We start from the raw sequence: 72089 nt of genomic DNA, 5'->3' as shown, positions 1-72089 counted from the left end.
TCTCAAGCCAATCTCTACCTGACTTTATCACTTTAAACTCGGTTTCTCCATGTAGCACTGCTGCCCTCTAGTGATGACATAGATTATAGCAGTGTATAAACAGGACCATAATGAACCAGTGCAGTATGACACACACCAGGCATATTTTCTTATAGTAACTTAATACAATCCAAGTGGAAGAATGTGGTTAACTGAGAAGGAATAATGTTTTACCTTACACTTGGACATTGGAAAAATAAATAAAACAAATCTTACAAGATGAATTTACTTTCCACATTCCTTGTCATTTTTGTGTAGATGCAGTTTATTTTTCTGAAGTGCACTTATCCTGCCACCACCACACTGTCAATGCACTCCCTGGACCAGCTGGACTCCACAGCAAGTCTTTACTGCTGTCAAACTTAAAGTGATTACAGCTAACAAAGCAGTGCCATGCCTCTTACAGGCTGACTTGATTTTAAAACACATTATCTGGTTAGACACTTGGTTATGATCCTGAGGTGTCGAAAATTCAAATACATTCTACCATGAAATTCTGTATATCACTGGAAAAGTAGGTGTCTGTAGATTTAGAATTTGTAAATATATATTTTTTTAATTCCCACAACCCTCTGAAAAAATACCTAAAAAGTGTCTAATTGTAAGGAAACTAAATGAATGTCTGTAAATGAGTGCGCACAATACCAATTGCTATGTTAGTAAGTTTCCATGTATTGATTACGGTATTCAAAAGTCACACACATATAGCTTAAATATTTATCATTAGACACAACGAATGTGGCGCTTAGTTATAAGCAGAAATCAGATAATGATCAGTTACCTAATGTTCTAGGAGAAAGCTCAGGTACAGAGATGGTCTGTCATCAGGAGAGGATGCAGGTAGCTTTCCTCACTCGTGCTCTCAAGTGCCTGTCTTACATATCTTATCTAACTGTGTATGTGTGAAGCAGCACTCTGCTCAAACTCTGTTTTCCTTAACAATATCTAAGCACTGTCAATTTCATGGTTAAAATGTTGTTCCAGGCACAGAACATACACGAGGAGAGACACCTCTCTCTTTTGAAAACAGCACACCTTGTAGCTGTGCTCAGCACAGTATTCTCATCTCAAATGTGCTCACGATGTTTAACCTTTGCTGACCCCTACATAATTATCCATGCCTGAGCATTGCAGACACGACACTCTTCATACACAGTTTTTCCTCAGATACTTTACTGTGTATTTTCACAAAGCTCCTTTTAGCAATAATAAGTTTCTTTGAAGAGACAACCAATTATAACACCGTGTAACAATTTTTTTTTTTTTTTTTTGATTCCTGGGTAGTAAGTGTTATTTCCTAATTGCTTATGCCTCAAAAGTATAGAAAATGGCTATTATTCCCCACAGACTTTGCTTTTGTGACCAGGACAGTGATATTTTGAAATGTACCTATTTTCTAGAACATTCCAGATAGATTCAGTGCTGAGTAAACTTGGAGTAACATCTAGAACTTTCTAGAACATTCCAGTAATATAAATAGTAGTATAAATACAGGGGCCTTAAGCCCACCAGTTCAGTTTAGTTCCAGCTGCCTAAGTGGATACATATCTGCATTTTTCTGAGATGGCATCAAGAGGCTGCAAGCATCCGGCAGACGCATTTTGCTATGTCTGCATCCAATTTATCAAGACAAGAGCGAAAAAGTACTCCGTGGAAGCATCTGCTAAGATGTGTGAGGCCTACAAGGCATATTTCGGCATGCCTGTCGGGGATCAAGACAAACCCTGGGCACCTCATTTCACCTGCGAGCACTGCAAAAAAACTCTGGAAGGTAAGATGGACGATTGTTGCTTGGAATTTTATGTTATAAAATTTGTTAAAATTTTTAAAATTGTAAAAGTTTTTAATTTTAAAATGTTTTACAATTTTCAGTGTTATTGAAAAAATATATCATATATATCAAAAATGTTGCGAGAATCTCTTACACATTAGTCATGGGTGAAATAAATGTATTTTTGTAGGATGGTACAGAGGGGAAAAGAGAGCCATGAAGTTCGCTATCCCAAGAATTTGGCGGGAACCCACTGACCACTCAAGCAACTGCTACTTCTGCATGGTGGACCCTTCCAAACGTCGGACTGGCAAGAATGCACCTGCTATCACGTATCCGGACCCTCCTTCATCCATCGCCCCGGTGCCACACTGCCATGAGCTCCACACAGGTGGAGCTGAGGAGAGAAACCCATACTACCCCAACCAAAAAGACCTCAACGACTTGATTAGAGATCTTGGTCTCACCAAGTCCAATGCCGAGCTTTTGACGTCTAGGCTCAAGCAGTGGAACTTGTTGGATGAAAGTGTGCAAGTCGCAGATCAGAGGAAGCGTCACCAACCTTTTTCCAGCTTCTTCACCCATCAAGATGGGCTCTGCTTCTGCCACAATGTGACCAGTCTGTTCAAGGCAATCGGAATCGCCTGTAACCAGAATGAGTGGCGCCTCTTCATTGACAGCTCATCCAGGAGCCTCAAAGCCGTGCTGCTCCATAATGGTAACAAGTACCCCTCTTCCCCTGGCTCACTTGGTGAACCTCAAAGAGGATTACAACAGCATCAAGACCTTGCTGGACGCCTTGAAGTATGATGAGTACGACTGGGAGGTCATAGGAGACTTCAAAATGGTGGCATTCCTGATGGGTCTCCAAGGCGGTTTTACCAAGTTTCCCTGCTATCTTTGCCTTTGGGACAGCAGGGACACCAAGGCGCACTACCACAGGCGGGACTGGCCACAGCGGACCGAGTTCTCTGTGGGGAGGAACAACGTCAAGTGGGAGCCACTGGTGGACCCCCGGAAGGTGCTGATGCCACCACTGCACATCAAATTGGGCCTTATGAAACAATTTGTCAGAGCTCTAGATAAGGAGTCGGCAGCCTTCAAGTACCTTCAAGACTTTTTCCCTAAGCTATCTGAGGCAAAGGTCAAAGCCGGTGTCTTCGTCGGACCACAGATAAAGAAGATCCTGGAGTGCAATGAATTCCCCAAGAAGCTCACTAGTAAGGAGAAAGCGGTTTGGAACAGCTTTGTCGCAGTGGTTCGGGGCTTCCTGGGCAATCACAAGGCCGAAAACTATGCTGGTTGAGACTCTGGTGAAGAACTACGACACAATGGGCTGTAGGATGTCCCTCAAAGTCCATATCCTTGATGCTCATCTTGATAAATTCAAGGAGAACATGGGAGCGTACTCGGAGGAGCAAGGCGAGCGCTTCCACCAGGATATACTGGACTTTGAACGCCGCTACCAAGGACAGTATAACGAGAACATGATGGGAGACTACATTTGGGGGCTGATTCGTGAAAGTGATTTACAGTATAATCGTAAATCTCGAAAAACTACTCACTTCTAAATCTTTTGTAGTCATTTTTGTATTACTTTAGTATAAATACATGTTAATTTGGATTCATATGTTGTTTTTTTCTGACTTTATGTGAACGAAAAGACACAAATTAAATTGGAAATAGGTAAATTTCAAAATATCACTGTCCTGGTCACAAAAGCAAAGTTTGTGGGGAATAATAGCCATTTTCTATAATTTTGAGGCATAAGCAATTAGGAAATAACACTTACTACCCAGGAACAAAAATTGTGTTACATAATTGGTTATTTAATTATTCTCTTTGAATATTATCTAACAACATACTTGGTCACAATATATTTCAAATAGCATTAATATTCCATTTTATATAGATGATTGAAATTGTGTCCAGTACCCAGCGTTGCTGACAGGACACATGTGAGTCTGCACTGGATTTGTATGCTTTTAAGCACTTTTTAAGATCCACCACTCTACAGCTATGACCAAAAGTTCTGCATCACCTAGAATTTTAGGACTGAGACATAATTTAATATAGATTTCGAAATGTCACGTTTTTCAATTGTTGTCAGTTTTTTGTGAAGTATATGGAAAACTACAAAGCGGTGGTATGTAATTCAATATATTAATGTAACATTATTCAGCAGCTTTCAATGTTAAACTTGGCGAAATTCAGGGGGAGTAAACCAGGGCTTCACTATTTCCTAATTTCACCTATCATTATTGACTCCCTATTTAAACCCAGTCACAGCTCAGCTCTTTCTCTTGAGTTAGTTTTTTTCCTCCTCCTCACTTTTTTTATACGCCGCGTGCCTCTGTGTCGGTCCCCTCTGGGGGGATAGTGAGTCTCACTTCCCCGACCTAGAGTTCCAGTAACTCTGCAGGTTCTTCATGTGGTCAGAGGGGACCCCCGGCCACACTATTCTTTCACAGCTCATGCGCTACATCTTGTCTCAAGAAAGAAGGCTCTGTCTTACTTCCTTCTTTATCCTTCTGGGACATGGTCCTAACAATTACACAATTATTTGTGTTCTTTCAGATTCTCTTTTCTTCCTTCATATGAGCCGTTCCGTCCTCTGAGGGTCAAACCCGGTTGCTAACTGGGACCCAGCCGCGAGGCTGAGCCTATAACGACTCTCTGAGAAGTCAGAGCACTCTGTGTTTTCAGGGGCCTGGAGGCTGATAGGGCCAGCCTCGACTCCATAGGGAAGACTCTCTCGATTGGAGTCTGGCCCGTCCTTTTCTCTCTCTCTCTCCCCTGCTCTAGAGGCCGAGCCTCGAATCCTAAGTTGCAAAACACTCCCTTCCTCTCGCAGCCCTGGTTTCCGCCCCGTGAATTGGACTTTATGAAGCGAAGTACAAAGCATGCAGATTGGGGAGTGGAGAAGAGCAGTCGGTAGTTGTGTCGGGGTTTCTCCAAAGCACTGCTCCCATCTCTACTGAATGTGCATTTCATTTACAATAGTACAAATAAAGTACAGTACATTTTACCATTTAAAAACATTTGTTAAAAATAACAAGCTGCTTATTTGGCACGATGGCTGTTTTAATTACTTACCTCTGCCATAGTTAATTCTGCACTAATCTTATTTTAATCCATATTAACATTTATGTCCTATTGATCCCTGTTGCAAATAACGTATGTGTTTATTTGTATTTATCTAGATATACAAATAAACAAACAAGCAAGAGAAAACATACCACAATGCAATATGGACAGGATGAAGTCAAACCCCTGCCACACTGTGCTGATGTGCAGGGAAATTATACAATATCTTAATTTTTGACCAATGTCAGCAGACCAGTGGATAGGTAACTTACCTCTGATCCCTGAGGTACGGCAATCAAATCCGGCTCTCAGATTTTCTTTTTCTTGTTAATACAACGTAACACAGCAGTGAGGTTTGTGTTAGAGATCGCCTTGAGGTCAGTGTTCTGTGGTCTTGCAGTCACCACTGGGCACTGGGTTTTCTTCAGTACATACATTGCATTTTATTGTTTTAAGTGTTGCTTCATTAAAGCTGTCCTAAATTAAAAATTCCTTAACAGGACACAATGCACCAATGTTACGCACAGCAAAAATCAGCTTTTTCTATTTTTGTGATGTGATCTTTTTGTCCTGCCCACAATGTTACTTTAGTTATTAAATGTTATTTTGTGCTACATTTTATGCAAAGTATTAGAGTGTATTATTTTATATTATTAAAAATCAATACCCTGAAAACATGCTTATGTAGTTGGAAAATTGAGAATAAAAATTGAGAATAAGATCACCCCTCTGCATCTCAGCCATCTACTTCAAACTGCACGAGCACCACAGTGACCGATAAGCAGTTGCAAGCAGTAGTAATGGACAAAAACGCAAAGAAAAAATATGTTCTTATAATTTTGAATGGGAGATGAAGTACCTGTGGCTTGTTTATAGAGATGGCAAGATGTACTGTAGTGTGTGTGAAAAGGCTGCTTTTCACAAAAATGCTTAAGACACGGCGATGCTGTGGCTGTTATTGGAATGCAGAAATATATTAAAACACGCGTAGATGAAGGCAACAAACAGTGCTTAGAATCCCGTCTCACTGTCATGCGAACGACCTACTGTTAGTATGTAACAAAGAAAAAAGTGTGTCTGTGTTCAGATGTATATCTATACACAGACAGAGATTGTTTAAACTATGATATAACATAGAGTTTAAATGTTCATAAAAATGTACCAAAATGCACATCCCTAGAGTTTAGTAGCCTTTGTAGACTGTTTGCTTAGTATTTGATGGATGGGACGCAAAATTTTGGGCATGTGCGTATCAGGAACGTATGAACAGAAAAGCTAGCGTGACCTCGGACCAATGTAGAATGACTGGGTTGGATTTTTGTTCTTCATTATAACCTCAGAAAATTGGTTTCTGAAATGGTAAGACTACAAATTCCTACATTCAATGTAATAGCAAAATATTTAGTAAACAAGGGATCCGAGTGAGGTAATTGGACAATAAATAATGCTACTGTCATTCATAGAAAATGGAAGCCGACTTTCCATTGACAGTATTTACAAACAACTGTTTACACAAGATGTTTAAAAGTTTAATGTATGAAGTGTAAAGACAGGACAATTATCTATTCAGGGATACCAGAAATGTGTCAGAGAGTGGTGTAAAACGGGCAATATATGTCCCGCAGCAGCACAAGCAAGCAGGGGTGGTTTGATAATAAGAAGGATCAAGAATCACTAGGGTTAAAGCAGGACCTCCTCAATCTCTTCATTGAGGTTGTCAGCGCTGCTCTTCCTGTGCATCTCCCGCAGGTGGCGCCGCAGAGCCGGTTTCTGGGCGAAGTGCAGCTTGCAGTAATTGCAGCAGTGCGGCCGTGTCCCGCTGTGCAGGTTCATGTGATCCTGGAGAGACACTTTCTGGGTGAAAGTCTTGGTGCAGACGCTGCACTGATAGGGCTTGAAGCCTGTGTGCATGTGTATGTGACGAGTCAGGTTTCCCTTCTGGGTGAAGGTCTTCCCGCATCGCAAGCAAAGGAACAACTTGTGCTCCCTCATGTGGCTGACATAGTTCTCTAGAAACTGGAAGGTTAGGGAGCAGTTCGGGCAGAGGTAGGGCCCTTGCAGAACCTCTTGTTCAGGTCCATCCTGGTTCCTCCTGACCTCGCTTGAAAAGTCTGTGGACAAGTTGAGGCCTTGGAAGTGAAACTCATTGGCAGCAAACATGAAGTCCTCAATGTTGACTACCTCAGAGAAACCTGCAGGCCCCTGTAGTCTGCTGCTGGTATGCAGTGGTTTTGATGAGCCCAGTTGAACATCTGGACAACCTTCAACCTCAGATGCTGCCTCCTCTTCTGTTTTTACTGGCAAGCTCTTCTTTTCTGGGCCAAGCTTGTGTTTTTTACTTTTCTTAGGGCTGGGTTCTGTTTCTCTAATATTCTCCTCTTGGTTGGTTTCTTTGGTGCTCCTCAAAGCACCAGCTGAGAAGCTGGGTTCCATGTATTGCATGGCTGTCTGCTGGCACTTTTCCACCACGTGTCCCATCTGAAGGTAGCTGGCGACTGTGAGGTAGCTGATCAGTTCTTGAACAGGGAATTCCAGGACGCCGGTGTAGCAGGATTGCAGGAGCTGTGTGGCCACCTCTGGGCTTTGATTGATTGATAGAACGGCCTCCTCGGAGTCCTTCAGCAGAAACTGGTCCCTCAGGAAGGATGAACTGGCTGCCAGCACCACTTTGTGACCCTGGAACGAAGCCTGCTCGATGCGTATCGTCACATCGCAGAACTGCCTCTGCTCTCGTAAGCTGTTCATCTTCTGTAGCACACAGTTGCTGTAATTGATGAACTGGAAGTGGAGTTTGGGACTTGCTGTGGCCATGTTGGCTGATGCAGGATAAGCTGGAAAAGTGTAGGTACAGGATAAGTAAAGATTATTTCAGGGTGCTTACTGAAGCAGACATTGGTACAGCTTTGACATATCCCAGTTATCTTAATTGATGTATTCCTGTCTACATTCACTTTGTATATCATTTTTTGCTTAAGTCATTACAGCCTGGTGACATTTTAAAAATGAAATTCATCAGTAAGAAATACTGCATAGAACAAATGTGGTATTTCTTACATCCACTGCGGGCAGAGAGTTGGACAGGTTAATGGTTACACTCTGGTCTACAAGCTGTACTTAAGCCCCTTTCACACCTGCACTCCTACCCGGGTCCCGACCCGAGTTCTGGCTACCCGGGTCACAATCCCAGGTAGTGTGAAACCACGTACCCAGGTCGGACCTGGGATGACCCAGGTCGGCAGCGACCACGGGGTCGACACGCTTTGACCCGGGTCGAGCAAGACACAATGCATGATGGGCGTAGTAACAAACAGCCACGCCTGCGTGAAGGTTTCACTTCCGCAAGGAACATTTCTGTTTTTTCTGTTTAGCCATATTTTTGTGGATTGAGACACACCATGAGCCAGATTGCAGCAGGGATGAATAAACGTTTGCTCTAATCAACATTTGGGCTGACGATTCAATCCAGAGAAGCTTGGATGGAAGAGTCCGTAACAAGCTGCTTCTGGGGCTTTGCCACGCACGTTGCGTATTTGCTTCTGTGTCACCCAGGTCAACACTGCTTCTTCAAAAAGCAGTGTGAAATTGCGTAGCCAACCCGCATGACACTGGGTAGAGAAAACCAGTGTGAAAGGGGCTTAAGAGAGATGACAAGTTGAGAGCTCTGTTGAGGCCACAGGCGTGATTTACATTTTTTTTTAGTTACCAGGTGACTGAAACAGAAAATGATGTACAATGTTTTGATAACTGAGATTTCAGACCCATACCAAGTTGCTCTTTACGAAGTGTAAACATTTTTTGGAAAGCCCTGATAAATAATACATTTTGGCCATTTACAAAAAGCCTGAACATATTTTAAATACAAACACAGAAAAGAGGAAAGAAAACAAAACAATTATATTTTTAAATATTGTATATTTTTTGGTTTGTTGTAGTGTCTGATATCATCAGTAAGTTAACAGATATAAAAAAAAATTAAAGCTGTTTTTTTATGTTGGAAATATATTTGATATAAAAATAACCAATATTGTAAATTGAATGTTTTACATCAAATGGTTAGTTTTTATGTCTTAATTAGATTTTTTTCCTATTTTAAATAATTACTAATATACAAAATGTGTTTCTAAAACGATGTATAAAAACTAATATTAACAGAATATTTACTGAAAACTGTAATTGTGATATCAAAAATTGAATAAATAATATAATTAGTAGTGTTAATTATGTGTATTTTAATATCTGTAATTGCACTGGTAAACAAAAATACAGTACAATACAGTACTAAAAGACTGCATTATTTTGGGGGGAATGCAGGATATAGAAAATACTTATATTTACACTATTATTTAAATTTTCATTTTGTGTTTCTTTAAAAATGCGAACTAAAACAAAAACGCTGGGCTTGTCATGTAGCATTTGCAACGGGGCCTCTGGCCTAGCAGCAAACTGCTGCTACAGCCTGCTCTAGACACAGAGTGCATTACAACTTTGAAAAAAAAAAAGAAAAGAAAATACGCAAAACGGTCTCACACACAAAATTGAAACAGGCGAATCTGAAATTTAAAAATAATACCAAAAAAACGGTCATAACATTTTTTACTGGCGCCGTCCCTGTTTGCTTGTCCTAGATGCTTCTAGTTGACTCATTCTAGTACAGCAAGTGGTGGCGCGCTCCCGTAGTAACTTGTCACAAATTCATATTTTACAGTATTTAACTCAAGTTTATTCACCTGAGGCGGCGCTTTCTTTACACTAAACCGTGTTTTGTGACGGTTGCATCTTACCTTGGTAGTTTCTCCCCAAATAAATTAAGTTGCATGCGGTTATTTATTTTTTTTATTTTTTTTTGTGCGCCGCCGAACAGGCGGGGTTTAAGCATTCTAGAAGTACTACAATTGAATAAGCAACCGAGAAAGATTTAAAGGGAAAGGTCGGTGGATATTGTTGCATAGTTGTAAATTGCAGAACTATAGTTTGAACGCAAAGGCTAAAGGTTCAACAGAGTGTAAGTGTATTGCATGATAAAATGATGATTACCATAATATACAACCGTTTGAAATAGTAATATATATATATATATATATATATATATATATATATATATATATATATATATATATAGGAATACAAAGAAGACAAGCATTGAATTGACAACAGAACTGGCAGAAGGCACAGGTGTCATTGTCCATCCATCAACAGTCCAAAGCACCTTTTTCAAGATTGACCTTCATACTGTTGATTTGATGGACAACTACACCTGTGCCTTCTGCCAGTTCTGTTGTCAATTCAACGCTTGTATTCTTTCTATTCCTTAAGGATATTATCTTCAAGTATCGCTCATCCATGTTAGGCAGCCTTTTGGGTCTTCCAGTCCTGGGGTTGTCAATTACAGATGATGATGTTTCTCTGTTGATTTTGCTTCGGATACCAGACCTTGAAAATCGAGTGATGCAAGCTATTTCACTCAATGTTTTTCCTTCTTTATACAAGTCAAGGTTGTTATAATAGTAGAAAACACTAGTGGAGGCTTTGAGTAAATTGTTGATGCTCATAATGCATCAGAGTTGAAAAATGCAACATGTCTAAAACTTTTGCACAGAAGTGTGTATGTGTGTGTGTGTGTGTATATATATATATATATATATATATATATATATATATATATATATATATATATATATATATATATACCTGGTATAACATGTCACTACAAGAGTTGACATGTCAAGATAATTCATAGTAACATATACTGTACAGTATTTGTAGAACTGTGGCACATTATTGCTCAGCATGGGACGTGTCAATGTTACTGTACCACAATATTACTGTTCCACAATGTTACTGTAGCAATTGGTCAACTACTGTATGTATTTGATTGAAGTACCTAGTACACCAATTGCAATGTGCTACCAAAATATCGTTTCGGTTGAGGGAAATCATTATGCAGTTCAATTTAATTTTGTTTGTGCCGGTGATAGGGGCAGGCATGGCCATGTTACACTAATGCAATGTATCCAACTGTGATGTTACTTGCTAAGGATCTTGTTCAGCACAGGTTACTGATTGTATCAGAATATAAGACTGAAAAAATGACACTGACTGCATTTATGCCACTCTTACATTTTCAGTTATTGCTCATAATCTGTGAGTGTATGGGTAATAATAATGAGCCTATTGAGAGAAATCAAGGAAACATTATGTAGTTGCAAGTAATGTCCATTAGGTGGCGCCAGAGGACTGTAGAAAATGCTCTCAGGGGCTGTGTGCCACAGCTGAATACTGAAGACAACGAAGAGGACTCTGCACAGTGCTAACCTATCACTGCAGACATGCAGCAGTGAATCTGCACAGTGCTAACCTATCACTGCAGACATGCAGCAGTGAATCTGCACAGTGCTAACCTATCACTGCAGACATGCAGCATTGAATCTGCACAGTGCTAACCTATCACTGCAGACATGAAGCAGTGTTCATTGGGCTGTGATCAGTGGCACGATGGGATACATTGTGGGGGGTTATTTTGTTAATTGCCCAAAACAGTTTTATATAGTTTTTATATAAGTTAATATTTGCAGTCTCTCATGTTACAACGTAAAGATAATGTATAATGAGGTAATATGTAGCACAAGACTGTCTTGTTTAATTCTCCAGTTAATGCTGTCCAGATTGCAGCCTCACAGCCTGGAGAAAGAAAGAATGTACTTCCGCCCCCCCCCCTCGAGGCACCCCCTTCTGTGTCGTTAATAATATATGAGCCATGCACTTCTGCCCTCCCTCAGAACAGAGCAAACCGCAAGCAGGATACGTTTCTAATTACTAACTCAGGGGGATTGGAGATTCAACCCAAAATACAGCGATATGACCTGCTGTATTTTCCAGTTGTACAGGCTGTACGTAAAACAATTAAAAAAAAAAAAAAAAACATGAAATAAGGAATAGTGGCATTGCTGCAGCGTGTTCCTTGTAATGGAACTCCATTACTATCAACACGATTATACTACAGTACTTCCTTTATTTTATCTGTCTGATTTCCAGTCCACAAGCGTCCCTGTGAAGCGTTTCATCAGTGAGCAGGGTTTCGAACAGGTGTCATTCATTAGCGTCATCTGATATATAAAACAATGGGACACACCAGTATTCTAGCCGAAATTTAGCTCGTTTTATTCAATGGAGCGTCTCTGATTTCTTCACTAAAAATATTTGTTGACAAAGTCTATTTTAATTGTAGCCCTAGATTGAAGTCAAGTCCCTCACTTCTTCTGATATGTTTATATAATATATACATATACTGTATATTTCAAATACTCAAATTGCTTCCTGGTTCTACCTGCAATTAGACCATGTGACCCGCAGCACAGGAAGTGACTAGATATCAGGAAGTAACAGTTAAGTATATATTTGTTTCTTTTTTTTACCATTATACTTGAATATAAAAATTACCGTTATGTGAATAAAGTGATTGTTAAATCCACTCCATACATGTATGTATTTAAGTAAACTATTAAGGAATGAGTTAATAACATGCTCAGTTAATAACAGAATCCAACATGCAGTGGTTACAAATTAAGGTCTAATGATATCATTACACATTAATGTAAACGTTTTGGTGGGGGGGGGGGGGGGGGGTCTGTGCTGGACACACCAGTCTCAATAATTATCAGTAACATTCCAAAATGTTTCAAAAGCTCAGAGGATGGTCAAAAGGGTGCTCCTCAGTGCTATTGAAAAACAACCGGCCTCTGGAACACTCAGCGTGGTTACCCAGCACAGGTTCAGCCAGCTGTAAAAACTATAGGGCAAAAGAGTACCGTTTGAACTCTGGGATCGTATAATATTAACCCACTGCGTTACACACTTGCAGCATAACAAACACACAAAGAGGTTACGTAACTGCAATAAACGAATTGTGTGATATTGAAATTAAAAGCTGTAGGATCGTTTTTGATTTATGTATACCTACCCAAAGTGAAAGCTAAGTATTCGACCTGACTAGATTATGCTATTATTTATTAATGTAAATGTTTTTGTACAGCGGACTACAGTATAACTTATAAGTTTTTTTTTTTTTTTTTAATGGCATAAAAATGTACATTGTATCACACAACACACTTGATACTAGTAGTAACCAGTCAGATAAATATTATGACAGTTAATGCGTTTGCCATTCATAATTTACAACTGGACACGTTGCGTAAGGAATTCCGCAGGCACAACGTATTTTGAATTCAATGGACCTAACAGCTGGATAGTGCTTAGCTGTTTTTGCATTTTTGTTACCCCCTTTAATATATATATATATATATATATATATATATATATATATATATATATATATATATATATATATATATATATATATATTAGCTATTCGGCTTTTTTACAGAAAGAAGCTGGCGGTAAATTCCTCCCCAATCCTCACTCTCTTCTCGGGAGCTCGCTTGCGCACCCACTCTCTCTTTTCTGTAAGCTTCCCTTTTGTCTGGCTGAGCCAAAGGGAGAGACCAAACCGACAAAAAAAATTTTGCAAAACGAGGCCGAGTGACTGAGCTGTATAACTGGGAGGGAGAGACGAGATCCAAGCCACCTCCCCCTGTACGGACAGGAGCGGCAGAAAATTGAGACGTTGTGCTTTCCATTTCCACCGGCACAGCGGGGGAAGCTCGAATACACAGGGTGCTGATGCTGCGATAGCGTTGAGATTGTACAGCCTCCTTCTGCCAATACGTTTCCTTTGCCTACACCGATTCGCAACGAAAGGACCACCATAGTAAAAATTTGGCACGGTGATTTTTTTTAAAGAAAATTTGAATTTTGGATGCTGCTGGTCGCATCCTTGTATCTTTTTTCTTGTATTCAGACTGGTTCCAGAGTCCTTAGCATCTCTCCGTGGCTAGGGAGTGGCTGCCGTTCACAGCACGAACCCGGCTCCCACGTCTACAGACTCTCCTCTCTAGGACCACAACAGGGGCTGTCACCTCGACCCCGTCTGGGGTTTGGTTTCCGCAGTCTGGAAGCTAGGAGGTATGGGTCGTTTTTTAAATTGCTTTGTTGAGTTGTAGCAGCTTTAAATGGGTCGCAATGTTTTTTGTTTTTTTTCCTGCTGAGTGAATCGCGATGCGCACTATGCTGTAAACAATGGAGGCTTTGGCAATGCGTGAAAGGCAATCGAGAAGCATCCTATATTTGGTATTTAAATAATATTTACTGTGTTAATAAATAAATAAAGTTTAGCGAATTTGGGTATGGGATCTTTAGGCTGGCATGTTACTGAACGCCACTCAGTAAAGGGTTTTTTTTTTTTCTGTTACCGTTATATATAGGGTTGGGGCATGGTAGCTCTGTGAAATGGAGGGATACAATGAGCATTCTATATATCTTTGCTGTAAGCACCTCATTACACGCTCACCAAAACCAGCCGTTAGTATATGATGACGCGTCTGTCGTAAAATTGAAGATAACCATTGCCAAAAACGTCAAAAGCGGTCATTTGTTTTTGTCTGGTGAGTTTAGACTTCTCTTAATTGAATGCGTGTTTCCATCTTCGTTATATTTAGAATGAATTCAAACGTAGCCTATATAAAAATGTTGTTAACGCCTTAGTGTCTCACAGTATTGATTGGAAGGGTGGTTCGACGTTAATATAGCGCCATGTGTAAGATGTCTGGTCAATGGCGATGTTACTGTAACTGACAGTTAATGTTTCGCCATACCATTATTATGCAGACAGTGCTGTGGCTGCTTCTTTCGAAGTGCAGCAAATGTAGTGAATTGCCCTTGGAAATGATTGACACGTACAGTAATTGGGTCTAACAACCATACATCTCCACAATACGTTTATTATTATTATTATTATTATTATTATTATTATTATTATTATTATTATTATTATTATTAATAATAATAATAATAATAATAATAATAATAATAATAATATATAGCCTAGTTGGGTTTTTTTTTTTTTTTTTTTGGAAAGCGATTTATTTGCTTTTGTAGCTTATTAATTTGGGTTTCTTTTGCAGCCCAGTTAACTCTTATAAAAATCGTTTTCATACCAATATTGTATTATTCGATCCGTAACTTTGACACTGTATCATTCTTGTAAAGCAGGAAGAAAGGAGACCAAAGTATCAGTATTGCTAGCGTTATCTATGACATGGAAGCAGAAACATTGACGATAGTTGGGTTAACCCCAACTTTAATTTAATCTGTGGTGCCTTAAAATATTCTGCTCTATTTAGACATTGAAGGCCTTGCCACAAACTGTAGACAGCCCTGTTAAAGTATTATCTTCGTTTAACTGTTACTTCTTGCTGGCATGTTCACTGGGCAAGCAGTCTACAGTATAAATAAGCACATACAATTTAACAGAAAAAAACACGTCAGAGGTGTCTGATGTAGTGAAACACAGTGGAGTATTGAGTTTAGGGAGTCACAAGAGAAATCCCAAGCTTCCAACAGGGCTTCAAATTCACAGCAGCCCTGCTGCACCCAGTCCTGGGTCTCAGAACCCCCCTTGTTTAGGAATATTATGAAATGACCGGGTGCCAGACCCCTGGGGAACATGCTCTGAACTGAGGCATTAATAGTATGCAGGTTTACTAATATGATTATCCATGCAAACAATGTATTTAACATCAAACTCCTGGCTTCTGATCATTTCAGTAATAATTGAAGGTAGTTTTGAACCTCAGGACTGGGTGCAGGACCATGTTTCAAGCATTACCATGCAATTCAGCACAGCAGGCACTCTGCTTGAGAGAGGCCCATTTGTTATTGGGAGTAGCAGATTGTGATGGATATATGGAGGTGTCTCTCTGTCTGTTCGTCTGTCCGCTGTATGTCAAACTTTTTCATATGTATCTTGATATACCCCTTTAAGCTACTTTCTTACAAAACTACATAACCAGAGATAACATGAGCTTGTGCAATTGCAGCTGTCACTTCTGTATACCTGGAGCATAGCTTTACAGCAGCCCGGATTACTCAACTATCTGACTGCTGTGACTCCAGTGAACACAGAACAGCACACATTTATTTAATGTCTAAATTCAATTTCCACTGATACATTGCATGCGTGAGTTTATGGAAATCGATCTTTCTGATCTCAAGCAGTAAGAAATGTTTGTAGTTTCAGTGAAGGGAAACGCAGGCTTATAATGCAGCACACAGGAATGATTAAACAGACATGCACACACAGAGAAACACATGCCAAGCATATGCCTGTAGGGTCTAGATAAGGACAGTAAGTGGATTGGTATGTAGGCCTATGTGGACAGACTGTACAAGGCTGTCAATGAGATATGAATTACATTTTGCTCTACTGAATTTGTCAGGTTTACCAGTGTACATATTATTAAGTGTCACGTCTTCATGCTAAAGAATTAGGTACTAGTTTCACAATAAAACAAGTTTAATACCCAATTACTCAAATAGTATCCAAATACATTAAGTTTCATAAAAACTGGCTTCTGTTTTTATGCTCCATGCCAATATTGTATAACGTAACAGCCATCTTGTAATTGTGGGTCTTTTGCCAACCTGGCCACTTTATTAGGCACTGTCTCGAATATCAGGTTGGTCCTCCGTTTGCCCCAATCACAGCATTGACACTAAGTGGCATAGACTCCATGAGGTGCTGGAAGGTGTCTCAAGGGACCCATTGAGTCATTTTCTGACAAGCCTCTTGAACCGTCTTCTCTCCTAACTGTTTGACACAGCTGTCTCTCTTGGTTATCACTTTCCCTTTGCCATTGCTGATCCACTCTGTACTGTAGCACATGCTCCACATGCACCCACTGCCATGCCTCTTCAGAATGCTGTTAGATCTTTACCCAATACTGGCAGACTGTTTGCAATTGTGCTGCTCCCATAAATTTATAGTGCTGCAGGGAGGGATCACGTCACATGATCAGCTTCATTCGCCTCTCTAATGCAGGACTGTGCCTAATCCAATCAAGTAGACAGGTCCTAATTAAGTGACCTGACACTGTATGTACCCATAACATGAAAAGGTTACATTAACTACAAAACATTAAGCAAGGAGCTGTCTTTATTAGAATTTAAAAAGTGCTGTCCTTGTAGAATGCAACATTCAGAATTATAATAAATATATACGCAAAAAGTGTGATCATAATCTGTAGAATTCTGCAAGCTTTGGTTCCCCCAAAATTGAAATTTCAACTGTAGTTTTTACAATTTGCTTCTGAAAAGACGCCTTAAGTCTGATTGTGAGGAACATTTTAGCATTGTGCTTGGAAACCCAACTTTAGCCTATGTAACACTAATATTCCTTCTCATATCACTTTCCAGTGGTTAAAAAAATGTATAAACTCCATGCCCAGACAGGCTTAAGATTGTATAGCTTACTATTAAGGAGGCGGTGTGGTCCAGTGGTTAAAGAAAAGGGTTTGTAACCAGGAGGTCCCCAGTTCAAATCCCACCTGAACCACTGACTCATTGTGTGACCCTTAGCAAGTCACTTAACCTCCTTGTGCTCTGTCTTTCGGGTGAGACGTAGTTGTAAGTGACTCTGCAGCTGATGCATAGTTCACACCCCCTAGTAAGTCACCTTGGATAAAGGCATCTGCTAAATAAACTAATAATGATGGTCATGAGGCAGGGTTGACAAGATTAATTATAGCTTATACTGTAGGTGCAGTGATTTTAAGTCGTCACAATTTTATATCTTGAGTTATTCCACATACTATAAATCTCTCGTTTTAATATACGTTACCATCACACGAACACCTAATTTGCGTACCTGATATCTAGGTCCTAAATACCACTTGTCCAGTTTTCATTAAACTATTCCTTGCCATTACTTGTTCTATATTATTTTGTACATGCTGTTGATATGCATCACAGTCACTTTTTTGTGATAGTGATAGCTCTAATTTTTAATTTACCGCCGTGGCGGGGGGTGGATAGTGTTACCTGTTGTGCTGTGAACTGATAAGAAGTCACCTAACTGTACTGAAGAGACTGGTTAACTGGGTTTTACTGTATTTATAGGTAAGGATGGGAGGAAGCTCTCGGCACTCTGAGGCCTGACACGCTGACTGAAGCCTCCTGCAGCAGGGGTTTTCCCTGAGTTCACATACCCAAGAGAGACAAAGAGATGAGCATGTTGAAGCCGAGTGGACTGAAGATCCCCGGTCGGGGGGCTAAGCATGCCAGCCCAGTAGGCCGGTCCTCCGCAGGGTCTACTTCCAGTACCTCGGCCCAGAAGGAAGGTAAGATGAGAGCTTTCCTGATAATCTTGAAATCCAATCTGGAGGTCTGAAAAAGTGCCTCCATTTACTTGACAACTGCAGTGTCCCATAATTAGGATAGCTCCTTTTCAACATCGCAAACAGTATAGAGTGCGTGTTTGACTGGGGTTCTACATTGGAACACCATGAAACCTGTGAATCATACAACAGGTTTCGCCACTTTCAGTTTTTGAGTTGTTTCTGACCAACTGAACTGACGACATGCCATGATTGAGTGAGACATCCACACTTACAGTAGGAAAGAGTCAGTATTACTGACACCCGTTTCGTTTGCTGTGATTTTCCTCAGTATTACTGACACCCGTTTCGTTTGCTGTGATTTTCCTCAGTGTTACTGACACCCGTTTCGTTTGCTGTGATTTTCCTCAGTGTTACTGACACCCGTTTCGTTTGCTGTGATTTTCCTCAGTGTTACTGACACCCGTTTCGTTTGCTGTGATTTTCCTCAGTGTTACTGACACCCGTTTCGTTTGCTGTGATTTTCCTCAGTATTACTGACACCCGTTTCGTTTGCTGTGATTTTCCTCAGTGTTACTGACACCCGTTTCGTTTGCTGTGATTTTCCTCAGTGTTACTGACACCCGTTTAGTTTGCTGTGATTTTCCTCAGTATTACTGACACCCGTTTCGTTTGCTGTGATTTTCCTCAGTATTACTGACACCCGTTTCGTTTGCTGTGATTTTCCTCAGTATTACTGACACCCGTTTCGTTTGCTGTGATTTTCCTCAGTGTTACTGACGCCCGTTTCGTTTGCTGTGATTTTCCTCAGTGTTACTGACACCCGTTTCGTTTGCTGTGATTTTCCTCAGTGTTACTGACACCCGTTTCGTTTGCTGTGATTTTCCTCAGTGTTACTGACACCCGTTTCGTTTGCTGTGATTTTCCTCAGTGTTACTGACACCCGTTTCGTTTGCTGTGATTTTCCTCAGTGTTACTGACACCCGTTTTGTTTGCTGTGATTCTCCTCAGTGTTACTGACACCCGTTTCGTTTGCTGTGATTTTCCTCAGTGTTACTGACACCCGTTTCGTTTGCTGTGATTTTCCTCAGTATTACTGACACCCGTTTCGTTTGCTGTGATTTTCCTCAGTGTTACTGACACTCGTTTCGTTTGCTGTGATTTTCCTCAGTATTACTGACACCCGTTTCGTTTGCTGTGATTTTCCTCAGTGTTACTGACACCCGTTTCGTTTGCTGTGATTTTCCTCAGTGTTACTGACACCCGTTTTGTTTGCTGTGATTTTCCTCAGTGTTACTGACACCCGTTTCGTTTGCTGTGATTTTCCTCAGTGTTACTGACACCCGTTTCGTTTGCTGTGATTTTCCTCAGTGTTACTGACACTCGTTTCGTTTGCTGTGATTTTCCTCAGCTTGGATATCACTGCCTGGCGCATTTGGTCAGCTGCTGGTCAGAAACAAAGAATAAACTGAAAATTGTCATATTGAGTAGCAGAGCCCCTGCAACCCCTTGCACAGTTAACAGGTTTCATTTCGATAAAGACCCAGAGTAAATTCGTTGCTCTAAAAAGTGAGTGATGTATTACAGTATTTTGTGAGCCCCTGAAAAATAAACATTGAAAAGGAAAAAGCTACTGATAATCAATTTAAAGATGACACTAAGACACTCAGCTTTTGAGTTTTCTAGAACTACATTGTTGATAGAGTTAAGAAGAATCTGTGATAATTCTTTGTAAACGATTAAGATATTTGTTGTCTAATTATCGTGAGATTTCCATAATGTCGCACCCATATTAAAGTGTCAGCTTGAGATGAGGATGTGCTGTTTTAGTATTATCCATCGCATTTAGTAGATCACAATAAATTCCCATCCCAGACTTTAAACCCTAAATGAACTGCACTGCAGGCCCCCTCCAGGTTCATTTTGTAAGCCAGGAGGCCAGTGACTCAAGTGGCTGACATTCTCTTGGCAGCTCCTTCAGTTTGTTAGTAGTACAGTCACAGCATGTTTTGTTGCTGACCATGCTGTAATTTAGCACAGCAAGTAGGACAAGAGATAGCGAGGACACTCTTACTCTCAGTGAGGAGGTTCAGAACAGATGGAAGCACCTTTAATGCAGAGCTTTTTAAATGCCTGGTCCCTGAGTCGCTTCCCTGGAAAAGAAACAGCCATGTGGTGTGCAGGGTGTCACGCAGTCAGGGAACGCAAGTTCTTGTCCTGGCTGTATGAAGTCCCCGGTCTTCGCTGGGGATTGCACAGTGTCGCATTGACACTGGCTCTCTCTCGGGTTAGGGAGGCTAAACTGGCAGGGACTGCTTCTTCTTGTCACGCCAGGCACCTGTGAGCTCAAGTGGAAACCTTTATCCTCCAGGGGCCAGTAGCTCGCTGGCATTTGGTGTATTGGTCCTGGCTGTAAAGAGGCCATTGGCTTGATTGTAGGATCAGAGGATGCCCACTGACCTTCACTTCTCCTGAGCTGTTGTGGGGAAATTGAGGTAAAGTAGACAACCGGTGGACTGCTTTAGAGATTAGGTGAATTGTCTACTGATTGACAAGTAATCCAGTCACTTCGCTGTTCTGCAAACCCCAAAGCCTCGCTGTCAGCAGACTGGTAAAATCCACCGAGTAGTTTTCATTACTGTGCCTTTGCCTGTCCCATAGGGGAGGGCAAAGTCATTACAGTAAGCATCCCAAAGAGCAGCCCATTCTGTTAGACCGACATCAGGTCCCAACCACGGATCACTATCATTTTACCTAAATTGTTCCGGAACTGAATTTGTTTTGTGACAGGGATGCTTCACTTTTGTTTACACACACACACAAAAAAAAAACATAATTCAAATATTCTCGGAAAAGAACACAGCATAGTAATTAAAATAATCTGGAATCTGGTAATCCAGATTGACCCAACTGGTTTGGAATTGCAAGAGTCAACTATAATTTCAACTGCTTTGAAAATAAATCTATAAATGAGATAAAGATAATGGGTTAGAATACATAGGAGACAGGAGGTGTTTTCCTAAAAGCTTTAACGGAATTCTTGATTATAGTGTAGAGGTCATGATGAGGTTGTATAATGCACTGGTGAGACCACACCTAGAACACTGGGTTCAGTTCTGCTCACCACATTACTGAAAGGACAGTGTGGCCTTGGAGAGAGTCCAGTGAAGAGCAACCAGACTAGTCCCAGGGTTTAAAGGAATGAGCTATGAAGATTGAAGGGACTGAATTTTTTTCGCCTAGAATGTAGAAGAGTTAGGGGGTGGGGGGGTTGATTGTGAACTGCTTTTAAGATTTTAAAGACTTCAAAGTTAACCTTAACCAATACTTTAAGTGCAGCACAGAAACCAGGACCAGGGGACACAGTTGGAAGTTGAAGGTCAGAGAGTGGTGAGGGAATGGAATGGGTTACTGTGGTAAGGATGGTGAGTGGTGAGTGACAGACAGAATATCCAAACAGTAACTGCGGTTCAAAAATCTTTTATTAATTATACTTGTCAGTTCCTGTGGTGCTTGCATCTCAAATTCCTCCCCTGAACATCCTCTCAACCCTGGAAATTGAGGTCATTTGTATTTTGCGGAGGAGACAGCAGAGCTGCGTGCTGCTTTGTGATGGGATTGCATTGTGCTTGTCACACTGAATCCCACCTCTCTCCCAGTGGCACTGTAAGATCTCCACAGTTTGACTGTTTATTGGTATTCTGTCTGTCGATTCATCAATACAGTAATAGTACAGTAACGACCGAGGTATACTCCATACAGTGAACCTCGGACCTTGTATTTTGGTACGTCTAGGCCGGGGGTGTCCAATCACAGCCCTGGAGGGCCATTCCACTCCAGGTTTAACAGCTACAGTGATAAAATTAACTACTTCAGGGTCTAGATGGAAGTTTCAATACCCATATAATATACATGTTTGGAACTGCACCATAAACACAGCATTGTGTTACTAATAATAATAGCCCCCCCCTCACCCTACACATTCTCTTCAAGCCATTCACTAGAATTTCTTCATCAATTTCAATTGTATTTATTTATATAGCGCCTTGCATACCACAGTATCTCAAAGCGCTTTACATGTCAGTTAAAACAGACAGAAGTCTGCTGTATCAAGAAATGGTAAAAATGTTGAAGAGGCTGAAGCAGCTGACCTTGCAGTTGCACAGACGCCCCTTACCAATCAGAGATTGCCATATATTTTTCCAGCAAATCCCTTCCACTGTTGCCCTTAGCAACCCCCATGTCCTGAATGATCCGCCACCCTGGGACTGTAGCAGGCTAAGAAGCTGCAGGGTGTGTGTTGGGAATGACTAGGAAATAAAGCAGACCCAGTGAAGGGACTGTGAAAGACATGACCGACTGAAGTACTATCCAGACAATCCTGACCAGGGAGTTCATGCATGTCATCTAAGGGTTGCAGAGTGCAGAAATGCAAAGGCTCATCATCATTTAAATTCAAGTTCCCTCCATTTAAATCGAGTACCCCCTTTATTTTGTCAATTAAACCTTCATTGGTCACCCTGGTGCCATATATATTCTATTACTAGCAGGTGCCAGACCGGGGGTCAGTCACAATTGTAATTGTAATTAAACCATATAATTGATTGATTACAGTTCAGAGTTCAGTTCTGCATTTATTTGTCATTCAATTTCATTATTCTTGTATGTTCAACCACTTTTGGTGACCGCATTTGTTTGAAAAAATAAGTTCTGTAGTATGTTTGTGATTATTGCTGGTTATTTAGAATAGAGTAAACAGGTTAATGTGTGGAGGTGTTTATATCACTTTACTGTCATTGTAATTATTGTAGCATAATTGTAACTATAATTGTAATTGAACAAAATATCTTTGGAATTGGAATTGGAATTACACTTTACGCCAGGACTGGCACATGCATGTTTTTGGTTGTATTTAAAGGCTTTCATGCAGTACCAAAAAACTGTTTTGCCTCTTGCCTTTAAATAATGGAATGCATGTTTCAGTGTATAATAATATGCACATGCAGGTTTTCAGTTTTCAGTATTTGACGGCTCTTGCGAAGAGCATTTATTTTTCTTCTTGCTCTTGCATAAATGCATTGATTACTGTCGATTATTACCTGCCAGATATTCTACTAGGAAACTGGTTGCCTGCTGCACCTCTAGGTGTTTTCACCCAGGTTGGCAGTACATTAAAGCACTTGGATGTGAGACTCTACATCTCGCTGTGTGCCAGATTACTTTAACTGATACCGTGCCAGCGCAGTAAGACTGTGTTAGTCTAGGGAACCTTGTCTTCATTTTGGTGTTATTCATTAAGGATGTTTTTAAATCTCAGTGTTTTTTAAATTTCTATTGCTGGCTGGTAATGAACACTCAAAAGCAAAGTCAGACAAGCTTCAAATGATGACTTTCTACCAGGGCTAATTGACAATTAATTAATTAATCAATCAATTAGCACCTTGCCACATTTTGCACATGGATTTGGCAGGGATGGGATTTTAACTATGACTGTGTAAAATTTTCATTTAAAATAACAAAGCTTTATTTCTAACAAACCACACACACACTATTTACAAGTGCAGGGCCTGAGCCCTGCCACAGTACAGTATTCAGGTCACGAATTGTGAGACTGTGCCTGGCTGTACCAGTTGTGTGAATGCCAGGCTTCAGATCAGACTGGCTTTATGTAAAAGTGAGGGGGCAGTCTGTTCTGTTGATATAAACAACACTTTAAACCACAGAACTTTAACCCACCAATCAGAAAGCTCTATTAGTGGACACCACTGCACGGTTGACACCTGTGAAACAGAACAGTGAAACAAAATGAGAGCTATCGGTATGATGAAAAAGTTGATGACCATGACACATGTCAGCAGTATTACAGAATAACAGTGCTGGGACAAACATGGTATTTTCATATTCGAATATTGGTTCATTTGCAAAACGTTATCAAAGCCACTATATGTAACACCTTATTAAAGAAAAAAAATAACCTAGAAGTCAGTGAAGGCCTTACTTTACCCAAGTGAATTAACTACAACACACAGGATGCCATACTGTTTTAGTTAAACATTCTTTCCTTGTGTGTGTTTCAGATAAAAACACATTTTGGCAAGGTGGTAAATGGCACAAGGCAAAACACATTGTTATATCTAGCAGACACGGACATGGATTTTTGCATTCAAATACATGTCAAGAAATGTTTGTTTGAATATTTAGATATTTGTCCCAACACTACAGAATAGTATAGAATAAGAATGAGCAATGAAATGCTAAATCACAATTAGATTCTCCAGATTAATGCAAGTGTGATTTACAGGGGATGTCACCCCCATGGCAGGATAAAAAGATATCATGTTAAGGAAACCAATGCATAAATGACACCTAAAATCAAAGACACACGTTCTACCAGCCGAAAGGGAATCGAACTGGGCCATTAATCATTCTTTGTAAAACAAAGAAAAAAACATTTTGCAAGCAACCTGTTCAAAGCAGGTATTTCCGCTGTGTGGTGAGTCTTCGTGGATGTCCCATTCCAATGCTGTTCAGATCAATTGAACAGGCCCTTGGGTGACAGTAGGCCGGGAGAGGGGTGGGGGGCTTTCTCTAAATGAAGAGCTGGAGAATCTGCTTCTCGTCTGGTGAATGGTGGAATTCTTGTGGGAGGTGTCGGGGGCACAGGGAGAAAATGAAGCCTGTGTTCTCCTTTTCGCATGGCTCCTTTTCCTCCCCTGCATCTCCATGGCAACACTGTGCCTGCATTCAATTCATTCTCACTCTGCTTCCGAGCACAGAGCAAGCCAGCTAATATGGAAATGGGCCACACCACAATGCTGAGTTCAGAAAGGCCAAGCGTAAGCTTCATGATTATTGACACCCCCCCTGCTCCCCAGAACACACGACAAAAAACTGGCAAAAAATAAAAAAAGCTAGTCCTCTTTGAAGGCATTCCATAAGAAGTGAAGTAAAGAGAATTGTATTGAGAGAAAAACTACTATAATGATCAAAGAGCACGGGTCTGAAATTCATCTGAAGTAATGCATTCTTGTTGTTGCTTAGAATGGCTTTGTTTCACTCGACACATCCTGGTGACTTTTTAATTTTAAAGCAGGCCCTCTATAGAGCTCTCAAACATGTCTGCTCTGTACTGCTGGTGTAACCAATTAACCTTTCAAAATGCTGCCCCACGTTGTGATAGTGTTCCAGGTGGACAGGTTAATGATTGCGCTGTGGCGTACCAGCTGTGCTTGGAGAGTAGACATGTTTGAGAGCTCTCGTCGAGACACAGGGGTGCTTTACAATTTTGAAAAGTTACCAGGATGTGGTGAAACAGATACTGATATACACAGTGAATAAGATAAGTTAAGATAACTGATGTTTCAAAGCAAAATTAGACGTTTATTTTGTATTAACTGACAGACACAGAAAGCAGTTTTCCCCCGTAAACCTAATGTTGAAGCGGGGCTGCCTAAATACATTTGTAGTCTAGTTCTACAGAAACAAGCTGTAGCCTAAAATTGTATTTCCTATAAAGGACATATAATGAAATATCAGTTCATGTACTGTAAATCCAATAATATTCCTAAAGTTTCTAGAGAAGCTCTGGCTTGTTGCCCAGAGCCTCAATGGAAGTGGATGGATGTGATGAAACACCTCTTACAGGGGAGAATTACTGCAAGGAGAATAGCAGTGATTTAGCAAGCTAGGGGATTGGAATATTAGGGCTGTTTCTGCACAGTTTTTGTTTCTTCTTGTTTCTGCTTCATTAAAAAAAAAAATATTAAGAATTGATTTCATAGTGCCCCTCCCCCACATTGCCTACACATATCCTCACTCATAAGGCTAAAACATGTGGCCATAACTGGGGCATAACACCCAGCTTGTTCTGCCCCTCCCCCACCACCCAGCCAAGCCCGCTGACCGTGTTCTAATATTCTTTCATTTTCAATTAGAAACAAATGTAGAAGTTGTACCATATTAAATTCAGATACACCCAGTACCCCATCAAATCATTAAAGACACGTGAGAAACACTCTTCTGTGCAGTAGAACGGGAGTTATTTATTTCAGACATCATTTATGCATTTGATACAGACATTAATAAATGAGCCAATGCCAACATGGTCATTGTTGCCACCAAATTCAAATATGTGTCCAGGCTCTAGTTTATTTAAGTGCATTTTATATTACTCTGCCTTTTGCAATGCTCTGTATAATTGTGCAGTTTCTCAATGTTAGTTTTAGAGTTAGAGTGGGCTCCTAGATTGTTTTTTGTGAACTTGACCCAGTCACTTAGTGTCTTTTGTATAAACGGTGCAGAGGTTTTGCCTGGTGTGAACGACTGGAATGCTTTCTCTCTGTGTCTTTGCCAGGCTCCCCTCTTCACAAGCAGCCCTCCCTGAACACCGCCGCTGCCACAGACAAGCCCGGCTCCAGGCTCGAGGTTGGGGACGAGGTGGCGGGGGACTTCGTGGTGGGCGAGCGGGTCTGGGTGAATGGGGCGAAGCCGGGCTGTGTCCACTACCTCGGGGAGACCCAGTTTGCACCAGGCCAGTGGGCTGGCGTGGTTCTGGACGACCCCGTGGGTAAGAACGACGGCTCGGTTGGAGGGGTGCGATACTTTGAGTGCCAGCCTCTGCAAGGCATCTTCACCAGGCCCTCCAAGCTGACCCGGCAGCCCATGGGAGACGGGAGTGACTCCCACTCCACGGAGTCGCTCACCACCCAGAATCTCACTCTCCACGGGGGCTCGGGGGCCAGCCCTGTGCCCCCTGCCCAGCGAGTGATCCTGCCACTCAGGGAGAGCGTTCTCAACAGCTCCATGAAGACAGGCAACGAGTCTGGCTCTAACCTCTCCGACAGCGGCTCCGTCAAGAAGGGAGACAAAGACTTGAGAGTGGGAGACAGAGTGCTGGTGAGTGGCAGAGTTCTGGTGAGTGGTGATTCTCTGATTATCCAAATCCAATCCCTTTACTGACACTCAGTGCTGGATCAATATCCTTCCCATGCACCCCAGTCCTAGAACTACCTGGAGATTATTATTGGAATGATCAGCAATTTAGAAATCAAGAACTTATTACAGTGCCAGAATTAGCCAACCTGTAAGTCTTTTAAAGGGATTGTAGCTTACAAAATAATGTTGCTAGCTACTCAGGTCTCAAATGTGCAGTTTTGAAAGAAACACATGTTCTTGCACTTCCTAGGTCTCCACTTTAATGAAAAGTTAACCACTTCAGTGCAGATTTAGCATGCTTACATTGCTAGTACCTGATCACTTTTGTAAAAAATCTCAACAAGTTCTGGTTCTGGGATGCCGGGAGAGGGATGTATCTAGTTCTGAAACAGGAAACGCTCTTGTCAAAGCCCAGTCTAAAACTTAAACATGCAATAAGATATGGAGTTTACTAAAAATAAAAATAATTTAATAGAGCTAGAGGTTTCTTACAGGTTAATTGTTACACTCTGGTGTACCAGCTTTCTCTGTAGCACTACTTTATATCTTGGCATAGTCCAATTTTCACCCAAAGTCATTTCTGGCAAATTTGTTTTATTTGTTTCATTTTTCACACCAAGGTAGACGCTTGAGTTTTACAGCGTGTTTTGAATTTCCATCATATCTTCTGTTTTTTGTCCCATGTATATGTTTCATTCATGGATATGTGTCATGCTTAATAGTCACCAGCATACTGAGGGCCTGAGCAAGGTGTTAGTACACAAATATCATTAAAGGGTGTGCTACAGTAATTTCTTCCCCACTGAAACAATGAGTTTGTCAAAGATTTCCCTGAGCACAACCTCATGGTCGTTTTTATACTGGCCTTATCACAGCAATTCCTCTTTGCTTTTGAGACAGTCCCAAAGTTAAAACGTGCTGGTAATATATTTTGAGGGCATTGAGAAGAGTGTATCCAGCATATCCTCCCCTGTCTGTGTATCCATTAACAGTGAAACCTTGCTAATAAGTGCATTCTTCTAACAGAGTACTAACCAAGTATTTAGCTTCTTTTTAAATACAAAATATTAAACCACAAATCCTCAGTCTGGTTTTTTTGGTTTTCCTTTTTATTATTTATTTTGCTTTTCTTTTATCACAAGATTCTCATTCCATTCTCAAGTTATTTAATCCAAATCATCATTAGCGTTATTTTTTTTCTGATGTGGGGGGGTGTCACAAAGACGGCCGGAGTGGGTGGCGTCAGACCAGAATCAGGAATTCAAACAAAGACAGTGGTTGTGATGATGAGCTGAGTGCAATGGCTGCACTCAGCGTTTATTAACAAAATAAAAAGGTTTAACAGTACAAAAACAGGACACGGCACTTGCGCCAAAATAAACAGACATACAAAACGACTAAACACTAACACACAGGTGAAACGGAGACGAACAAACACGGTGAGTACAAACAAAACACTTATTATATTTACGATTACGATTTTAACTCTCCTTCTCTCTCACCCGTTCTCCACTCTCTGAACACCTAACCCCGACTGCATGCTACGTGTCTCTATATATACTGTTGTGCTGGGATTCAATTACTAATTAATTATTCACTTGAATCCCAGCACGTGAATTAATTCTGTGCAACCCCGTGCTTACATATTACATTTTAAATGCACGTGCGTGATGTGCCATCCCGTGCCTAAATACAAATATACAATTTAAACACACGTGAAACACAGACCCGTTTATATCCCGTGTACCAATCTATACACCAACATTGACATACGCACGCATACATACATACACACAAATGCACACAGGGGCGGGGCGCATTGCCACAGGGGGACACCTTTTTACAATCCTAAAACAAACAGGAAACAACTCAAGACTACCCACAAGCCCTGGCTTTGAATTCCTGAGGTGTTTATTTCCGGTTTGGTAACTTTATTGTGTGTGTTGTTACTTTGTGAAAATTTCACACTCATGATGTTTTGGAGTAAATAGCTTTGGGAATCTATATCAATGTACCCTAAATGTGTGCAATGACCCAAAGCACTTGGTTATTGCACTAATGTACTGCACATAGCGCTGTAGAGCACTGCCGTACTGAACAAACCGCTTCAGAGAGCCACTCGTCCAGTAATGACCTTTCCAGAGCTCTGTTCTCTTTACAGCCTTGGTGGGGGATGTATGTTTTATGTCTGACTGCACATGACACTCTTAATATTAACACTGCAGTCAACAGGAGTCAGACGGGGCTGTTAAAATGTGAGGCAGCGTTTTTACTGAGGCTGCATCAAATCTGCAGCCCTGGCCGATTGTCAGTGTGCCATTATTTCTTGCTGAAAAAAAAATTAATGGTTGCAAATAGGATATATGTAAAGTAAATTGTTAAGTAGCTTCAAATGTCATTGCATTGTACACATTGTACATGTACATTGTACATCCCCTTACTGTGTTGTGATGTTTGGAATCGTTCGGAAGAGTTGTGGGTTCTGTTGTTATGTGGAAGGCTGTTCATTCCTGGCACTTAGGATTCTCCAAACAAGCTCAAAGCAGCTGAAAGCAGGGAAAGGCAGATTTAGAGAAAAAAATCTAAAACCTAAAAATTAACAGAACCCAGAACCATTCGGATTAATTACAAACAGAAAAACAAAACAACCAAAAAAGAATCTACTTCCTTACTTCTTAAGCAAGATGCAGTGTGGTTGACAATGTCAGACTGCATGCAGATGAGTATGAACAGCAGCTACTCTGGTCATTTATACAATGCTTCTCTGCAGGCCTAATGGTACAGTGTGCTATCAAGTAACAAGCCTTGACCAGTCCCTTTTTGAACACTAACAGCCTGATTTTCAAAAGGGGCAGAGGAAAAACACCTTTGCGACTCCAGATAAGTTGCAAAATGTATTTGCAAAAGTCGTATAAGTCAGTGCAGGCGCAATGAAATTTTAGGCTTTGCGCTTTTTTGAAGATACACTCGCATTACAGCTTGTTAAGCAATTGAAATTCATAATTGGTTCTATTTTGCAAATAACGCCTTATTTTCAAAAGGTGCAAAACACCAAAATACACTCTGTAATTAAGACACGCCCCCCTCTCGTGTCTTGAACTGCGATCGCTGACAGGGCTACTGAGCTGTAATCTACAATGGAGAATATCGAAGCACTTCCAATTCTTCAACCGCAGCACGAGAGGGAAGGAATGAGGAAAAAACGACCCTACACTGAACCCAGAATATTTCATCCCTGTCAGACATTTCTAGATCTAACTCTAAAACAAGTTATGCGTAGATACAGATTGGATATAGGCACTATAACAGAGCTGTGTGATCTGCTTAAGTTTGATTTAGAAATCACAAACAGCCCGCAGTCACGCCATACCTGTACCTGTAAAGGTTACAGTAGCTGTTCTTTTTCAATGGGTGCCATCCAGACAACAGCTGGGGACAGATCAGGCATCTGTTAGTCTTCTATGTCAAAGATACTGACTGATGTCACAGATGCACTTTTCTGTAGGGCAAGGGTATATACTACTTCCAGTTGGGGATGTGGAACTAAATAGAACCAAACACAAATATTATCAGTTGTCTGGCTTCCCAAACGTGCTCGGTGTAATAGATTGCACACATGTTGCAATATCCCCAGATTCAAGGAATGAAAGCATCATCATTCTTTACCTGTGCAAGTTTTATGTGATGCTCAATGTATTATCATGGATGTAGTTGCCAAGTACCCTGGCTCATGCCATGACTCATTTATCATGGAGAGAACAGTGCCTCATTCAGAAAACTCAAACAGAGGCTTATAAGTGGAGGCTGGCTAATTTTAGAATATATTAAATACATAATTAACATGTGACCATTCGAAAACATATGTAACAAATGCATATTCATGTTTAACATTTGTATTATGATTTTTCACAAACATACATAAACATTCAGATATTGCATGTAAAGAATATTAATATTGCATCAGAGAATACATTGTGATATTGAAATAAATTAAGGATTTTTTATGTTCTATAGGCACGCTGTATATTATTATTATTATTATTATTATTATTATTATTATTATTATTATTATTATTTTTTAGTCACTTATCCAAAGCGACTTACAGAGACTAGGCATCACAACTTTAGGTCCCAGAATCTTTTTTGGCCTTTTTATGGAAGAGGTTGTGTTTATTCTTTCAGTTATATCCTTCCGTATTTTAAATTTAGCAGTGGCTCCAGACCTTTTGCCAAAAAGAACAGTTTGATGTGCTAAAATATCATCGAGCAAAAGCTCAACTTGGGTGCTAAGAATGTATTTTTCTTTTCTTTTTTCCCCAATTGTTGTGACTACATGTGCGCTGCCTTGTTGTTTTCCAGTTAATCCAGTTAAAGTCCAGCTATTGAAATGTGACTAATTGGCTTGTTAATGAACCTGAAAATCAATTGTCATTTCAGTTAAATCAGTCATAAGCAGGAGTAGCAAAGGGCGTTGCGAGTCGGAGAAATGAACCTGCCCCTGCTGAAAATCATATAATTAGGTGGCCAAAAAATTGTGACCTCTATTTTCTCTCTAAAACGCACCTTCTGAAAATCAGGCTGTAAATATCTTCCCCGGTAACTGATATGAAATGTCTCCCTCAGATAAGATCGCTTGGCTCACTCTCTGCGGTAGATTATCTGGTTGGAGACTCTGAAGTAGCTTTGGATCGTTGTGTTTAATCTATGTTATTCTAAAAGCTTTTACGCTCAATATGAGCTTGTCAGCCTTAACTAATGTCCTGGCTTTCCACTAATTGATACGCTGACTTTGAGCTAATTTAAGGGTGGGGAATCTCGCTCTTTCAATTGAGCTTTTTCTTGCTAAAACCTGGGAGTAAATCTGAGGTAGTGCCTCAGTCCTGGGGCATGGGCCTCTCTCAAGCAGACTCAGCTGTTCTGAGATAAGGTTAGGTTAAGACCACCACACTTGTGTCACTCGTGAATGTATTTTCAAAGCATTACCTCCAATCTTTAACTTTTTAAAAGAGAAAAAAGCCTGTAAATGTTACAAAATGAGAAAAAAACATCTTGAATGCTGAAAAGAACTTGGATTATATCACTTTTTGGTTCTAGTTCTGTAAACTGAACAGGCATATTATCTCTTTCAAAAAACAGGAGTTAATTAAAGACTGGAGTACGCTTTGAAAATATAACTCTATATAAAATATACAGTGAAACCTATGAAGGTCAGTCAAGGACCGACAACATGTAACCTCATTACAGAAGGTGTATATTTTAAACACGTCAAAGAATAATTGACGTGTTATTAAGTTATTATTTCAGTATTCTTATATGGAAACTCTTCTACTGTTTTAGTTCCTAATAGTAATTTTGAAATCTAAATCACATGAGACAATATGTTAACATTATGTTGTATCCAGGATTTCAGAGGGTCTGGTAGAGTTATAGCATGTTAGTCTTATTAGAGAGGTAATTAACAGAGGTTTGGGGCTGCACACGAATGAATGGTTTCTCTTTTTTGTAGTTTATTTATTTATTTTAGATTCAAGCTGCTTGAAAGGACAGGTTTGCATTGGTTCATGTTACAGGATTTATGAAGGGCTGTATCAAAACAATACCATGCTATCCCCACAGGTCACAGCAGTGGTTAAAGGTGTTGAGGGAAGTGGGGTGTAATTTAAATCAGATTCCACTGAGCCAAGTTTTTCAGAGTCATCCCAACAGGCTGCAGGCAGGTTGAATTAGCAGGGAATCGGCTAAAGTGGCAAGCACAAAGCCTGGGCAGGGAGTGGGAGGAGTGAGCAAGCTGGGAGTCATGTGGAATGGGAATATGAACTCCAGTGTAACTGGAGGTGGGGGGGTGAGGGGTGTTATTTCCCCTGGGGGCCCCACGCTGGGTCATGGCCTTCTCGTTTCCGCTGGACATCTGTTTGTTTCCAGCTGGGAGGGCCTCAGGCTCAAGGAGGAAAGGGACATGCCCCCGAGGGTCAATCAGCACATTCACATGCAGGCAGTACAGTCTCCTCGCTGGAGTACATTGCTGTCTTCTGTAGACAGCAATGTGCATCTGGTTTAAAAACATCCACAGCTTGATAGACACAGGGTCTTATTTTCAAAGCATTTACTTACAGCTCAAATTAAATCCTGTTTCTTTATTTTATATAGAAGAAAATGTTACAAAACTGAGAAACAACCAACATTCTTTAAGGGCCCTCCATGATACAGACCTTCACTGCTGAGCTTAACCCATTAAGTGCCATTGTCCTCATTTGAGGACAGGCTACTTTTGTAATTTTTTGTGAGCTTTTCTTCTGTTATTAAAAATGTCTCTTATGATAACTTACTCTAATTTTGTTAACCGCAAATGTTAAGTCTAAATGCCTAAAAATGATACATTTCTTGGTGTTTTCCTACCCACAGTGATGATAAAGCTCCATTTTCTACATGTTGAGCTTGATACCCAGCGTGACATTTAAGTGGCCTGATTACGGGCAGGTCTAACTTGACTGTCCTACAAATAGGATGCAACAGTTTGTAGTCAAAACAAAGGATTTCAATGTTTTTCTGTGAAGAAATATCTTTAGAATTAATGTGGTGCTTAATGGGTTAAGGGTGTGTTTCCCTGAAGTAAATCTTAATTATGGTGCCTGTGGAAGGGTGGTGGGCAATTCACTGACACAAGGAGACAGTACTTTATTTGTAACGCCGCTCAGGCGTACTGATTTATTTGACGCAGTAGATGGCGCTGTTGTCCGTGTTCTAGATACTGACAACAGTAACCAGAATCACGGCGTTTACCAATACAGGTATAGGCACAACAAGTGCTCGCAAATAATAATGAAAAACCAAAGGCGAAAGAAAAAGGGAAAATAAAACACAGTAATAAAACTACAAACAAAAAGTTCTGCTTACGCAGTGCCCCCACTGCCGCTAAGCCGGTCAGAACGGGCCTCCATCCTACGCTCAATTACCCTCTATACACTGGAATGGCCGGAGTTCCCCGTACAACTAAGCACGTCCCCTCGGGTACGTGGTGATTTCTGTTATTTCTTTTCTCAACAAATTATTTTAAGGCCGGCTGTTTTTCTCAGCCAGTTTTGCCTCGTTTTATTTTAAAACTGACGTCTTTCGTCAGTGTCACTGGGTATTCCCCAAACACGGCCACCCGAGCGCCCAACCAAACCAGATCTTATGGGCCGAGCAGTCTCCCAAGGCCCGCCCCTCAGCCACTCAGAGAGAGGGAAAGCACACACACCCTCTTCCCCACCTCTCCATGTCATCGCCATGACCGACAGGCGGATCCCACGAGACTGCTGACCTCTACCTGCAGTAATACGGATGTGCCAGACAGTCAGTCCAGATCTCCCCTGCTACACATCCTCCCCCTCAGAATGGCACCACCGGTCCATTCGAAAATCCTACAACCCCATGCCTTCCCGAGAGAAAAAATCTGCGTTTTGATGCAGTTTCCCTGCTCGGTGGATTACCCTGAAGGCATAGGGCTGCAGGGCCAAGTACCACCGCGTGATTCTGGCGTTGTTATCCTTCATCCGGTGAAGCCATGCTAAGGGGGCATGATCCGTAATCAGGGTGAAGTGTCACCCCAGGAGGTAGTACCGGAGTGACTCAACTGCCCATTTTACCGCGAGACACTCCTTCTCGATGGTACTGTAGTTTTTCTCGCGGGGAAGGAGCTTCCTGCTGATATACAGGACCGGGTGCTCGCTTCCCCGAACCTCCTGAGACAACACTGCCCCGAGACCTGTCTCTGACGCATCCGTCTGCAGGGTGAACCTACTAAAATCAGGACTGCATAGCACTGGCTTGCTACACAGCCTTCGCTTCAAAGCGAGAAAGGCTCTCTGGCACGGCTCCGTCCACTGAACCGTATTTGGGGCAGCCTTCCGGGTGAGGTCTGTCAAGGGAGCAGCGAGCGTGGCGAAGCTCGGGATGAACTTCCTGTAATAGCCCGCTAGTCCCAAGAAAGAGCGCACCTGGGTTTTGGTCGTAGGGACCGGCCAGTCAGCCAAGGCTTTCACCTTAGCAATCAGCGGTCTGATCTGGCCGCTCCCTACTCGATACCCCAAATACTCCGACTCACTCTTCCCAATGGCACATTTCTTTGGGTTAGCAGTGAGCCCAGCCTCCCGCAAGGATTGCAGCACCGCCGCTACCTTACACAGATGACTCGGCCAGTCCTCACTGTGGATAACCACGTCATCTATGTAAGCAGCGGCGTACTGCTGATGGGGCCGCAAAATGCGATCCATCATCCGCTGGAAAGTGGCTGGTGCTCCGTGCAACCCAAAGGGCATGGTCCTAAATTGGTACAACCCAAAGGGAGTCGAAAACGCCGTCCTCTCTCTGGATTCCGGGGTCAGGGGTATCTGCCAGTACCCCTTCGTTAAATCCAGTGTCGTCATAAAATGAGCCGTGCCCAGACGCTCCAGCAATTCATCTACCCGGGGCATGGGATAAGCGTCAAACTTCGATTTTTCATTAACCCGCCTGAAGTCAATGCAAAATCGAGTTGACCCGTCCGGCTTATCCACTAAAACAATTGGACTGTTCCAGTCACTTTGGGACTCCTCTATTACACCCAGTCTAAGCATCTCGTCAATCTCCGTCTTTACTACCTGCCTTTTGCGCTCAGGTATGCGGTACGGCCTCTGGCGAACTAGCGCCCCCGGCTCAGTCTCAATGTGATGATGGGCTACTCGAGTCTGCCCCGGGACGGGAGAAAACACATCAGGAAATTCCGCCACCAGCGCCCGCGCCTGACATTTCTCTGTTGGTGTCAGATTATCTGCAATCTGTACCGACCCTTGTTTTGCCAACACAGAAAGATCAGGTCCCAGGTCGGTGACGTCATCTGCTGGCGCCGCTAACAAAGCCTCCTGCTGTAACCAAGGCTTCAGCAGGTTTACATGGTAAATGTGCTTTTCTCTCCGTCGCTCCGGCTGGCAGATCTCATAATCCACCGTCCCAACCCGGCGTGTAACCTCAAACGGTCCTTGCCACTTCGCCAGAAGTTTGGACTCAGAGCTGGGTAACAATAGAAGCACCTTATCCCCCGGCTGAAACGTGCGCAACCGGGCCCCCCTGTTATATTGGGTCTCCTGTCTGTGCTGAGCCTGCTGCAAATTGTCATGCACCCATTTTCCCACAGACTCAAGACGTTTGCGCAGGTCCAACACGTGTTGTCCTGCTGTTCCTACCACATCTCTCTGACCAGATCGAGCACACCCCGGGGTCTCCGACCACACAGCAACTCGAATGGCGAAAAACCCGTGGAAGCCTGGGGTACCTCTCTGATAGCAAAGAGAAGGGGAGGAATCAGCTGGTCCCAGTAACGCACGTCACTACTAATAAATCTGCGCAACATGTTTTTGAGGGTCTTATTAAAGCGCTCCACAAGACCATCAGTCTGGGGGTGAAAAACCGAGGTCCTAATGGTCTTAATCCCCAAAAGTTTACATGTTCCGCGGACTAGCCGGGACATAAAGTTGGTACCTTGGTCAGTCAGTATTTCCTTGGGGATCCCCACCCGGGAGAAAACTTTCACGAGCTTGTTGGCAACAGATTTAGCAGACGCAGATCGGAGGGGAATGGCCTCTGGATAACGCGTAGCATAATCCAAAATGACCAATAGGTGTGTGTATCCCGCCGCACTCCTTTCTAACGGTCCCACTATATCTACTCCAATACGCTCAAACGGAGCTTCCACTAAGGGCAATGGCACCAGTGGAGCTCGTGGGACGGCTCTAGGGCTAGCTTTCTGACACTCCCCACAGCGTTCGCAAAAACGTCTGACGTCACCATTCAGCCCCAGCCAATAGAACCGTGTCACAAGCCTCGCTTTAGTCTTGTCCCTTCCCAAATGACCAGACAGGGGAATAGCGTGGGCAAGCTGCAACAAATCATCCTTAAAGGGCTGAGGAATGAGCAACTGGTGACGCACTTCCCCCGTCCTGGGTAATTTTTCAACACGGCACAACAGGTCTCGATCAATTTCAAAGTGAGGGTACGTGGCGGCGCGTCTGGGCTCGACCACACGACCATTAACCACTGCTGCTTGGTCAAAGAGCCTGCCCAGCACGTCGTCACGCCCTTGCTCGAGTCGGAAGTCACGGGAACGAGCTAGAAAATCAGCTCCCATGGCTTCCAGCTCGGGATCAGGTCGGTCCTGAGCGGAGGCAGCAGAGCCAGCCCCCTGCGCTGACTCTGCGGCCTCCCCGCCAGTCTCTTCACCAATCGCCCCCACCTGAAACTTCTTGGACTCCCTCCATTGCCAGCCCTCATTCTTAGCGGCCCGGCGTTCCCGTTTAGTTTTGCGGGGTCTAAATCTGTGGCAATAGCAATCCGGGTCACGAAAGGGAAAGATCTCGCCAATTACTTCCTCTTTCTTAGCCAATAAAGAGGACTGGGTCGTCACAGCAGCCAACCAATTTTTAAACTGCTCGCAGTCCCGTCCCAGAACTACCGGTACCGGCAATCGAGGACACAAACCCAATTGCACTCGCGTCACCTGCTGGCCAATTGTCAGATTTACGTACATTTTGGGATAAGTGCACACATCCCCATGAATACATTTTATATGCACCTGTCCCGTTATTTGCTTATGCCCCGGTGAGATTAAGCTCTCTTGTATCAGGGACTGACTACACCCTGAATCTAAGAGAGCCTGGGTTTGTGTATCATCCACTGACACAGGAATCACAAAACCCGTCTGCTGGAGTGACCGATGGAATGGAACAGTCTTACCTGGTCGAATGACGTCACATCCCATAGCGGGGCAATCCCGGTCAATGTGGCTCACCTCCCAGCTTGTTCCACACATCAGTGAACTGGTTTCTCGCCAGGAAGCTTCAGCAGGAGGTGGAAACACAGGACCCATCAAAGGGGATCGACGGTAGGGTGGCCGCGCGAGACCCCGGTCCAACACCGCAGCAGCCCGTGGGTGACCCCACTCTGCCCCAGTTCTTGGGCCGGGAGCTCCCACCGCCACACCCCGTCCAAAGACTTTGCTACCCCTTCCCCCCAGTCCCTTCGCCCTCCATGGGGCCAGTAGAGGGGGTGATGCTGGTGTAGCACGGTTTCCAGGTGGCTTAGCGGGCGTTGGTTCCGCTGCCTGGTATTGCTCTGCCAGTTGGATCGCCAACTCTAGGGTGGCGGGTGCCTGCCGTTGCACCCACACCTGCGGTTCCGGAGGCAAGCACTGCAGGAACCGCTCGACCACCACTACCTCCACCAGCCTGGCAGTGGTGGTGGCTCCCGGGTTCAACCATCCCCGTGCGTAATCCTGCAAACGATGCGCGATGACCCTGGGGTGTTCCTCTGCCGAGAAGTTCTCCTCCCTGAACTTGCGGCAGTAGCCCTCCGGAGTCGCACCCACGCGGTTGAGGATGGCAGCTTTCAGCGTGGGGTACTCCATCATTGCCGCCGGATCCAGGGTCCTCGCCGCCGCCTGTGCCTCCCCTGTCAGCTGGGGCAGGAGGTAGCTAGCCCACTGCTCGCGGGCCCACCCGGCAGAGATTGCCATCGTCTCAAATACCTCCAGGTATGCTGCTGGCCGGTCCTCTGCCGTCATTTTCGTGGGCTGCTGTAGCCATGGGTCTGGCCCCGCAGCTCTTGCACTCCCCTGCACCACCGCAGTAAGGGTTTCCCGCAGGAGATCCATTAAGGTGGTGAACTGCTGGGGATCCATTCTGCTCCCTGGTTTTGCACAGCTTTATGTGGGCAGTGCCAGTGAATCCCACTCTGACACCACGTGTGGAAGGGTGGTGGGCAATTCACTGACACAAGGAGACAGTACTTTATTTGTAACGCCGCTCAGGCGTACTGATTTGTTTGACGCAGTAGATGGCGCTGTTGTCCGTGTTCTGGATACTGACAACAGTAACCAGAATCACGGCGTTTACCAATACAGGTATAGGCACAACAAGTGCTCGCAAATAATAATGAAAAACCAAAGGCGAAAGAAAAAGGGAAAATAAAACACAGTAATAAAACTACAAACAAAAAGTTCTGCTTACGCAGTGCCCCCACTGCCGCTAAGCCGGTCAGAACGGGCCTCCGTCCTACGCTCAATTACCCTCTATACACTGGGATGGCCGGAGTTCCCCGTACAACTAAGCACGTCCCCTCGGGTACGTGGTGATTTCTGTTATTTCTTTTCTCAACAAATTATTTTAAGGCCGGCTGTTTTTCTCAGCCAGTTTTGCCTCGTTTTATTTTAAAACTGACGTCTTTCGTCAGTGTCACTGGGTATTCCCCAAACACGGCCACCCATCCTTATGGGCCGAGCAGTCTCCCAAGGCCCGTCCCTCAGCCACTCAGAGAGAGGGAAAGCACACACACCCTCTTCCCCACCTCTCCGTGTCATCGCCATGACCGACAGGCGGATCCCACGAGACTGCTGACCTCTACCTGCAGTAATACGGATGTGCCAGACAGTCAGTCCAGATCTCCCCTGCTACAGTGCCACTATAACAAAAAAAACTATGATAAATATAACTGATGCTTTTTGACATTTTATGCAGCGTCAACTGAAAACAGTTTCAGACCGTTATTAGTGTTTTGCAACTTGGTACTTTTTAAAAGGTGCCATAACTATAGCGGCACCATAATTAAAGTTGAATCTTTGGGATTGTGGGACTTAGAAACAACTTGGTTACAAAAAATTACACATTTTTCAATGTCTTTTGTGTTGTTAGTGTCATCACAGCATTAGTTAATCCATGTCTTTCTGTTTCCTCGTGTAACATTTGCCAGACTAAATAGCCTCTCTTTTTGTAACAAATACAACAAAAATAGCAGATCATCCATTGCTGTACAGTAGAACACTAAATGGTAGGATATATACTAAAAAGAAACTTAGGAAACTTCTTTGACTAAAAAATCTTCTCACCTTTCATTTTGAACTTTGACCTTCCATTTGACACTCTGACTTTAACGTTTTAAAGAAGGATTGGTGAACCCACAACATGAAACAGTCATAACTCTGAAAGCATTATCACTAAAACAACCTGAAACTTGCTTACCAAGATCCATAAAAAGCAGTTAGATCACAACTTTCAAAGCAATTCAAATCAACCTTGAAAAAACAGCAACTAACTCTAGTTTTTATTAAGAGAGTTTATGATTCGTTTTTTCTGCTGCTGCACCCGCTCCTTCCAGCCTCCCTTGTAGATGATGACATACCTATAACCCAGAGAGCATGCTGTTTCCATGGCCGTCTTCCCACGGATCCCAGCCAGACAAGTGAACGCAATCCGGACCTGCTTCCTGGGCATTCTAGCCTTGTACCTGTGCTCAAAGAGATATGGATCCATCACCAAAGCCTTGGAGAGCTCCCCTATAGGAACACTGACACAGCCTGGGATCTCCCCATCCTTCTTGAGCTCTGCATGCTCCTTCACATCAATAACACAGAACACGCTTCTCTTTCAAGAGCTGCAGGAACTCTGCCAAGGAGACGGAAGCACCTGTGCTAGAGCTTAGTAGCTTTGGGAATTAAGTGGTGCTCCCTCGGAGGTAGCTGCTTCCCATGATGTCCTCTTGGGTCATAAAGAAGCCATGGACTGTCCTAGATGGGATACTAGGTTTTGGACCTTCCAACCTTGATAAAAACAACCCCTTGGTCTTCTTGAACGAGGGAAGCCCAATGATTTGATTGACCCTTGACACTCGTGGCCCTTGAGCAGATGTCTTCCAGCGATGTCTGCTTTCCCCCAGCTTCCTCGCTCTGAAAGCCAGCCCTCTGATCATGCCTGTTCTACTGGTTCATCGTGCTCTGTCCCTCCTGGAGCTCTGCTGGGTTGCGGCTAGCTGCCTCTCCCAGCTGTTTGTACTTGGAAAGCCCCCAGGCTCTCTCTCACTCTCTCACCCTCTTCCCGATCTGTTTCCCAGTTTTGGAATATCTGCAATTTGACACTCCGGTGACATCATCACAAGGTCACAATGACAACGTACAACAATGTACTGCAAGAAATATAATTCACAATGCCCTAGGTTGTCTGATAGTCCCGATGGGCTACTTGTATGATGCATAATAAGATACAATTATAATTTAATAATAACATGCATCATTGGATGTCTAGATCAATTGGATATACCTCATCAAATTCAAATCTGAGTTCAACACACCAGTGAACTAGACAAACATTTTAAAAATGTCATTACAAACATACGCTTATCAAATAATGATGAAACTTGCTAAGGAAATTCTTTAGAACCCAAGTTTTATGCCCAATCTACTGAAAAATAAAGGACCTTGAAACTATTTTGAAGTTTTTTTTTAGTATTACTGGATTATATTTAGATTTAAGTATTTAAAGGGATACTTTTATATATCCAGCATTTCCCTAACCGTGAATTTCTCACCTATTCAGTACCCTATTGTGTTTGGTCTTGTGGCAATGTGCCCCGTCCCTGTGTGCATTTGTGTGTATGCGTGCGTGTGTAAATGTTGGTGTATAGATTGGTACACGGGATATAAACGGGTCTGTGTTTCACGTGTATTTAAAAAGTGTAGATTTGTATTTAGGCACGAGGAGAGCACAAATCACTTCACATGCTGGTTAAATGTAATATGTGAGCACGGGGTTGCACAGAATTAATTCACGTGCTGGGATTCAAGTGAATAATTAATTAGTAATTGAATCCCAGCACAATAGTATATATAGACGCACATTTCTTGCACTCAGGGTTGGGTGTTCGGAAGAGGAGAACGGGTGAGAGAGAGAGGAGTAAAAGTAAATTGAAAGTAAGATCGTAAATATAATAGTTGTTTGTACTCACCGTGTTTGTTTGTCTCCGTGCACCGTTTGTTAAGTGTTTAGTCCGTTTTGTTTATATGTTTCTTTTGGCTACCAGTGCCGTGTCCTGTTTTGTGCTGTTTACAACCCTTTTATTTGTTAAATAAACGCTGAGTGCAGCCATTGCACTCAGCTCATCATCACCACCGTCTCTGTCTGTGTATTCCTTTTCTGGTCTGACGCCACCCACTCTGGCCGTCTTTGTGACACGTGGTGTCATCGTGGGATAGCCGCGCCTCCAAGCGTCAGACCAGGAGGGGTTTTGTTAAAAAAAAAATATATATATATATATATATATAATGGCAGAAGACGCCACAAAATGGCGGGACTGGTTCCTGGAGAATGCTGGGCTGGAGGCCCAGGCTCTGCCCATAGTCGTTCGGGCCCTGTGGATGATGGACAGTGAGAGATGGGAGGCCTATCAGCAGGAACACACCCCAAACACCTTGGAGGAAGGTGTGGAGTTTCTCCTCAGCTACCTGGAGGCAACGATAAACGGAACAGCAGCCCAGGTAGCAGGACCACCAGCAGAGGAGTACCTGCTGTCCCCATCTCCACCAGCAGAGGGTGAATGCCTGCTGGTTTTGCCTCCACAGCCCAAGCGGGAGGCAGAGACAGATAAAGAGGTGAAGGACAGGGAGGAGGAGTGCCGCCTAAGGGCCAGGCATCCACGGCGATGTAACAAGCCATCGCCGGGGTGCCTCCTCTGCGACCAGGATCACCTGTTCGCCCACTGTCCCTTCCGCAGTTATGGGGAGGAGCCTGAGCGTCCACAGCCCAAGCGGGAGGAGCCTGAGCGTCCACAGCCCAAGCGGGAGGAGCCTGAGCGTCCACAGCCCAAGCGGGAGGAGCCTGAGCGTCCACAGCCCAAGCGGGAGGAGCCTGAGCGTCCACAGCCCAAATGGGAGGAGCCTGAGCGTCCACAGCCCAAATGGGAGGAGCCTGAGCGTCCACAGCCCAAATGGGAGGAGCCTGAGCGTCCACAGCCCAAGCGGGAGGAGCCCGAACGTCCTACGCCTGAGTGGGAGGAGCCCGAACGTCCTACGCCTGAGTGGGAGGAGCCCGAACGTCCTACGCCTGAGTGGGAGGAGCCCGAACGTCCTACGCCTGAGTGGGGGGAGCCCGAACGTCCACAGCCCAAAAGGGAGGAGTCGGTGCGTCCACAGCCCAAAAGGGAGGAGTCGGTGCGTCCACAGCCCAAAAGGGAGGAGTCGGTGCGTCCACAGCCCAAAAAGAGGGAAGTCGGGGCTTCCACAGCCGTAGGACCCAAGCTGCCAGCAGAGGGAGAATGCCTGCTGGTCCCACCTCCACCAGCAGAGGGTGAATACCTGCTGGTGCCGTCCCAAGAGCCAGAAGGGGAGGAGTTACAGGCTCAACCCCCTGAAAATTTTTTGGGGGGAGAAGGGCAGGATGCTGGTGTCCCCCAGCAGCCTCTAGCTATGCTGCTGAAGGCAGCACGGCGCGCACATGCCCAGCCGCCACAGCAGAGGGAGCCAGCACCGCCACAGCCTCCCTCTGAGTGGCCAGCATCAGCCCCATCGCCTCTACCTCCGCCACCTCCACCGCAGTGGGAGGACTGCTTGCCCCTCCCACCTCCACCAGCAGAGGGTGAATACCTGCTGGTCCCACCTCCACCAGCAGAGGGTGAATGCCTGCTGGTTCCACCACCGCCAGGAGCAGAGGAGCTGGAGCTGCCTCTGCCTCCGCCACCGCCCGGAGCAGAGGAGCAGGAGCTGCCTCTGCTGCCCGTACCTCCGCAGGGAGTACGGTGGCCGGAGCCCCAGAAAGGGGAGCTGCCGGCCACGAAGAAGGGGGAGGAGGTCTGGAGACCACTTTCCCCAGCAGCAGTTTCGCTGCAGGAGTTCTTGTGGCCGGAGCCCCACAGGAGGGAGCTGCCGGCTACGAAGAAGGGGGAGGTCGGGGGACCACCTGCCCCCGCAGCTTTTTCGCTGCAGGACGGGACCAGCATGCTGTCAGCCGTGCCACTACCGGCAGGGGAGTTGACAGCATTTCCAGCCATGGGCCCACTGAAGCCTCCCTTCCCAGCCCGAGACTTTGTCCTGGACTGCTGGGTTTTTAAGGGGGGAGGTGGCCGTTGAGGCCATGTGTGCTGCGCACAAGGGGGGGTATATGTGGCAATGTGCCCCGTCCCTGTGTGCATTTGTGTGTATGCGTGCGTGTGTAAATGTTGGTGTATAGATTGGTACACGGGATATAAACGGGTCTGTGTTTCACATGTATTTAAAAAGTGTAGATTTGTATTTAGGCACGAGGAGAGCACAAATCACTTCACGTGCTGGTTAAATGTAATATGTGAGCACGGGGTTGCACAGAATTAATTCACGTGCTGGGATTCAAGTGAATAATTAATTAGTAATTGAATCCCAGCACAATAGTATATATAGACGCACATTTCTTGCACTCAGGGTTGGGTGTTCGGAAGAGGAGAACAGGTGAGAGAGAGAGGAGTAAAAGTAAATTGAAAGTAAGATCGTAAATATAATAGTTGTTTGTACTCACCGTGTTTGTTTGTCTCTGTGCACCGTTTGTTAAGTGTTTAGTCCGTTTTGTTTATATGTTTCTTTTGGCTACCAGTGCCGTGTCCTGTTTTGTGCTGTTTACAACCCTTTTATTTGTTAAATAAACGCTGAGTGCAGCCATTGCACTCAGCTCATCATCACCACCGTCTCTGTCTGTGTATTCCTTTTCTGGTCTGACGCCACCCACTCTGGCCGTCTTTGTGACAGGTCTCTATTGCTATTTCTGCTTAGATTATTATTTACCAAGTTTACTAACTTATATTTCACAGCAAGGAGTTCTGAAAAGATTCATTAAAGCTGAATTTGTGATAATGAAGTGGTTTTACTGTGTGCAACTGAAAATTCTATCCCAACTGAAACCTTTTCCATTTACAACCTCACAGTTTCCACAATTGCACAGGGGAAAGAAATTACAGTTGCACGCTCCTAGTGATCATCTTAAGAAATCTGCTTTTAAGAGTTAATTTGTTGTGTCCACAGTGTAATGTGATTGGTTGTTTCCCTGCAGGTGGGCGGCACGAAGACGGGCGTGGTGCGCTATGTGGGCGAGACGGACTTTGCAAAGGGCGAGTGGTGTGGGGTGGAGCTGGATGAACCCCTGGGAAAGAATGATGGAGCCGTAGCTGGAACCAGGTATAGAATCACAGCTTCTTACACAAACATCTTCCCATGCTAAACACCTGCTGTGACTGCAAAGCTCTTGAGTAGCGTGTTTCCCAGTACTTTGGATGCTCTAGAGTAGCATGTAGGGTTCTTGGTGCTGTGATGCTCGTATATCTCTTGGTGTTCCTCACTGCTGTGCTCCTCTAGAGTAGCTCAGTGTCCCAGTGCAGTGAAGCTGTAGAGTATTTCTCTGTGTTCTTGATTGCTGTGATGTTCAAGAGGTCTCAATGTCCCTGGTTCTGCAGGCTCCAACAGTGCTGTGTTTTGTGTGTTTTGCTGTGCAGGTATTTCCAGTGCCCCCCCAGGTTCGGCCTCTTCGCTCCCATCCACAAGGTGATCCGGATCGGCTTTCCCTCCACAAGCCCGGCCAAGGCCAAGAAGAGCAAGCGCATGGCGATGGGGGTCTCCTCGCTGGCCCACAGCCCCAGTAGCTCTTCCATGAGCTCAGTGAGCTCCGTCGCCTCCTCTGTGGGGGGCCGCCCCAGCCGCAGTGGCCTGGTGAGGAGAAGGGGGTGTGGGGGAGTGAAGGCAAAGATGTGCCCAAACACTATCACGCGACAATCCACTCACTCAAGCATGTCATCTTTCCATCATTTTTGAATTTTCTAACTGGAGTGTAGCTCTAGGATTACATTTGAATTATGGAAACTTTAAAAAATACCATATTACACAAACTGCGTTCATAGATAACTGTTGCATTTATCAAGGGTGGGTCATGCAAGCGTGGTGTGAATCCCATTCTCTGAATCTTGGCTGAGGGCCCACAGGGAGTGCTGCATTGGCCTTTGCATTAGACATGCTCCTGCAATAAATCACTAACCTTTCAGAGTACGTATTTGACTGGGGTTCTTCTTTGGACACCATGAAACCTTACTTAATTGTACAACAGGTTTTACAATTTCTGACCAGCTAAGCTGACGACACACCATGATTGCATGGGACGGAGAAACTGGTCATCAATAAAAAAAAGCATCAGATACAACTGACTCACGTTTTATTTGCTGTGATTGTCCTTAAATAACCAGCTCAAAAATAAATCTGATACTTTAAAAAGTGAGTGATTTATTACAGTATTTAGTGAGCTAGCCTGCAGTAGGTATGATTGATAAGCTATCCTAGGCTGGTGTGTCTCTCACAGCTGCCGTTCTAAGTCTGCCTCCTGCTGGTTACAGTTGACAGAGACTTCGTCCCGCTACGCGCGCAAGATCTCCGGCACCACCGCCCTGCAGGAGGCGCTCAAGGAAAAGCAGCAGCACATCGAGCAGCTCCTAGCTGAGAGAGACCTGGAGAGGGCCGAGGTCGCCAAGGCAACCAGCCACATCTGCGAGGTGGAGAAGGAAATGAGCGCGCTCAAAGCGCAGCACGAGCAGGTAAAGCTGCCTTTGACCTTTTGTCAATCAAACACAATTGCACCTGTGGGATGGATTTCTAATGATATATTTAAAGAAGTGCCACGTGTATAGGTACATGGACTGGAGTGTAGTCTAGTTGTAGTTACACTCCCTCTGCTTGTCATTTAAGCTTCCTTCTTATTCCACTGCAGTACGCTTCAGAAACTGAGTCCAACTTGCAGCAAGTGCGCACCCTGCTGGCCAGCACTCAGAAAGCCAGGGCGGAGCTGGCCAATCAGCTAGAGGAAGAGAAAAGGTAACGAGAGGCTGTGATCACCTGCACACTTACAGTAGTGTGCACATGTATTCCAACAAGCCATTGCTTCTGTAGAGCTATTTGTTGTGCATATGAAATCAAACCACTGCAACTGAAAATCTTGGAAAATTGACAAAATAGACAAATTCGTTATTGTCTCATTTAACTGATGACTTTTATAGTCCACTGTGACAGGGATGGCTGAGGGGGTGACGTCAGGCCAGAAACAGGAACAGAGGCAAGGTACAGTGGGGCAAAAAGGCGCTGCAGCGCCGTTTATTATTAAACAAAAATAAATAAACAGTTTTAACAAACAACACTGCTCACAGAGCACAAAATATAAGTTTTAAATAAAACAAAACCACGAACACAAAAACCACACTGAATCGATAACTAAGGTCAGGCTGGGCAGTTGCCTTCACTGATCATTTTTACTTTCAGTTTCGCTCTCCTCTGTTTCTCTCGTTCTCCAAAACACTCCAAAACGCAGAGAGATGCAGACTTTTATACATGTGACCATCTCCGGATTAACACTCAGTTAATCAGTCGGGAGATGGTCACATTCTGCACGGGTTTTTGTGTGGATGGGCCTTCCCCATCCACGCTGCCAAACAATAACAAAACAAAATACATTCAAATAAAACAATAACAAAACACACAGCTTTTCGCTGTCATATTTATACATAATAATAATAATAATAATAATAATAATAATAATAATAATAATAATAATAATAATAATTCAAAACAAATACACTTTATATTAAGCAGGGCTTTGTCCTGCCCCCTTAAATAGTGTGCAGGGCTCACTCCTGCTGCCCTGCTACAGCCACACATTGAGATCTGTCCTCTAAATCACTGCATAACAACAAGTGCTCTTGCTTTTCTGTTCCGTACCACATCATGGATCATTATTGCTGTGTTACCTGTTTGACAATGTGGGCAATAATCCTTACACTACCAGTGCACTAGAGCAGACATTTTGAAAAGAGCTTTGAAACAGTTTAAAGTTGTAGTAAGTGTAAAAGTTGTCATTAACAATGAAAAGAAAAATGACAAGTACGTTATTTAAACAGTTGTAACAACACATGGGGACGTATAACGCTATATTTTTTCGGAATTCCACTACATACTCTTTAAGATTAATTAAAGCACAAAGTGGTTTAGCATTTTCACACGAGTGCCGATTACTGACCTAAAATTGAAATTCTCACACCCAGAGGTTTTCATGCAGGCAGGTATATAAAGGATATCTATTACAAATCTTGAGGTGTTCTAATACATTTGCACACTACTGTACAAACCATTCTACCCTGGAATTCTATACATTTTCCATGCAATGCACATCCATTCACTATAAAGGGCCCTCATGTATCTTTTAAATAGATTCTTGCAAGCATGATGTACACTCCATGATGTTAAAGAAGTGTCTGCTTGCAGGTCTTGCTTTCTAATTGTCTTGCACTATCTTGACCATTTCCTCACCCATGCGGGACCTTCTTTCCTGTCAGTAACCAATCAGCTGCTTCCCCATTGACTTGCCATGACTTCATCCACTAACATGCTATGACCCAGAGTCTACTGCTGAGGTGAAATGACCAAGGAAGTACAAATGTAACATATATCTGAGTGAAAGACATATGGCAATTGAGAACTTTTTTTAAACTAGTGTGCTTCCAGAAGCTTCCAATTGCAAATGCACGTTTGCAGTAACGTGTTTCTTTTCGAAACTGCACATTGGAGACCTGTATAGTGGAAGTGCATGATAGGTAAGATTCATGGAAGTATTGTGGGAGCTAAAGCACTTTAAGAATTTTTGCACTAGAGTTTTTTTTTTGATAACTCTGATCAGCAACAACTAGATAACCAAAGGTCTATTTTTAGCAAATTCCAAAGCAATCTATTAGAAAAGAAATTGTTATAATATTTCCATTTTACAGCCGAAACACAGCAAACCTAGCACTGGGGTAAATGAGTTGTGACTTTACATTTCTGTCAAGTCTAGCTGCACATTACAAGTCTGTGCCTAGGTTGACTAAACCAGCAATGACAAAAAGAAAGGTATTAGTCACATGTTATGCTGCTCTCCGAATTGAATAACATGACAAACACATGAGTCGTGTCCAGCACAGACAGACAGGCTGACCTTGGGAAAGTGAATTAGCATTGTTATATTATGCCAGCAATGCAGCTGCAGCTTTAGTAGATTATTGCCAGGAATTAGAATTCCACAAGGCCTTTGCAGTGGCAGCCTCTAATCAGCTGAATACAACATCCTGCTGCCAAGAATGTATCTTTAGAAAAAGGAAATCACATGGAACGTCATGAAGATTACCTATTTCTTTCTCTTATTGTGCAAGGAATAATGCACCAACTCCATAGCAAGGCTGCAATTCCATCAAGGGTTCTAGTGACAAACCAAAAGAGCAAAGCAGTAAACTCCCACTCCAAATAAAGACCAGGGGCTGGTTTTACAAACCTGGGGCTAGTTTCACAAAGCAGTTCTAAGTAGCAGTGTGTTAAATCCAATTTGCTTCAATAAAAAAAAAAAGACTTGCTGAGTGTATTTCTACTGCACTTTATCATTATATATATATATATATATATATATATATATATATATATATATATATATATATATATATATATATCATTTTTATTTATTTTTTTTATTTAACAGCTAGCTGCTGGCAGTGCTTGTGAAACTGTCCCCTACTCCCTATTAGGACCATTTTACCCAATGCCTGGTAGTCAGAATGTATGGATGCCACTGTAGTAATAACTCTCTGCTGACATCTTGTGGTTATTTCTTGTTCCTGCAGGAAGGTTGAAGACCTCCAGTTCAGAGTGGAAGAAGAGTCCATCACTAAAGGAGACCTTGAGGTATTTTTTTTTTCCTCTGTTCAGAGTGTTCTTCTGTCCCTGTAGCTCCTATCCACTGTACTGATACTGCCATGTATTGTGCGCATTAAAAACAGAAACTACATACATTCCAGCAGCTTGGTGCTTGAAGACTAGCGATCCCTGATGACCTGCCTTCAGAATACTATGTATTGTTTGGGATTACTTTTAAACAGTGGCTCCAAAATGATAGACATATTTTTTTAGTTTGCATAGCTGGATCCCAGTTATTAAAAGCTTAGTACACTAGTCATCATTATGGAAGATACAAATATTTGTCTTATCAGGAGTCTGTGCTAAATTGCCATAATGTACTTTACATGGATACTGTAAATTGAATGTACTATACATGGATATTGTACATTGAAAGCATAAACTAACAGTGAACAGTAGTTTAACAGCACGTACATCCATGTTTAATTTAACATGGATGGGTCATTCAATACTATATTGAAAACAGCAACATTTTCAAAAGTTCAACTATTCTAATAATAAAACTTTTAGCTTTGCTACCATACATACCATTCTTTTGCAATGAAAAATCTTGTATACAAAACGTGTCTCTCTGCACTGAATATGTCAATCCGAATATTAATCTTTAAACAGGTGACTACAAGTCAACTATAAGAACTTTCTACAATTTTACTTTACAAAGTGGCACCGAGTATTTATATAATACAAACATATTAAAATGAAGGCTCGCGTCTTTATTCAAAATGTAAAATGTTAGAAAACTAGTTAATTTAAGATTGAAGCAGGAAATCTTTCAACTGAATGCAAGCGAATACACATCCCATAATACACCACACTCCAAACACTCCAGCTGTCTGTGGTACTTCTTACCCAAGTCAATTCTTGATTCTAACCTGTTAAGACTCAAAAAATAATTGAAACCAAAAGGAAATTCGTGTTTAGTGAAAAGATTTATGCCAGGATCTTGTTAATAAATTGTGTCTTGAGAAAATGTGTGTAATCCAAGTTCCTTTTCATGAGAATTGACTGCAAATACAAATAACATATTGCTTGGAGAAACTAAAAAATGATTCAGATGGTTTGTCAAGTCTAAAACCATTGCTTATAGCTTAACTTCAGCAAATTAAACTAAAGAATGTCAATTACGAAATCTATGAAGCTATGTATAATTTGAATGATGCATTTGTAGACTGTACTTCTGAATAAAATTGATGTCAAAAGATCAGTCCTTGAGAAAAAAATCTTAACAGGTTGAATATGTCTGTATATAGCACTCAAATCAAATAAGATTAGGAGTGTGAGATCTATGCCGTGCCAAATCCGGGAACCCCCCCCCCAAAAAAAACCCCAGTCAACACAAAGTACTCTTAAAAGGGACCTTCCTACCCTTCTCTGAAGCAGTGTCAGAGCCCCATGATGGAAGAAAAGAGTGAGAAGAAAAAAAAAAGAAAACCAGGTTATTTATGGGCCCCTGACAGGCCTGGGCCCAGTTCCACTGAACCGTTGGAACCTCCCTTTGCACGGCCCTCTGTGTGAATACCTTCCATTTCCCTGTCCTCTCTCTCACCTGATTCTCTGCCTGTCTGTGTCTCTTTCCTAGTCTCTCTCTCTCTCTCTCTCTCTCTCTCTTCTCAGACTCAGACGAAGTTGGAGCATGTCCGTATTCGGCAGCTCGAGCAGAGTCTACTGTTTGAAAAGTCAAAAAGGGAAACACTGCAGAAAGAGTTAGAGGAGCACAGGGTAACCCTGAAAGAAGCCCTGTGCCTGCAGACCTGTTCTCCAGTATATGCTTGCATGTGGCTTGCTCAGACTCCATGGTCGCCAACATTAAGCCTCAGACTCCTGTCTTTAGGAATCCTAGCACAGACTCGGAGCGCTCTGGCTGCCGTAACGTTGGAGACCAATGCATTCCGCCTGTCTCGGGTTGCTTTGGCTGGAAGAGTCTGTGTTCATAGTGGGAGATTGGGGGCTGCAGTTTTCTCATCGCAATGGTTTGTGCTTGGAGCTGCATTTTTGGTTACCTTTTAAAGGTGAACTTGTAAGAATTAAAAAAGCCTTTCTTTAGAATAACTTGCCTCAGGTGGGAGGCTCTTTTTTAGCAGCCTCTCTCTACTCTGTGCTGGTGGAGCAGAGAAGAGGAAAGGGAGGCACTTATACTGTCTGACAGCCTCCCTGTATTTTTCTCTGCTCCGCCAGCAAAGAACAAAGACAAAGGGAGGCTCATATTCTCTTGATAACAGGGATAAATGTTGATGTGGCCTAAAAACACACAATTAAAATCTACCACTCAGTTTTTGAGTTCAAATTGTATTGGAGCTAATAGAATGCAAGTTTATTTGAAAAAATATATATCTTACAAGTCCACCTTTAAGATGCTTAGCGCTGAGTTCCAATGCGTTGCTTTAGTATCTGATGCTTATTGATATGTAAAGCTGAGGGGCCACTAGTCTACATGTTGCTAGAGAAATGCAAGCAACTCAAGTTCTTTGCAAGCAACTGTATCAAAGGACTGTTGATTTTGTAGAAGCGACATTACGTCATAGAATAAATCAGCCAATGAAAGTGATGTAAAAAGTCATGTGACTAGCTTCTACGATGGTGAAAAAAAACTTAGAAAAATGGCTGAGAGAATGACTGCGGAGCCGGTGTGGGATATTGTGAGGGAGATTCTCCTTATCAGTTTTTTTTTTTTTATAGGTGGTATAGGCAAGTACATAAGTGTTAATCGGTCCATTCCTGGTAGTTAATGATCAATGTGTCAGTTAATGCCACAAGGTGTAGTGGAGCAGCATGAAAGTCAACAAAATTGTGAATATTATATTCCTTGAAAAAATGATTTACTATTATGAATTGTTTTAAAAATAATGTTGTGTTGGCATTACAGTCTAATATTAGAAATTACAAAAAAAAATCTGGTTTGGTGCCGATGCTGAAGCATTAGAACGTTCATGTTAAACTGCAGCAGTGTGTTAACGGTGTGTTACATTTAAGATGTGTTTTCAGTGGTCATTTTGTCTCAAATTAAAGCCATTTGAACATTGCAGTTCAGCAGACACAACTTGCACATATTGTTACACAGTTACCGATATCTGATTTGTAGAAGAAGAAATCCTCATCTGGCATAATTAGGAATTCTGTTTAAAATAATATAATAAAAGAAAACCTACAACAATAATCACATCTCAACTTCTCTCTATTTACAATTAGTTTTATTTACACGTTTATTTACACCAAGTCAAAAATAACACATTCAGAACAAAAATGATGAGGGTATTACTAATCCAATCCTATATATACATATTTAAGAATAGTTCATTTTATTATATTGAAAAATTATGTGGACACTAAAACACACTAATAAACTTTTTGATAGGAAATATCATCTATGTAGTGTCTTGTCTGTGTTGTCCATCAACATTCTATCTACAATTTCTCCATACTGTAGAATAGTGTCCCCTGAAATCTGAAACAACAATGGAGAAGCAACAGATTGTATTCTACGTTTTCTAGCAACATGTAGACTAGTGTCCCCTTGGCTTCACTCAGAGGCAGGATCCCAAATAAAGAGCTTGAAACATATCGGGCATGCTATTCATCATCATCATGAAAATGCATGTGTGTAAGTCTCACCAATACTGAAATGCAAAATCCCAAATAGAACAGAAATCCTTGTTTACAATTGTATTAATAATAAAACAAAAAGATCTGCCTTTTTCTGATATGGCATGTCAGTAATCTGAAAAAAACCCAATCGGTGCATCCCTTACTCAGTATAGAAATAACTCTCTTTTCTTTTGTTTCTAGCAAACAACAGTGGAGGAGAAAAGCAGGATCATGCAGCTGGAAGAAGAGCTGGCTCTGAGGAAGGCTGAGATTGAAGAGCTGCAGCAGAGACTGAGGAGCCCCAACCCGGACGAGGCAGCGGACCCCAGCCCGGGGCTCCACACCGAAGCCTTCCTTCTGAGGGAACAACTCCTGACAGCCAGCCGCGAGCGGCACAAAGAGAGCAGCGAGCTCCGGGAGAAATATGAAGCAGCCCTGAGCAGCCAGCAACGGGACGTCAACAGACTGAAGACAACGATGGAGAAACAAGCCCAAGAGATCCTAAACCTGAAGCACAAGCTGCAGCAAGCCAACAAGGAGAACATGGGAATGATGGACAGCTGGAAATCCAAGCTGGACAGCCTGGTGACAGACCACCACAGGTCTGTAGAAGATCTCAAGCTCGCCCTGACCTCGGACGGCACGGGCATCCAACCCAAGGAGGTCGTGGAGCTCAAGGCATCTTTAGAGAGCCTCAAGATGGCGCACCAACTGGAGCTGGAGAACCTCAAGGCCAAGCATGAGATTGAGATGGCCGTCCATATCAAGGACAAGGAAGACCACAGGACTAGGTTGCAGGAGACCAGAGACGAGCTGGAGGAGAGCAACGAGAACTGGAAAAGGCAACTGGAAGCAAAGAGCAGCCAACATCTGCTGGAGCTCAAGAAGACCACGGAGAAGCTCCAGAGAGCTGAACTCAGACTGTGTGAACTGGAGAAGGTTCAAGTGGAGAATAAAGACCAGGCAAAGTCCATCGGCTTCCTGAAGGAGCAGATCTCTCTGTCGGAAAAGAAGATGATGGACTATGAGGCTTTGCAGAAGGCTGAGGAGCAGAGCAAGCAGGAGATCAGCACTCTGCAGGAGAGGCTGCGCGTGGCTGAGAACAGACTCCAGGCCATGGCAGCCAATCACACTCCTCAAGATGCAAACGTACGTGTGTCTGATTGGTCAGTGCAAGGGGCACTATTGTTATGTAATTATATGATGCTAGATTGTTTATCCATGACTGCAAAGCACTCAGTCATAGAATACGTAGTTGTAATAAAAGGAATTTTATTAAAGTTCTTAGGCAAACGACTAGACGTGTTTCGCAAAAAAACAACTCAAAATCGAACCAAGATAATTGAGGCCCCTTTTACAGAGATTTTTTAATTTCATAATTTCGTGTTTGGCACTGCAAATAAATAAGCAGAGAAACAAATATGTATACAGAAATATTATCAGCAACTGGAGTAACATCAACATCAAATCTGCGAATGGGGGTTCTAGGTCCGCATTATGTAGGATTAATGGTGTGGCCAGTGTTCCAGGATCGAGTGTAAGAGAGTATATCTACTAGGTCTTACAGCTTTACAAGAACTGCATTGAATTTAAAATGCCTTCTTTCAGGAAGATCTTGCATGGATTTTTATTGGAAAGCATTGGTTGTAGATTTAATGTAGATTTACAACATTGCTGAGTTTAGTGTGCGGAGAAGGAAAAGGTTCAAAATGAATTCTCAGAATTTCATCAGACCTCTTGTTTGTTTCAGATGATAGAAAACAACGACATCTCAGAAGAGAAGATGAAGATGAATCAAAATATGGAAGGTAAATTGGAATGCTAAGAAACATTAATTGTTATTTAATTAATATGAATTTTGAATCATCTTTACGTGGGAATGTGTAACGCTATATTTTTCAGAGCCCCGCTACTTACTCTTTTAAACCAGTATTTCAAAACCAGATAACTCGATGTACAGAACGTGAACTCACAGCTTCAGTTTAATCAGGCCAAAGCTTATTGATTTCACCGTGTAACAATTTTTTTTTTTTTGGTTCCTGGGTAGTAAGTGTTATTTCCTAATTGCTTATGCCTCAAAAGTATAGAAAATAGCTATTATTCCCCACAAACTTTGCTTTTGTGACCAGGACAGTGATATTTTGAAATTTACCTATTTTCCAGAACATTCCAGATAGATTCAGTGCTGAGTAAACTTGGAGTAACTTCTAGAACTTTCTAGAACTTTCCAGTAATATAAATAGTAGTATAAATACAGGGGCCTTTAGCCCACCAGTTCAGTTTAGTTCCAGCTGCCTAAGTGGATACATATCTGCATTTTTCTGAGATGGCATCAAGAGGCTGCAAGCATCCGGCAGACGCATTTTGCTATGTCTGTGGCCAATTTATCAAGACAAGAGCGAAAAAGTACTCCGTGGAAGCATCTGCTAAGATGTGTGAGGCCTACAAGGCATATTTCGGCATGCCTGTCGGGGATCAAGACAAACCCTGGGCACCTCATTTCACCTGCGAGCACTGCAAAAAAACTCTGGAAGGTAAGATGGACGATTGTTGCTCGGAATTTTATGTTATAAAATTTGTTAAAATTTTTAAAATTGTAAAAGTTTTTAATTTTAAAATGTTTTACAATTTTCAGTGTTATTGAAAAAATATATCATATATGAAAAATGTTGCGAGAATCTCTTACACATTAGTCATGGGTGAAATAAATGTATTTTTGTAGGATGGTACAAAGGGGAAAAGAGAGCCATGAAGTTCGCTATCCCAAGAATTTGGCGGGAACCCACTGACCACTCAAGCAACTGCTACTTCTGCATGGTGGACTCTTCCAAACGGACCGAGTTCTCTGTGGGGAGGAACAACGTGGTGCTGATGCCACCACTGCACATCAAATTGGGCCTTATGAAACAATTTGTCAGAGCTCTAGATAAGGAGTCGGCAGCCTTCAAGTACCTTCAAGACTTCTTCCCTAAGCTGTCTGAGGCAAAGGTCAAAGCCGGTGTCTTCGTCGGACCACAGATAAAGAAGATCCTGGAGTGCAATGAATTCCCCAAGAAGCTCACTAGTAAGGAGAAAGCGGCTTGGAACAGCTTTGTCGCAGTGGTTCGGGGCTTCCTGGGCAATCACAAGGCCGAAAACTATGTGGAGCTGGTTGAGACTCTGGTGAAGAACTACGGGTACAATGGGCTGTAGGATGTCCCTCAAAGTCCATATCCTTGATCCTCATCTTGATAAATTCAAGGAGAACATGGGAGCATACTCGGAGGAGCAAGGCGAGCGCTTCCACCAGGATATACTGGACTTTGAACGCCGCTGCCAAGGACAGTATAACGAGAACATGATGGGAGACTACATTTGGGGGCTGATTCGTGAAAGTGATTTACAGTATAATCGTAAATCTCGAAAAACTACTCACTTCTAAATCTTTTGTAGTCATTTTTGTATTACTTTAGTATAAATACATGTTAATTTGGATTCATATGTTGTTTTTTTCTGACTTTATGTGATTGAAAAGACATAAATTCACCCGTTTTCTCATTGGAAATAGGTAAATTTCAAAATATCACTGTCCTGGTCACAAAAGCAAAGTTTGTGGGGAATAATAGCCATTTTCTATACTTTTGAGGCATAAGCAATTAGGAAATAACACTTACTACCCAGGAACAAAAATTGTGTTACATAGTGTTTTCATCCTTTTCCCTCAGATGTCCTGGAGAAACTCACAAAAAGGGAAAAAGAGGTTTCCTCAATGTCTTCCCAGATTGATGCTCTCAAGTCTCAAGTAGCCGGTAAGCCTTGCTAAGCCTTGTAATCACTAATCTTGGACTACCTCATGTTATTTTACGTAAGGTAGTCCAAGATTACTGCTAATCAGGGTCTGTGAATCCAGTCGATAGTTTTGGTTTAAACAGTACGGAACTAATATCTGCCCCCTCTGAAACAGTGGCAGCAGAGTTATAAAATGAAAAATGTATTTACAAAATCACAGTTACAGGGACCAAAGTTACATCCACACACCTTAGTAGTCATTTCAGAAAAGTGGTTGAAAAAAGGTCATCTTAGCTGGAATAGTTAGTAAAGCTGGTAAATATATACATCTATATATCTCTAAGCAGAAACAACGACAGATAACATCCATTGTCAGATATTGAAAAGGTACAGAATTAAATGTTACGTGATATAAAGTATCTAAATAAATTATTATAATTTGCCCCCCCCCCAGGCATTTTTACATTAGACGACAAACTGGTATGTTTGATTTTCATCACCTTTATTATTATTATTATTATTATTTGTTTATTTGGCAGACGCCTTTATCCAAGGCGACTTACAGAGACTAGGGTGTGTGAACTATGCATCAGCTGCAGATTCACTTACAACTACGTCTCACCCGAAAGACGGAGCACAAGGAGGTTAAGTGACTTGCTCAGGGGGTCACACAATGAGTCAGAACTGGGGACCTCCTGGTTACAAGCCCTTTTCTTTAACCACTGGACCACACAGCCTTTACATCCAAAGAGCTCTACTTTAAGGCTCCAAATAGTATTAAGATCTGATGCCGTTAGGTTATAATAAAGTTGAAATACAATTCCTTCCCCTTTTTTTTGCTGTTTTCCCCGCCTTTATTTTCAATTCGAGTGGACATGGAATTGTCTGTCAGAATGAATCCTTGCAGAGTGCTCTCATATTACATCTCAACAAAATAACAAAAATGTGTTCCACAGATACCGGGGCCTCCACTAATCCCCATCTCCTGCTGGGATGGGAAAGGCAGCCCTGTTGCACAGTATACTTCTCCTGATGCACAGGCTTTGTGGGTGTGGCTTTGCCTTTGTCCAGTGTGTGTGTGTCATGGTGTTCTGTCCTCTGTCGCCCCCACAAGCCCTGGAGAGTAAGTGCAGATCTGGAGAGAAGAAGGCCGACATGCTGGTGAAGGAGAAGCAGCACGTCGAGGCCGAGCTGGAGGCCAGGACCAGGAAATCCCATGATGCATCGGGGCAGCTGGTCCTCATTAGCCAGGAGCTGCTCAGAAAGGAGAGGTGAGAGGTCACTTCCCCTTTTCATTTGACCTTCAAATGTCATTTTATTAAACTTTTCACCTTTCTTTACCTTCCCCTTTTGATGGTGTTTTGGGGGTTATGTTGCTCTCAAATTAAAAAATTAAAAAACATGGTAAATGCATAACTATGGGAAAAGCATTGGAAAACAGTGCAAATTCCAAACTCTTATAAGAGTTGTTTTGTATTTCCAGCCGTGGCGCTGGTGTAAGTCACATGTTTGTTCATATAATACTCCGTTCATACAGAATATGCCGGTACTGAAACACCTCAGAGCCGGCTTGGAATTTCTGTTTCATCCCATTCTCACAGCCAGAAATCTGCCGTCTCAATGCCGGTGTCAGTCTTTCACACAGCTGTTAGAACACAGTCCTCGTGCTTCTGCAATGAAGTGAAGTGAAGTGAAATGAAGGTCTCTTTGTGGTGGTGCTGATCCTGCCCTGTGTTCCAGGAGTCTGAACGAGCTGCGTGTTCTCCTGCTGGAGTCCCCCCGCCACTCCCCCGGGCTGAACCGGGACCTGGGCCGTGAGGTGCACAGGGCAGACTGGAGACTGAAGGAACAGAAACTGCAGGAAGACATCAAGGTGCTGCGGGAGAAACTCATTCTGCTGGTGAGTGAGCCGCTACCCGGCCCTGATTTACAGGCTCTTTCTGCTGGATCACTGTCTGTGCTGCAGAGACTGGCTGTGCTCTATGAGCCGCTACCCGGCCCTGATTACACTCTTTCTGCTGGATCACTGTCTGTGCTGCAGAGACTGGGTGTGCTCTATGAGGTAACAAGGTAACAAGCTCAGGTGTGTCTTATTATTAAACTCATAGTAAAACCAGGAGTGGATCAAACTATTTCAATATAGAACTTCAACATTAGTCTGGTTGAAAGGCAACATGAGTGCCGTCAACAGCACCAAGAGCTTTTGTCATGTCAGCTACTTTGAAAAATGTTACCTTCATTTGTTGCTGCTCTTCTTCAGCGGTTGGAAAATAAATGAAACCTGAGTCTCGTCTGAAGATAGTTACTTGAAAGAGTAAAGTTACTTGAGAAACGTACTTGAAAGTAAAAATACTTTACGTAACCACTTCTAACATAGCATACATTTACACAGAAAAGCATCACGCACTCCTTGCAACTTACTCTTTTGAAAATAGGACATTTGCGTAAAATTACTCAAAAGCGCACTTACTCAATGGTCAGCACCATGAAGTTCCTTTGAAACCCCCCCAGTATAAGAAACTTGCTTTCCAGGAAATCTGGTACTCTTGCACTTCCTCAGGCACCTCAGCAGTACCTTCAGGGTGAAGCCTCTTCCTGCCTGTTGAGAATGTCAGTCCTTAGGGGAAGCAGCTGGTTGGTTACTCACAGTAAAACAGACCCTGAAGGAGTCAGGACAATGTCACTGTCCAGGTGAAATGACCAGGAAAATGCAAGGCCATCTTAAAGCAAGGACTGCACATCATCTGTGTGTGTGGAAATAAAGCCTTATTAAGCCGAAATGCTGTGCATTGATTTGCTATGTGAGTGCTGTCTTGTGATTCGGCTGCAGGGCAGGGAGAAGTCTGTCCCTGAGCAGCGGCGCTACTCCATGATGGACCCGGCCGCATCGGAGACGGAGCTTCTGCGGCTGCAGCAGAGGCTCCTGAGCACTGAGGAGGCCCTGCGGAGCGCCCTGGAGCACAACCAGCAGGTGGACAAGCTAGTGGAGGCCATGCGCACCCATCCAGAGAAGACACAGGTAACTCCTACACACCATTATAGAACTGTGAGTCTGTCATTGCCTGCCTCTGGGGTTTCAAATCCTGTGACCCTGCAGTACATTTAGGATAAGCTAACATCACAAAGGCTCCCCTTCACAGTTGAGCATAGCCTGCCGCTGAATGACTGTTCAGAAATTGGCTCACTGTTTATAGTAGTGACTTGGGTTACGTTTGGGTTAACTTTAACCATGTCAAATTTTATGAACTTCAATTTAATCTCATTCTTATTCTGATTTTTTACCCAGTCCTCCTGGCTCCTGCCATTAACTCCAGGGATCAGCCTAGTTGCCCTTCTCTGTACCTTCTCAAATGCAATAATGTCTTATATCATCTTAGCAAAACATCAGAGCAGTGGTTCCCAGCCTGTGGTCCTTGAGTAAACTCCGGGTGGTCTGCAAACAACTCCCAAAATTCAGTTATGCAGTTCTAAGCAACACAACAAAGAGCTTGTGATGGTGTAATCATACTGAAGTGTCATTCTGGACCCGTGATTCAAGTCAAAGAAACAAAGTTAATGTCAATCATTGGATAGTAGAGAAATTAAATCGTGGTACATTTACGTATTTATCACGTGCAGGTTATGGAATAAAATTAGGATTTCGCAGACCTGTTTAAACACTAAATACACCTAAGTAGACAGTATTTCAGAGCACTATAAAAGCCTAAAAATAGTGATACTTGCTTCCTTACTAAAACAGAGTGCTGTCATTTGTTAAAGGCAAGCATGCAGCATCCCCCAGCAGCTGCTGCTGACATTCTCAGTCCGGTGCGGACCTGCCCATACGTTGAGACTGCACATGGTCTGGAGAAGTCTGTCTTGTATTGTAAAAATTACTAACTTCTATTTTTTGGCCAGCATCACGTAAATGGATAGATTCATTTGCTACACGAGGTAACGGTTGCGGGGCCAGCACTGGTATTTACATTGTACTGGATCCGAAACCGATCCAAGCCCCAGTGCTTTATTTGTCAGGAGGTTTTGTCAAACAAAACTCTTAATCCTGCAACATAGAGATGCCATTTATCTACAAAGCATTCAGAATGTGAAAAAAAAAGTGAAAAGAAACAGGAGCTTTGCTATCAGCAACTTTCAATGTGTAACATGAAAACATTCCTTGATGTACTGGTAGCAAGGATTCAAGCCCAGGAATCTCATTAAGTTACATACATTATATAAATACTTTACTTTCTACATGTACTTTTACATATATATACATATACATATACATATACATATACATATACATATACATACAAATTACTTTCAAAATGCTGTTGTGAAAAAATGCGTGGCAAGTGGTCCCTGGGACAAATCCAAACACCAAGGTGGTCCCTACATTGAAAAAGGTTGGGAACCACTGAGCTACAGCAATAGATCACCTTAGCAAAACATCATCTAGAGCATTATATCATCTTAGCAAGACATCATCTAGAGCATTATAGCATCTTAGCAAAACATCATCTAGAGCATTATATCATCTTAGCAAGACATCAGCTAGAGCATTATATCACCTTAGCAAAACCTACCTTTCTTCCAGACACCTGGGAGCCCTAGTTCTGCCAATGGGATTCACCAACAAGATAAGTCTTTCAAGCAGGAGGTGAGTAGAGTGTACAGCCTTGGCAAGGGATGCATCTTCCAGACATGCTTGTTTTATTCAGTGTTTACTTTTCAGAAGTTCACAAAATAGAATAATAAATCACATCAACATGTTTATTTTTGAGCTGGGTTCTTTATTGAAACATCATGAATCCTGATCATTGTGCAACAGGTTGCAGGGAGACTTCATACAATCATTTTCAATTATTCTTTGCTTCTGACCAGCAGCTGCCAGAATGCAGCAAATGAAACGGGTGTCAATCCTGTCTGACTCTTTCCTTCCAGTCTCTCTGCCCCACTCAGTCACATCGTGCCGTCAGCTCCTAAACTGAACCTGGTGAAACCTGTTGTACGGGGATGGAAATAAGACTCTTATTGCATAGCAGTTTCACCCATCCCAGGCTTTACTACAAGCTTGATTAGCCACAGTGTATAGGTAACAAGCTCAGGTGTGTCTTATTAAACTCATAATAAAACCAGGAATGGATCAAACAGCTATACAATGGTAGTCTTATTTCCATCCCTGGTGTATTAACATATGGTTTCCAATGAACCCCAGTCAAATACATACTCTAAAAGGTGATTTATTACAGTATTTTGTGAGCCCCTGAAAAGGATCAAGCCTGCTTATGACAATTCTCTACAATAACTTGACCAAACCCTGCCCTGCCCTATGAGTAACAAAATGTGAATGTTTTTCTTTCCCAGGAAATGCACTGATGAAGAGATGAGAGAGGGAATGAGGACAGGGGAAGAGGTGAGCCTGCAGTTACGAAACATGATCCCGTGGAGATGCTGGGGTGGAGCGAGAGAGAGAGAGAAGGAAAGAAAGCTGCTTTCCATTAACATCACTTTGTGAAGACTTTGCAAAAACAGCATTCTTTAAACTAAACTAAACCAGCCTATAAACCTGGAGCCGTTTTATCAAAAAATCACAGATCTCACCGTTGAATATGAAATGTGATTAAATGTATCTGCATGTACCTGGGACTGTAGCTAGCAAACAACTCACAACATTACAGACTTGCTTTCTTCATTACAAAGCTGCTTCAGACAATTAAAGAGACTGCTGACTATTCCGGCCTGCTTTGTAAAACTGATACATGTCCATGGTAAGGCATTCAAAAAAGATACCAAACCGTAACCTACTGAACCACCCATATAAACACCAGGCAAGCAAACCAGCAATTTCAAGTGAAATTGCCTCCATTCACCATTGCAGACAATAATCTGCAGAGCGTATGAAGGCGTATTGTTATTGGATAAGACTTCACCTTTCTAGGATGGGACCGGATTGGAAAACGCTTTGAACTGGGGCTTCACGTTATTCTGTTAAATGTATTGCACTGCCGTCCTGACAGGGATTGAGTACGCTTCTTGTTTTTAAGTGGTTTTAATGACACCCCTGCTAAATCAACACACGTTATTCACATGTAGAACAACATGGTCAGACCTATACCTTTTCAAATTCTAGTAAAGGTGTTGCAAATTTACATTGAAATGTAATGCTGGATGACGTGATCCCATATAAAACCTATATAATATCCAGGGAAGAAGCTAAACGCTACACTACAGAATGTCAAAGTCTTTTAAACTAATTCCACTGATGGCTTTAAATCCCCCAATCAACTCCCCAGTAATGTTGTTGAAGCTGGCACCCTGGGATCCTTCAAGAAGCTGCTTGATGAGATTCTGGGATCAATAAGCTACTAACAACCAAACGAGCAAGATGGGCTGAATGGCCTCCTCTCGTTTGTAAACTTTTTTATGTTCTTCTTATGTTCTTAAATGTTTGTTATTTTTTTTATTTAACTGTGGTCTCCTTTTAAGGATTCAACAGACCAAGTATTTTATAGAATATTTCCAAACTAATTGTTCGTCTCCCTTTGCTGTCTTGGGGCTAAGAATGAATATGTTTCGCCAGATTTACCTGGCACAGGTAAGCCCACACGATATTGTTTTTTAAATTTTATATACAACCGTATTAACTGCGAAGGGAAGGATCTAGTTACAGGATGTGATACTATCCTACTATCACACATCAAGTAGAGTAATTCACTTTTACCCCATCTGCTGTTTGTGTTTCTGTACTGTAATACTGTTTTCAATTAGGTTTTTAATACAGTAGCTAAAAAGCTGCTTTATTAAATCATGTACCTAATGTAGGGATGGGCCACCGTTTCCCTGACCACAGCCTTGACAAGCATGGCACAGACTCCACAAGGTGCTGGAAGGTGTCTGGAGGGATGTTCAATCCTTACTATTTCACGCATTGGTTCAGAGCCCTAGGCAGAGGATAGTGGTGATGAATGCGCCATTCAAGTTCATCCCAGACATGCTCAATTGGATTGAGATCCGGAGATTGTGGTGGCCATGGAAGATGCCTGCAGTCCCAGTCATGCTCCTGGATCCATATTCACATATTCTGGCTGCATTGTCATGGGTGCGTTTCGAGAGTAGCAATGGACCCAGAGTACAGTATACCAGGCCAGGCAGTGTATATCCACTATATTCCTGTTCCTCATCTCATGTATTTGGCCCAGGCTCCTTGGTTTCTGGTATTTCTGGCAGATCAAATTGAATAAGCATTCAGAATGAATTATTGAAAACGGTATTGGAGGAGCAGGCATTTGAAAGATCCCCTGAAGGTGGTTTGTAAAAGTGTGTTTTTTTGTCTGCGAATGTGGCTCACAATCTGTAATCTTTGGGGCCTTTGGAGAACTGAACCTGTGAAGACTTGCTTGTTTTGGTTACAAATTGAGTCCAGAGGAATACAAAATGCCTTCTTGTTACTGGCGCCACGCCGTTCCCGTGTCACCCCCAGTAACGTCGCTCTGTTCTTTATTGGACACTGAACAGAAATTCATTTCATTTTTAAATACCAAGACATTTTTCTTACCTCTTGTTAGCATTACCAATGTTGTCACTGTCCCCCTTTCTGTTGTGCGGAACATCTTTTTCTTTTTATTTTCCAGGATATGTTGATGTTTCAAATATAACTTTAGTATAAAAGTTTAAATGGCTGCCTTCCTGGGACTGCATCATTTCCACCTCATGTGCTGTAGGTCACGTGGTCTGACAGCAGTGAATCTGACCTAAATCCCAGGAAATGATTAACTAACAGCTTGCAACATAATCTTGTATAAAAGACGTTAAATATTGCTTTACTTATTATAAATCACCTATGATAAAACAATCGTTAGGGATTTGTCAAACCCTCCGTACATCTCATCTTGTGTCTACAGTAGACAACTCTATAGTTAAAAAAACAATCTTTTATATTGAATAATACTTTCTGAGTACAATCTTCCCTTTTAAACCAAGACGTTATCAAAGCGGTGATAATGTCACCAGTGGAACAAAATTGGTTTTAAAACCCTTTGTTACACTCTTTTAAGACAATGGGTTTGAATTTATCATTTTTAAAAACAGTAAAAATATGGAAGTGATTCTTAGGCCCAATGTATCCTGCAAATTAGTATTGCCTTACCTTAATAACCCAGCTGTATACACTGTTAACTTTTGGTTGCCTTATACAGTATATGGATGTAATATTATTATTTTTTTTTGTAGCTTAAAATGATTTTCTCACCCAGTTTTTAGAATATTGTTTGGGGTTTGTTTAAGTATAAATGTTGACTCCTGTTGATTTTGTCTTCCTGTGTACAATGCTGTAAAAATAATCCAAATTTAACGAATGCAGATATGTGTCCTGCATCCAGGCTGGCGAATGGATCACTGAGGTGTGGTGACTGGCACTAAACTAATGAAAATGGTCTGAATTGTCAGTGAGGTTCTTGACTGTTTTGTTTCTTCATTTTCATTGTTATGGTGTGGTAGACTTTAATAGCACTGCCTGCAATGTTTCATAATTTTATTGTGAAATTGATAAAGGGGGACAATGGCACTAGCAACAATCACATGAAAAGTGCCCCTCCCCCTCCTCCCCTCCTCGTACACCGTGCGGTTCCAATGAACATTAATATTACATTTAAGAAGGCTTTTATATATATATATAATATTGTATGGTTAATAATAACATTCTTAAAAAAAAATCTTAACTTTGGACCCATCAGCAACAAATGATGCTACCAGTTCTTCCGACATGTTTGAGCCTCACTGTCGATGGAAACAATTACTAGTCTCAAGAGCACAGCGCTCGACAAGAACGTATCCCAGCATGCACCTGAGAACAGCAACAATGGGCAATGGAAACGCATCTTAATATTCACTATACAATAAAATAAATTCAACTGCAAATTTGAGACAGAGACTCCAGTCCTGACTTGAACACCCCCTGCCTGCCACAGTCCCAGACCTCTCTGAAGCAGAGACTGACCATTCTGCTGAATTGCATGGTGTAGTTTGTGACTAAGAGCAGCTTCAAACCCCAAGCTCCAATTGTTTAAACTTCAGTGAATTGGGTAGCACTGTTTCATTTCTAACAGGACCCCTCCACCCACCCACATGTTCTGTTCCACAGTAGACTGGAGAATGTCTTGCTGCATAGAAGAACTCAATTACGGTATTGTACAATATGAGGAATATTTTAACACTGTTTCAACATACCTTGCAATCTTCAAATTCATAGCTGAACTAGGACCAGCAAAAAAATGGCCTTCTCAGTAATTCTTATTATCAGGAGTCTAAGCCAAATGCATGCTGTCATTTTTTTAAATCAAATTTAAATTACAGTACAATGAAAAGTATTATACATTTAAAATTACTATGCATTTGTTATTGAAAATACGGTTGTAAGTGAGCTTTTTAAAAAATATAGGGGCCTACGTTGCAAAAACAATGTAGGCCCCTATACTTTTCAGCTCTTGAACAGTTGCATATTTCAAGTTAGCTATAACATTTTATAAGTAACTTGAACGGCAACTGTTTAAGAGCTGAAAACAAGTAAAAATATCTACTTAAGCAAATTATCAGTTCAATTAAGGGTCTAGTTCAGTAATTGAGAGCTCGGTTGGAATGAAAACCAGCAGCCACAGTGGGTCCCCAGGACCGAGTTTGAGAAGCCCTGCTTTAAATGATGTATTGTTTAACAGGAACTGAAGGGGCAGCTCAAAATATGAGTTGGTTTCAGCTTATTATATAATTCAAACTATAAATAAATTATAAATATCATCTAGAGTGTTATATTTCCTTGAAGAACATTGCATTTTATTAATAATTGTATTTATTTATTGAGAAACCCAACAACATCCTAATGACTTTGTTTTGTTAAATATGCAAAGTACAGAAATGAATTGACACAAAATAGGCTGAATTGCATACAAACATATTGCACTACGCTTAAATCAAATGCACAATCTCATTTTCATAAAGCGGCGCGAAAATGAATGAAGTGCGTAGTTGAAAAAACAAAACTCATTAGTCCTCATTAGTCAATTCACACATAAAACAAATGCATTTGTTGAGGTGTAGCCCATATGAAAAGGGTTAAATGAAATCACAAGCAGTGACAACAGGTGGATATTATTCAGGCAGACTGTACTTGCCGAGCATACCAAAATCTCTCGTAGTGGCTCCACATCATGAAAGCAGGTGTAGATAAAGGCATTAGAATGCTTTATAAGAATGGCTTGTTATAAACAATTGAACACCACTGAATGAATGATTACATCATTATATTTAATGAGCTTCTGCACAATAATATTCCTATGATTTGTAGGGGAAAACAGACTGATAAATTGGTTTTTGATCAAAGAAAAAGATATACCCCCCAATACAATAATATAAACACTGTTACAACCTGACTTCAACTGCAAGTCTCCGTCTGCCTCAAGTATGTTTGTATTAGAACACAGATATCAGTGGGGTCATTTCAAGGAAATGAGCAACTCATAACAGGAAAAACACATATTTATACACAAACATCGTGGGTGATTCCCCTCCCATTTTCCTGTTCAATATCCAATTATTAAGGTCAACACCCTATTAAACCGCACCTTCAACACACCTCCTGATCGAGGGGAGGAGGGATCTTCCCATTCTATAGAACATTCTATAACACATATTTTTTCCTGCAGAGGGCGCTGTTGTCTGTAGCCTGTATACCGGCAACGGTAATCAGGACCACAGGTTACCAACACAGGTATAAGCAGGCGCACTCACAGGTGCTCAAAAATAATAATGAAAACCAAAGGCGAAATGAAAAAGGAAAATAAAACACATTAATAAAACTACAATACAAAAGTGCTGCTTACGCCGTGCACCCATGTGGCAAAGTGCCCCGCCCCTGTGTGCATTTGTGTGTTCTGTGTATGAATGGATGCGTGTGTATGTTAATGTTGGTGTATAGATTGGTACACGGGATATAAACGGGTCTGTGTTTCACGTGTATTTAAAAAGTGTATATTTGTATTTAGGCACGAGGAGAGCACAAATCACTTCACGTGCTGGTTAAATGTAATATGTGAGCACGGGGTTGCACAGAATTAATTCACGTGCTGGGATTCAAGTGAATAATTAATTAGTAATTGAATCCCAGCACAATAGTATATATAGACGCACATTTCTTGCACTCAGGGTTGGGTGTTCGGAAGAGGAGAACGGGTGAGAGAGCGAGGAGTAAAAGTAAAGTAAATAGAAAGATCGTAAATATAATAGTTGTTTGTACTCACCGTGTTTGTTTGTCTCCGTGCACCGTTTCTTAAGTGTTTAGTCCGTTTTGTTTATATGTTTCTTTTGGCTACCAGTGCCGTGTCCTGTTTTGTGCTGTTTACAACCCTTTTATTTGTTAAATAAACGCTGAGTGCAGCCATTGCACTCAGCTCATCATCACCACCGTCTCTGTCTGTGTATTCCTTTTCTGGTCTGACGCCACCCACTCTGGCCGTCTTTGTGACACGTGGTGTCAGAGGGGGATAGCCGCGCCTCCAAGCGTCAGACCAGGAGGGGTTTTGTTTAAAAAAAAATATATATATAAAAAAATATAATGGCAGAAGATGCCACAAAATGGCGGGACTGGTTCCTGGAGAATGCTGGGCTGGAGGCCCAGGCTCTGCCCATAGTCGTTCGGGCCCTGTGGATGATGGACAGTGAGAGATGGGAGGCCTATCAGCAGGAACACACCCCAAACACCTTGGAGGAAGGTGTGGAGTTTCTCCTCAGCTACCTGGAGGCAACGATAAACGGAACAGTAGCCCAGGTAGCAGGACCACCAGCAGAGGAGTACCTGCTGTCCCCATCTCCACCAGCAGAGGGTGAATGCCTGCTGGTTTTGCCTCCACAGCCCAAGCGGGAGGCAGAGACAGATAAAGAGGTGAAGGACAGGGAGGAGGAGTGCCGCCTAAGGGCCAGGCATCCACGGCGATGTAACAAGCCATCGCCGGGGTGCCTCCTCTGCGACCAGGATCACCTGTTCGCCCACTGTCCCTTCCGCAGTTATGGGGAGGAGCCTGAGCGTCCACAGCCCAAGCGGGAGGAGCCTGGGCGTCCACAGCCCAAATGGGAGGAGCCCGAACGTCCTACGCCTGAGTGGGAGGAGCCCGAACGTCCTACGCCTGAGTGGGAGGAGCCCGAACGTCCTACGCCTGAGTGGGAGGAGCCCGAACGTCCTACGCCTGAGTGGGGGGAGCCCGAACGTCCACAGCCCAAAAGGGAGGAGTCGGTGCGTCCACAGCCCAAAAGGGAGGAGTCGGTGCGTCCACAGCCCAAAAGGGAGGAGTCGGTGCGTCCACAGCCCAAAAGGGAGGAGTCGGTGCGTCCACAGCCCAAAAAGAGGGAAGTCGGGGCTTCCACAGCCGTAGGACCCAAGCTGCCAGCAGAGGGAGAATGCCTGCTGGTCCCACCTCCACCAGCAGAGGGTGAATACCTGCTGGTGCCGTCCCAAGAGCCAGAAGGGGAGGAGTTACAGGCTCAACCCCCTGAAAATTTTTGGGGGGGAGAAGGGCAGGATGCTGGTGTCCCCCAGCAGCCTCTAGCTATGCTGCTGAAGGCAGCACGGCGCGCACATGCCCAGCCGCCACAGCAGAGGGAGCCAGCACCGCCACAGCCTCCCTCTGAGTGGCCAGCATCAGCCCCATCGCCTCTACCTCCGCCACCTCCACCAGCAGAGGGTGAATACCTGCTGGTTCCACCACCGCCAGGAGCAGAGGAGCTGGAGCTGCCTCTGCCTCCACCACCGCCAGGAGCAGAGGAGCTGGAGCTGCCTCTGCCTCCACCACCGCCAGGAGCAGAGGAGCTGGAGCTGCCTCTGCCTCCACCACCGCCAGGAGCAGAGGAGCTGGAGCTGCCTCTGCCTCCGCCATCGCCCGGAGCAGAGGAGCAGGAGCTGCCTCTGCCTCCGCCACCGCCCGGAGCAGAGGAGCAGGAGCTGCCTCTGCTGCCCGTACCTCCGCAGGGAGTACGGTGGCCGGAGCCCCAAAAAGGGGAGCTGCCGGCCACGAAGAAGGGGGAGGAGGTCTGGAGACCACTTTCCCCAGCAGCAGTTTCGCTGCAGGAGTTCTTGTGGCCGGAGCCCCACAGGAGGGAGCTGCCGGCTACGAAGAAGGGGGAGGTCGGGGGACCACCTGCCCCCGCAGCTTTTTTGCTGCAGGACGGGACCAGCATGCTGTCAGCCGTGCCACTACCGGCAGGGGAGCTGACAGCATTCCCAGCCATGGGCCCACTGAAGCCTCCCTTCCCAGCCCGAGACTTTGTCCTGGACTGCTGGGTTTTTAAGGGGGGAGGTGGCCGTTGAGGCCATGTGTGCTGCGCACAAGGGGGGGTATATGTGGCAAAGTGCCCCGCCCCTGTGTGCATTTGTGTGTTCTGTGTATGTATGGATGCGTGTGTATGTTAATGTTGGTGTATAGATTGGTACACGGGATATAAACGGGTCTGTGTTTCACGTGTATTTAAAAAGTGTATATTTGTATTTAGGCACGAGGAGAGCACAAATCAATTCACGTGCTGGTTAAATGTAATATGTGAGCACGGGGTTGCACAGAATTAATTCATGTGCTGGGATTCAAGTGAATAATTAATTAGTAATTGAATCCCAGCACAATAGTATATATAGACGCACATTTCTTGCACTCAGGGTTGGGTGTTCGGAAGAGGAGAACGGGTGAGAGAGCGAGGAGTAAAAGTAAAGTAAATAGAAAGATCGTAAATATAATAGTTGTTTGTACTCACCGTGTTTGTTTGTCTCCGTGCACCGTTTGTTAAGTGTTTAGTCCGTTTTGTTTATATGTTTCTTTTGGCTACCAGTGCCGTGTCCTGTTTTGTGCTGTTTACAACCCTTTTATTTGTTAAATAAACGCTGAGTGCAGCCATTGCACTCAGCTCATCATCACCACCGTCTCTGTCTGTGTATTCCTTTTCTGGTCTGACGCCACCCACTCTGGCCGTCTTTGTGACACCCCACTGCCGCTATGCCAGTCAGCTCGGGTCGCCGTCCTGCGCTTCACTGTGCACTATTATTATTATTATTATTATTATTATTATTATTATTATTATTATTATTATTATTATTATTATTTATTTCTTAGCAGACACCCTTATCCAGGGCGACTTACAATTGTTACAAGATATCACATTATACATTATTTCACATTATACAGATATCACATTATTTTACATACAATTACCCATTTATACAGTTGGGTTTTTACTGGCACAATCTAGGTAAAGTACCTTGCTCAAGGGTACAACAGCAGTGTCCTCCACTGGGGATTGAACCCACAACCCTCCGGTCAAGAGTCCAGAGCCCTAACCACTACTCCACACTGCTGCCACTGCTGCACTATACACTAGGGTGGCCAAGGTTCCCCTATCTCTACACATGTCCCCTTGGGTACGTAACCAGAGATTTTAGTAAATGGTTTATATAAGGCTGGCTGTCTTCCTCTGCCGTGCTTGCCTGTTTTGGTCACTCGGAACGTATCCAGTTTCCACGCTCTGCTGTACAGAAACAATCTGCACTTTAAACTTCTCGTTGTATTCCCAAACACGGCCACCCGATTGCACAACCAAGCGCAGTTCTTATGGGCCGAGCAATCTCCCAAGTCCCGCCTCTCAGCCACTCAGAGAGAGGGAAAGCCAACACACCCTCTTCCCCACCTCACCATGTCATTGCCATGACTGACAGGCGGATCCTACGAGACTGCTGCCCTCTTCCTGCAGTACCACGCATGTGCCAGATAGTTAGCCCAGATCTCCCGTTACACGTATCTATTGACTAATGAACAAATCTGTCCTGCTGTGCTACTTTTATTTTTTTAATTTAGTTGTTGCTAATTAGTTTTTATTATTTTCTCCCCAATTTGAAATGCCCAATTATTTTTAGGCTCAGCTCACCGCTACCACCCCTGCGCTGACTCGGGAGGGGCGAAGATGAACGCATGCTGTCCTCCGAAGTGTGTGCCGTCAGCCGCCCGCTTCTTTACACTCTGCAGACTCACCCTACAACATTGGAGGACAACACAGCTCTGGGCAGTTTACAGGCAAGCCTGCAGGTGCCCGGCCAGACCACAGGGGTCGCTGGTGCGCAGTGAGCCGA

At 43.0% G+C, this 72089-nt stretch overlaps 3 protein-coding genes across 7 annotated transcripts; 2 read left to right on the top strand and 1 right to left on the bottom strand.

Moving 5' to 3' along the window:
* Positions 1-6309: 6309 nt before the first annotated feature.
* LOC117430230 (zinc finger and BTB domain-containing protein 26-like) lies at positions 6310-9757 on the bottom strand. The gene is made up of 2 exons (XM_034050069.2): positions 9679-9757; positions 6310-7728 (listed from the first exon to the last, which is right to left on the bottom strand). Exon 2 carries the CDS (start codon positions 7706-7708, stop codon positions 6578-6580), a length of 1131 nt encoding a protein of 376 aa, XP_033905960.1. The 5' UTR covers positions 7709-7728; positions 9679-9757; the 3' UTR covers positions 6310-6577.
* A 3611-nt stretch (positions 9758-13368) lies between these two features.
* LOC117430630 (CAP-Gly domain-containing linker protein 2) lies at positions 13369-65370 on the top strand. Of its 5 annotated transcripts, none has more exons than XM_034050885.3 (17): positions 13370-13915; positions 17906-18126; positions 26477-27018; positions 44907-45031; positions 45346-45559; positions 46234-46431; positions 46605-46708; positions 49531-49591; positions 51218-51322; positions 53387-54334; positions 54936-54993; positions 56890-56973; positions 58068-58224; positions 58694-58853; positions 59784-59972; positions 61533-61595; positions 62303-65370. In XM_034050885.3, exons 2-17 carry the CDS (start codon positions 18012-18014, stop codon positions 62312-62314), a joined length of 3135 nt encoding a protein of 1044 aa, XP_033906776.1. In that variant the 5' UTR covers positions 13370-13915; positions 17906-18011; the 3' UTR covers positions 62315-65370. The 5 variants fall into 5 exon arrangements, with proteins under 5 accessions (XP_033906778.1, XP_033906776.1, XP_033906775.1 ...); XM_034050884.3 differs by having other exon boundaries at positions 26477-27036; XM_034050887.3 differs by lacking the exon at positions 61533-61595 and having other exon boundaries at positions 13369-13915; positions 26477-27036.
* LOC131701659 (uncharacterized) lies at positions 55000-56882 on the top strand. The gene is made up of 2 exons (XM_059000836.1): positions 55000-55719; positions 55908-56882. Exons 1-2 carry the CDS (start codon positions 55512-55514, stop codon positions 56375-56377), a joined length of 678 nt encoding a protein of 225 aa, XP_058856819.1. The 5' UTR covers positions 55000-55511; the 3' UTR covers positions 56378-56882.
* Positions 65371-72089: the final 6719 nt, after the last annotated feature.

This window comes from Acipenser ruthenus, chromosome 26 (genome assembly GCF_902713425.1).
Source record: "Acipenser ruthenus chromosome 26, fAciRut3.2 maternal haplotype, whole genome shotgun sequence".
NCBI classification, from domain to species: domain Eukaryota; kingdom Metazoa; phylum Chordata; class Actinopteri; order Acipenseriformes; family Acipenseridae; genus Acipenser; species Acipenser ruthenus.
This window is presented reverse-complemented; position numbering and strand designations above follow the sequence as displayed.

Excerpts from the sequence above, each read along its gene's own strand:
- LOC117430230 (XM_034050069.2), bottom strand. The coding sequence starts at position 7,708 with ATGGCCACAGCAAGTCCCAAACTCCACTTCCAGTTCATCAATTACAGC.
- LOC117430630 (XM_034050884.3), top strand. The coding sequence starts at position 18,012 with ATGAGCATGTTGAAGCCGAGTGGACTGAAGATCCCCGGTCGGGGGGCT. Across the intron at positions 56,974-58,067 it reads TCTCAAGTCTCAAGTAGCCG|CCCTGGAGAGTAAGTGCAGA; the intron begins GTAAGCCTTGCT and ends CGCCCCCACAAG. Across the intron at positions 58,225-58,693 it reads GAGCTGCTCAGAAAGGAGAG|GAGTCTGAACGAGCTGCGTG; the intron begins GTGAGAGGTCAC and ends CCTGTGTTCCAG.
- LOC131701659 (XM_059000836.1), top strand. The coding sequence starts at position 55,512 with ATGGCATCAAGAGGCTGCAAGCATCCGGCAGACGCATTTTGCTATGTC. Across the intron at positions 55,720-55,907 it reads CTGCAAAAAAACTCTGGAAG|GATGGTACAAAGGGGAAAAG; the intron begins GTAAGATGGACG and ends GTATTTTTGTAG.